Genomic DNA, 60,948 nt, shown 5'->3' on the forward strand with positions numbered 1-60,948 from the left:
GTATAAACAGCAGCAAAAACTTCAGCAAGCTAACACCAGAAATGTCTCTCCAAACGATAAAGCCAGTGATCACAGAAGTTTTTTCTTTTTTTTCAGAGAGCAAGTTGAAGACGAAGAACTTAGAAAGAATGTAAAAAGTCCCTCAATATTTGAAAAATTAAATTTATAACTGAAAAGAGAGGGAAATTGAAAGGACACGCCTTTAATTTTCTCTCTCTTCCCACTCAAAACGTCTCCTGGGAAAGCGCTCACACCTTAACTGCTAGACACGTGGACCCAGCGTAGACAACAAGCAACCGCCACATAGGACAACGGCTACAACAGCTGTCAGAAAAGACATCTCGACAGTCACGTCCTTTCACATAATCATATCAGCTCACCCATCTTCCTGACAAGGGGCTCGGTGTCAGAGATCACCCAAAAACAAAGCAAGTACGCCCAGAATCACGTGACCTGATAACTCGGATAACACTACCACCTCGGACATAAATATCCGACACACTGGGGGGGACTAGTGATAACGTAGCACATCTAGTAGGGGCGAAGCAACCTCGCCAGGAACGAACATCACTAAGTCAAGCATTTCACCGACCTGGTAACAATGTCCGACCTTCTTGAAATCATAGAACGCATGACTTGGGGGGTCACCGGATCGATGGGAATTCAAACATCATCCGAGACAATCATGCCTGATAAGGTCGGACCAAGAATCCTACCCGAGCTCTGAAGTATGTTCAACTCAGACCTAAGCCGAGCTCCGAGCTCCCGAGCCCGAAGGACGGGACCATCTGGTCCGAGCTCTGAGCTGCTCTCAGATACAGGAACCATGATAACTTGACTCCCAAGTTATCCGGGCTCCGAGGTCCTGCCCAAGAGCGCTCACTCGTGTACCAGATCCTGGGACCACAGAAGATCTTCTGACAGGTACGTGAGGAATGTTCCCTCTGACACACCTAACAACCCGTGCCTCCCGCAGGGATATTCTGCCACGTCAGCATAACTGATTTCTGGGACCACTGGGCTCACAGCCTGCCAGCAAGGCAGGTTTGTCCTTAAACCCTAACTATAAATAGAGGGTTTAAGGACAAACCCTAGGTAATTTTCTTTTTCTCCACTCTAAGCACTCTCTTTTCTCTTCTTCTTCTTCCTTTATCTCAAATCTTACTTGAGCGTCGGAGTGAACGTCCGGTGACCCCCACCGGAGTTCTTTCTGACCTCTGTCTGCTTGTGGTGTGCAGGTCGTTACAGTTCGGATTCAGTTTGGTGATTCATCATTAAGTAACATGTCAAACACGTTTAATGAATTAATATATATTTAAAAATAAATGTATTTGAGATGTTTCTGACATGTATCTGATATGTATAACATATGTATCTGATATGTATTAAAAATGTATCTCAAAGACAGTCACATACTATTAATAAAGCCTATTGAAAAAATATATCTCAGATACATCTATATAACACGTTTGATATATAATCTTATAATTATTTAAAGTAACAATATACAAAATGATATATTCACATAAAAATATATAACTGATACATTTTCAATATATAAACAATGTATATCAAATATAATTTTAATAATATATTTATTATGGCCAATTTAGACTAGAAATCTCCAAAATTATCCCCCTTTTGTTTGATTACAGCTCTTATAATTCTCAATTAACCTTTAATTTTCAACTAAATATTTACAAACATGTTTCTGTTATATATATGTGCAAATACATTAATAATACATAAATAATACATCTTTGAGACAATTTAGATACATTTTTAAAAATTTAATCTACCCAACTTTACATACAATACAATTCAAGTTCAAGAATTTCTACACAATGATCTCTTTTTTCATATTTTTTAAAATAAATAATCATTTGATATTTTATTATTATAATTTATTATTTATATTCAATTTAAATAATTAAAGTTTTATTTATAATTTTTTGAATTTAGTAAAATTCATACATTTGAATTTTTTCTTAATACAATTCATACATTTTAAAAACTCTTATTACATATGTTGATATTTTTTATTCTTTTCTTTTTCAACTAAAAGTGGTCATCTTTATTTTATAATACATTAGACATTATACCAAAAAAAAAGAACAGTCATAGTTAGATTATACATTAACTGTAGATCAAAAACATTTCAAAGAAACAATCACCACTATTATTAGTGTTACAAAAAAAAGATCCTAAATTGAGAAAATGACATGTTTCTTTTAAAAAAACAACGTAAACCCGCTCAAACCCGGCACGAATCCGTAAAATTAGTGCATTAGGACCGGATTTGGGTAGGATATTTAAAACCCAGACCGGGTTTGGACGGGCTTGGGCTTTTAAAAAGTCAAGTCAGCCTAAGCCCAGCCCGAGTCCGCCCAAGCCCGACTTATGAACAGCTCTAGCGACGGGTATGTTCCCTATGTAATCTGTTGATAACCTTGATTAGCGACGGAATACATGCGTTTAGCGACAGATAAATCCAACTAAACACCTGCTTTTTAGTAGTGGAGGATGGTGGTATTTCATGCGGATAAATAAGACAAAACAAATAATTCTAAAAACAAACAAAATTACTAACAATTTAATAACAATTATTACATTAAAATAATTCAGTTTGATAGATGAATTTTTTTATTTGTTGTATAATATTAATTTATTGATAATTATAATAAAAAATCTAATTATTTAAATATATTTATTTTTTATTTTTATCCAAGTTTTAATTATTTGTTAAAATATTTAAAATATACGAGATTTAATTTATCGAAAAAAACATATATATTATTATGAAAGAAATAAAATGATAAAAAACATAAGAGCAATATACATATTTATGAAAAAGATAATATAGCTCAGCTATAGACATAGTGGAGTGCATATACTAATGTTGGAGTGTGAAAATCCTTGTCCATGTGTTTCTTATTTCTCTTTTTGATCAATTCCACTCCCACGTGGTGGCTTAGGAAGAAATCATATGATATGTAATAAGTTAGTCAACTTAGCTGTTAGTTGTAATTGTAAAATTAGCATTGGTGTAAAAATTAGGTAAGGTTAGCATTATTGAAAAGATCACCCGTGTTTAGAATTGTTTTGTAATTTTCTCTTTAAAAAATGGTTAACAATAATAATCAAGTCCCGCTAACCCCGCTAACAATTGAGTAGGTCTATTTTTAATAAAAAAATTATTTTTATATTATTATTTTAGGTTATTGTACATTTCATTTTACCCCCTCAACTTGTAACGAAATATCAAAAAAGTTCAAATTAGCAAATTAATATCACTTTTATCCTGAACTTGTAAAAATCGGATCAAAAACACCACTTTCCACTCTCACCTTAAAAAGTGAGATACACTCTCCGGTTTTTTATGGTAGAAAAATTTAAAATGGTCCTATATATTTTTTTATTTTTCAAATTAACACAATAAACTAAAAAATCAATTTAATCCTTTTTATATTAATTTTTTTTATGTCAAATTAATGTTAGCTAAAAACATAGAGGATTTTTATAAACTCTCAGCCGTCCTTAGAGTGATCTGATCGCTCGGACCCTGGTAATTATCTTGTCCGGTACTTTTTAGTTTTGTAAAAGGTACATCATCCCCGTGGCCGTCCCAAGGGCCACCCTATTGAATTGATTTCATAATTATTTCACAATTAATGAATGTTGGTGTTTTTCTACCAGGTTTTGGCGTCTTCCCGCCATACTTTGGTGTCTTTTTATCAGTCTTCGGTATCTTTCTATTGTTCTTTAGTGTATTTATACTAGGCTTTGGAGTCTTTCTGTCATACTTCAGTGTCTTTCTCCCATTCTTTGGCGTCTTTATACTTTACTTCGCATGTAGAGTCTGGCTCTGTTATGTCCCGGATATTGTGATGCCTTTATACCATTGGTCGTTTCAATCCCGTCTTTTGGGCAACATTCAGACCTCTGGGCTTGTTGATGATCCTTTGGGGGTTATTATGATCCTCTGGGCTATTTTGATCATCTAGGGATGCTATTATCCTCTGGGGCCGTTCTGATCGTCTAGGGCTGTTTTGATCCCCTAGGGCTGTTCTGATCCCCTGGGATGTTTTGATCCCCTGGGGCTGTTCTGATCTTCTGAGGCTGTTTTGATCCCCCGGGGCTGTTTTGATCCTCTGGGCTATTTTGATCCCCTGGGGCTGTTATGATCCTTTGGGCTGTTATGATCCTCTGGGGCTGTTTAGATCATGTGGGACTGTTCTGATCCTCTAGGGTTGTGACTCCTGTCATGTATTCTAAGGTTATGGCTCTTATCATTGGATGGTTCGGTAATGACGACTCTTGTCTTTAACGAAGGTCCTTTGGGTATTTGTACTTTGTTTGGCCAGATCTAGCGGGGAGTTTTATGGTTCTGGATTTACTATGGAGCTTTTTGGTCCTGGGTTCAGTGGGGTTAAATGGCTCTAAGTAGCTTGCCCATGGAAGTCTTGCGCTTATAAATGTCTCGGGGAAAATGGATACATCCTTATCCGTATTTTCTCAAATTTGGGTGATTCAGTATGATATTCTTTCAAGATTTCGGCCTTCTATCAGAGATAGGTTTTCCATTGCTGAGGTTTTGGAATATATTTTGTATTCTGACTCGGAGTTTGGAAGTTTCTTGTAAAGAGCAGCTGAACGAGATGGCCTGGATTGGTGTACTCAACATATAATAAAATGGTTAGTGTTTAAACTGTATTTGACTTGTATACGTACTTGGATTATTTTGCGGATCCATTCGTCGTGGAACATCCCTCCAGGGGAGACTTGGCCTTGCTCGCTGCAGGGTGCTATTGAGAGATCGGGTATGCGTTATTTATCGGTCTTGGTTCTTAGGTAAGCGCATGCTCCATTAGTGGGTTGGACCCACTGTTCGTATGTTTCCCGATGAACAACCTTTATCTATGGTGTTGTAGGGATGTTGTGATGCCTAACCTCCATTTGGACCATAAAGGTTGTCCGGTGGTTGAGTTTGTATTTGCTCCCCGACGGAGCTACCTGGGCGATATGGTGTTGCACCGTCTTCTAAGTAGGTTGCCCCCAGTTGGTTTTTGAGTTTTCCGGATTTGGTATTCTTCTAATTTTTCTTTACTGGTGTCTTCTTAAGGAGGACCTAGCGTGGAGCCTGTGCTGTTCGTGCTTGTAGAGCAGCAGCTTGATCTTCTTGACGTGTTTTAGATGGTAGGCGGGAAGCCGCGGGTCCCTCTAGATTTGTATCTTTTTCTTTGCTCTAGATGTCAGAGCGGTTTACACGCTACTGTGGTGTCTATGGGTCTACACTTGATTTTGTTCTCGCTGTGTATTTCGCACATTCCTTTGTTCCTTTTGGATCTACTCACGTGAGAGTATCTTCTGTGCTTGTGTCTCTGCTTATATTGGGGATTTATTTTCCTCACTGATTGGGCATCTCTTTCTGGTTTTGGTACTGGTGTCATATGTTAATCAGCTGGCTGATGCAACTTGCTACTGGCGTGAACCGTTATGCGTTGTATCTACACAGATGGGGGTAAAAATGTAATATGCTTAAGATTTATTCTATCGCGTATGCATGTATGCAATTATAGCTCTAACTGCTCTCTGTTTTCTTTTGCAGTTTCTATCGATGATTTGAAGGACGAGTTCTGTCGGGTTGAGCTAGGTCCTACTGACAGTGGAGCTGATATTCCCCTTGGATTTCCTGGCGGTAGCTGATGTGACTTCCGTGTCGGCGTTCATGGACTTGGAGCCCGTGGTGGTCGTGGAGACCCTGCTTCTTCTTCTAACGGTGTGCAGGCTGGGCGCGATGATGACGCTGATGATGAGCTCTACATGAGTGATGTTGGAGATTCTTAGACCCTGGTGTCGGATTGGGATTCTGACGAGTAGGATTTTGTCTTTTCCAAAGACCTCTTGTATGTCAGTACATTGTTTCCTACGCGCGGATACTGTACTTGCTGAACTTCATTCGTTGCTTCGCGTATGGACGTCTTATTTAAGTTTCTAGTTTCCAAAAAGTGATCTGATTCTTTGTCTTCTGCTAGAATCAACTCGACATTTATTGTTGTGTTTAGGAGCATGTAGTCCTGTAAATGTTTGAATTGTGGGAAGCCTTAGTCCTGAGATGTTGCCATAATTGGGAACCCGTAGCCCCGTGACGATTGAATTGTTGGAAGCCTTAGTCCCGAGATGTTTCTATAATTGGGAGCCCATAGTCCTGTGACGATTGAATTATGGGAATCATTAGTCCTGAGATATTTCCATAATTGGGAGCCCGTAGTACTGTAAGTGTTTGAGTCGTCGGAGGCCTTAGTCCCATGATTGATGCCCCCTGCTGTCTAGTAGCAGAGGTTTGTTGACTTTTATAAGGAGAGTTCTGATGTCCTCCCATGCTATTTGGATTTCTGTCCCAAGATAGAAGAGGCATCGCGCCTATGTTTGGACATTTCTGGAGTAATAAAGTCAAAATCTCGTCTTGATTCTAGAGGAAGAGGCCCAACGCCTGTCTTGAATATTTCTGGAGGAAGACCCAATCCATGTCTTGAATACTTCTATAGGAGGCTCGACAACTATCTTGGATACTTTTAGAGTAGGAGACTTGACAAATGTCTTGAAGTATAGTGACTTGGAGCATATTCTGAGGTCTTTGATGCCCCTGCTATCCGGATGTTCTTCGTAGGACGGTAGAGGCATAGCGCCTTGAGCTGAGTAGGAGGCTCGAAATTTGTGATAAGGTTTTCTATGCCCTCTGCTATATGGGTTTCCGTCTCAGTATAGTAGTGGCGTGGTGCCAGGCTCTGCAAGAGGCCTATTAAGTGGACTCTAGCGTCCACTGTCATCCGGGTTTCCTTCTTCGGGTAGTAGAGACATGTTGCTTGTCTAGGCCTTGCTGATAGTATAGAGACTTTGGAGTCTGCTCTGAGGGCTTTGATGCTCTTTGCCAGCAAGATATTCCTCGTAAGATGGTAGAGACATAGCGCCTAAGCTGAGTAGATGGCCTAAAACCTGTGGCGAGGGTTTCGATGCCCCCTGCTATCCGGATTTCTATCTCAGGATAGTAGTGGCATAGTGCTTGTTCTATGTACTAATGGAGTGGTAGGGACCTTAAGTTCCCAATTTTTGGATGATGGGGATTTTCTGCCCCCTGCTGTTTGGCCGAGGAAGTTGTTTGCTCCCTTTGGTGTCTCCCTGCTATCTAGATTTTCGTCTCTGCATAATGAAGGCATGTTGCATGTTTTTTGTATTTCTGGAGGTAGAGAGACTTTGGAGTCTACGCTGAGGGTCTTGGTGCCTTTTGCTAACCGGATGTACTTCGTATGGCGGTAGAGGCACTGGGCCTAAGCTGTGTAGAAAGCCTGAAACCTGTGATGAGGGTTTCGATGTCCCTTGCTATCCGGATTTCTGTCTCAGAATAGTAGTGGCATAACGCATGTTCCCGGTTGTAGAAGCTTGTAGTCTGTGGTTTTTGAGATGTATCCTTCTTGTGGAGGCTTTTGGGCCTGCTTGGGACGTAAAAATAAATGAAAATTAGCACCATTTTTCATTTTCCTGAGCTTGTCTATTGTAGAATCGGTATTCTGGGCCTGCTCGGGGCATCCAAATTGCGAAAATTGGCCTCACTTTTCATTTTCTGTACTTGTTCCCATTATGGACTCTGTATTTCCCCCTCATTGAAGCATTTAGTTTTTTGGTAGGGAACTGGATGATTTAATGAAGAGTCTTGCTCTAGTTCTGCTATCTAGCCTTGGACGGACCAATATGTAGTTTCCATGATAGTTTATGCGCATTCGACTATTAACAACGCTTTTGAAAAATATTTTGGAAAACTGTATTGTTTGAATGGTTTACAATTTCTGATGTTCTATTTAGTTATTCTGGATAGTTGTAGTCCCTTTTTATTCTCGAAATCTTCGTTGTTCAATTTAATTGCTCTGGATGAGTGAAACCTATATTTTTTTGTTTTGATTGCTCTTGATGTCGGGAATTCCTTTTCTCGTGAAGTCACATGGTGGTCTTGATGCCCCCAGGTTTTGTGCTGTGGATTTCTAAACTTTGCATTTTGGAGAATTGGCTATACTTTCCATTAGCCTTCCATTCCAGACTCTGATTTGCTCCCTTATTAGAGCTTTTTGTTTTTCTGATTGGAAGATTGGATGTTCTAATAAAGAGTCCTGCCACTTTATTCAGTTGCTTTGATTATGTGGTTTAACCCTGCATGACCTGTTTGTTTTCCATTTTTGATAGTATATGCACATTTCAACAATTACACGACGCTACTGCGAAGTTTATAAGAAATATTTTTGAAGAATTTGATTATTATTATTATTATTATTATTATTATTATTATTATTATTATTATTATTATTATTATTATTATTATTATTATTATTATTATTATTCACTGTCTTAAAGATTGGGCTTTCAGAATTTATGGTCATTTTTCCTATCTTTCTAAGTACATGTGCTAGTTAATGATCAATGTGCATGCGTGATAGAATACTAGCTCATTGTATAGCCGGTATAATTTAAATACTTTATGTTTCAAGTTATCATACCCCTGTCGTCAATCAGTCCTTGTGAATTTTATAATTGACTATTTTTTATGTGAGTGTTCTACTCAATCGTAATTGATGATCCGGTGAGGACTTCGAGTGAATTGTTCCTCTCACTATTTAGGCCGTCCCGCTCCAAAATAGGCTGCTGCTGGGCGGTGGACTTCATTGTTGCTGTCCTATTCGGTCTGTTTTGACGTGTGCCACCCCTTCGTAAAACTTTTTATGGCCAAATATTTTTGGCTAATAGGCCAAAATCTACCAGTAGGACGCTGTCCTTTTTGAGACAGTTTTGACCAACTCACATTTTGTTAAGTATAGGGTTTGATATAGAATTATCTCTGGAAATTGGTTTTCACCATTTCCTTGTATCTGTTCAATGACCTGGTTATATACAGCTCGATTCTATCACTCATGCACGTATGGTGATTGAAAACAACATGTCCATTAGGCAAGACATGACATAAATGAGCAGAATAGTTTTCATCAATGACTCTGGATTTCTAATGAAAATTAAATAAATTAAATTGTTCATAATTGTTCAAATATTGGAAAACTAAAATAAGACTGAAAAACAGTAAAGATATTCAAGGATAACAGATCTCAAAAATGCTCAAAGCACGGGCGGTGCCATTGCTTCTTATCTCTTCAATGTTCCGAAATGACCCCATTATCGATCAAGTCTTGAATCTTATGCTGAAGTGTGATGCACTAATCTGTGTGATGTCCTCTAATTTGGTGTAGCTGGCAGTATGCATTGGCGATGAAGTTCGTGTTATTTGGGCCAAGGGCCCTTTTAACAGCCATTGGTCTTATAAAGTTCAAAGCTCTGAATTCTTCAAATATGATGGATAATGGTTCTTTAAATTTAGAGAACTTTCTGCTAGGAGCCCCTTGCATACCCAACTCTTTTTAGATCTTCTTTGGCCAGTGTACCAAGTTTCAATGGGCGACTTTGACACAACAAGTTCTTTGTTCATATTTCTGAACCTAGCTGCAACTCTTTTTTTTATCTCGCACTTGAAGATCTCCATCTCGGCCCTCAATTCAACAATCATATCGGTTTTGAAACTTGCCAACTCATCTCGTTTGACGACATCTCCTTCAGTGTCCTCTGTAGGGCCCTTCTCTATTAAATTGCGCATAACGTACTCCAAGCCCGTACACTGCTCTATGGAGTCTCCCACCTCGTTATGGTTCTTGCAAAACTATTCTAATGGTGGCGGTTCTGTTAGCCTTCTAAAAATATGGGGGGTTGGTTTTGCCAATTTAAAAAAAGGTATGTATTCCTCCTCTTAGGTTTCTTTTTTACAGGTCTTGAGGAATGTTCGGTGTTCATTATCTGCCCCTCTAGTTGATTATGCAGATCCTTCCTTGCACCTCTTCCTTTTGTCCTTCTTCTCGAGCAATTCTGAAATGCAGTTGATTCCTCGTCTCTTTCCCTATTCGGCGTGAAAATTCATGTTCCGGTTGCCTCCACGTCTTAGTTCTGGCTAGCAATTAGTTGATGGTTGGCATTCTAGATGTTGTCTGGGTATCCAATCGAGCACTCAAAGGGATGGCGTTCTGATATTTTTTCCTTCGTGATCAGCCTGATCTCTTGAGTAGATTGTCTTGCCTCGGCTTGAGCGACGACCTAGTTCTTGATATCGCAGTGCATCGTCTTGGTGATGACTGTGAGCAGTGGTCAGAGCTATATTTCCTATATGGTTGTATCCACAAGGGGTTAGTACATGATGTTCTGCATTCAGGATGCACGATATGTATGATATGCAAATGCATGATATTCAGGGATTATTTTTAACATTTAGCAATTAGCAAGTAGCAGTCTGGCACATAGAACAGTTGATATCACGGGGACAAATTGTTCCTTCCAACCATATTCCTCCCACACACGTGTTCCAGGCAAGGTTTGTTCCTAGGAATTTTGGTCTGGACCCTCGTATCACAATGTAAGATTACCGTGCATCGGACCAAAGACTAGGGTTCGTGGACCTCCCCAAGACTCTTATGCTTGCCTTATCTATTATCGGCTTCATTTACTGGACATATTCATTTTATATCTCATCTCAATAGTATATGCAGTTCACAGAATATGAAAGTTGTAAATAAACAAGTATGAAAGCAGTAAACACGTTTGACACGCATATGACTCGATCTGGACTGACATTTGAGGCAAGTAGATTGAATGTTTCGCAAACATTGTTATCAATCATGTCACTTTTAAGCAAGGTGCTCATGTCTAACTTACATAATTTGTTTGGACCCCGACGAATAAAATCATCATAGGCAAACCTGTTTTCATCCTTCTACACATCCAAATTTGCTTTCGCAGCTGCTTCATAAGTGCTCCTTGCTATCCTCCAAAGCATGTTCTTCAAGGTTTAATCCTTGAACTCCTTCTTCCAATTGCAATACACATGCCTAGCACAATTCCTATGCTCAACATGTGGAGTAAGATTTGCTATTGCGTTGATAAGCCCCTCCACCAAAACCCAAGAAATACTAACATCAATTTTCATTTAAAAACAGAAATGGTAAATAATGAACTCATTCCAACAACAAACAAAATTCAAACTAGTTCTAATTCAATATGAACAACAACTGATCAGAATCATAAGAACACATATTATCTTTTGTTGATCGCTCATGAAACTCCATCCAAAACCATCTACAATTCCTAATTCCTCAAACAAGATACTCAAAAACCATGTCCAGTAGTGCTCATTCTCACTTTCAACTACTCCCCAACAGATTGGAAACATTTAATTGTTTCCATCTTTCGCAACGGCACACAATAGAGCCCCACCAAAAAATGTGTGCATGAAGCATCCATCAAACTCGATCACCCGTCGGCATCCATTTCGAAACCCTTTAAGTAATCCACTAAACCCTATGAAACACCCTTTGAATGTGCTATGCTCGCCTATCAAAAAGTCAAATCTGCCTTCTCTATTGACCCTCATCAACTCTGCTTTGTAACTTCTTAAAAAAGAGTAATGTTTACAGACTGAACCTTTTAATATTTTTAAAGCAGTCCATTTAGCTTGATAACACTTCTACTTACTAACTTTGAGGCAGAATTTCTCAAGCAATTCTAACTCTAAGTGTTTTGGTGACAAGTTAGGATCTCTTCTGAATCTTCCTTTGTATTCACCATGCTTCGAGGGCACAAATGCTGGCCATTCAGTCTTTTGATACAAAAGTTATGCTCCTCTTTGATAATTCTCCTTGATCGGCCAATTCTACAAGTACACAGAATTAATTTACTCGGAGTATTTAGTGGTCGAATCCACAAGGGACGAACTCTTTAAAATGTTATTTAATTAAACTTTTGTAAAGTAACCGTTCTGGTAAATTGATTTGGTTTTGAAAACAAATAATTAAATAAACAAAAGTAAACAAATATTTTTGGTAAAATAACAAGATTTAAAGCAACTATAGGATTTTGAGGTTCACCATAGTTGAGGGAAAATTCTATCATAATTAATAATAGGCTTAATTGCACCAAAACTCACTAACTTTTGCGTGTTTTTGGTATTTAACATAATCTTTTTTTCTTGGCATATTTAACATTAGTTTTCATATTTTGGCATATTTTTCCACGGGACCGTTTTGGATGTAAAACGACGTCGTTTTGGATGTAAAACGACGTCGTTTTGCATCCAAATAAGCATAATTTCTTAAAGAAAATGCCATCGTGGACAAATATGCCAAAAACTGAAAGTTAATGTTAAATATGCCAAAAACAAAAGTTATGTTAAATACAAAAAACACGCAAAAGTTGTTGATTTTTGGTGCAATTAAGCCTTAATAATACATCTCAAAAACTTTTTCATGATAATTATTTTTAAAATATATATTTATTCTCTTCCAAGACACAAATGTGTGTTTAATTACTTCTAGATATTTTTCAGTAACCATGTTAATTAATTAAACCTATTAAGCAAAATAATTAACGACATCACAATTCGTTAGACATATTCCTATGCTAAATAAATTATGTTTAAAAACTAGATCCAAATTCATGTTTCACGGTCAAGTACTTTACATGAATTCTAGGATACAAACATTAAGGTGATCAATTTTAATATTCATGGTTATCTCAAGAAGATTAAACAAAAACTTTGTTTAAAACATTAATGAGATGTAATAAGAAATAATCAAGAATTACTCTCTAACTAGGTTACATCCCTAATCCTAGATTAGGAGTTTAGCAATCCATTGTTATATTGAAAATAATAATAGAATGGTTAGACCTCATAAACATGGAAGAATAAAAGATAAAAGCTGAAATGGTTGAGAGAATTTTGTATCAGAAAGTGAATACAAAATTGTATGTTTAAGGCAAAGCGTAAGCTAATGCCTATCTCTACACAAGAGTTCTCTATTAATAGACATAAAGTGAGTGATAGCCAGGTCAAGAATATCTTCCTTCCATGGTGAGCTTGAGTGATAATCAAGTTTGACATATCTTCTTGCCATAAGGAGTGGGAGTGGTGATCAAGTCTCTCTTTCCTTTTCATAGTGAGCTTGAGTGAACAAAGTTTGACATATCTCATCTCCATAAGGACTATGATTGAAGTCAATGTTGCATATTTCCTTTTCATAATGAGTTTGATTTAAGTCAAAGCTCATTTCTTTTAGTGCAAGCCAAGAAAGATCCTTTTTGAGTGTGAATCAAGGTTATATCGACATGAAATATCTATGAGTGCTCACCAAGGCCCCGCACTTCTCATAACTATCAAAAATGAAATTTCCGGGTCCTCAGCTAGCCTTTGGCCGGCTTGGGGGTTGTGGCTCGGCTCCGGGACGGCCGAAGAGTTGTTTCACCCAAAACAACTAAATTTCGATTCTTGGTTCGAATGTGTTCCGTCTTAAAGGCCGATTTCGAGCCAGTTAGAGTCGAATTTGGACTCGATTTCTTCATTATAGTTCTATATCTATCTCTTATCTTACCATTACATGTTTAATCACATGATCTAGATATTTCTAGCTCTAGATATGATCCGAATATGGAAATATGTCCGAATTTTCAAGGTTTCGATCTAAGCTTTCAGCGACTGATTTAGCGGCTATGTTGCTTCCATTTAGACCTGATTCTCAATTATTCTTCTTCTTGGACTTGATAGAATTAATTCGGCTTGAGTTTCACTTCATTTAAATTTTGTCTATTCAATTATACTCCAAAAATTCTAAGCATTCACAATTTATAATAAAAACTACAAAAGGGTAAAAATGATTGTAAAGCTCTCTATTTTACGCAATAAGACACTAAAATATTTTATACAAATGACATCAAAATTGACATAAAATAGAGACTTATCACTCCCATACATATTCCAAGGGCATTCAACTACACATTTCAATTCAAGTTGCCACTTAGAACTTCTCAGATTTTGGATATCATGGCCATTTAATGTAGCGCATCTCACTACTGCATCACGGCATTGGTGACCATTTTCAAATCACATACCCAATCGAAGCTTCAACTCTTTAGGATCACACTTAGGATCATAGAAACTCTTCTTCTTTTTCTTCCATGACTTTTTTCCCACCTCAAAATCATCTTGACTACTAGTGATAGAGTTCACATCACCCTCTGAATCATGATACTCAAGCGATAGAAAGGAGATAGAAGTATATTTTCAAAAACCGGCCTGAGTATTATTATTATAACTCGCTTTTTCGATGTTGGATTTAACTGGTTCAGACATCCATGTAAAGGTAACTCGCATACCTACAACTTTCATGAAGACGTCTTGTCCGGATTCAACCTAAAAAAAGGAACGAAAGTGCCCTTGAAGCTGCTGCATGTGTGCAGCTCTATGAAATTTGTATGTACCCAGTCCGAGTATTTAATTCATAAATCGTTTTTCCGACGTTGGATTTCATCGATTCAAATGTCCCTGGAAAGGTAACTCGAATACCTACGACTTGCATGAAGACATACAATCCGGATTCGACCCGGAACATGGATGAAAGGTGTCTTGAAGCTGCTGCATGTGTATATCATGGTGAAATCTATATATCTTCATATTGTATATTTATGTTATAACTCGTTCCCCCGATGTCGGATTTCATTGATTCAAATGTCCCTGTAAAGGTAACTCGAATACCTACAACTTTCAAGAAGACGTCCAGTCCGGATTCGTCCTCTAAAAGGAACGAAATCTCCCTCCAATTTGTTGTATGTGTGGAGATATGGTCAAATCTACGCACTATCTATAGGATTATCCCGTAGATTGAAATTTTACATATGCCTATATCCGTATATATTTATGTTTCTTTTTATAAAGGTAGAAGCATCTTCCAAAACCATTCCGGCTATTAATGCCTAACTCTTTGTCCCGACCTCCGATTTAACTGATTCGAACAGCCCTAAAAAGCTAAGTCAAATACCTATATTTTTTGTGAAGACATCAAATTCGGATTCATCCTCAAATTAGGATGAAATTTCCCTTGAAACTGCTGTATGTGTAGATGCATGGTGACTCCTCACCAAATAACATATTTTTGTGACGAAAATGTTTATAACTTCTCACCAATTGCATTCAAAACTCCATTGGGATGGGGATTTATATTCTTACTTTTGCTTCTTATTCCCATTGACTAAACATCATATACATGGTTTATTATTATTTAAGTAAAATATATATGCTTAATTGTTTTAGATTTAAATTTAAATATACATCCTTTTGATTTAGTTTATAATAATCTATTTCATCCGAATAATTCAACATGCGTCCGATTTCTTCAAGTTATTTTATTTAACTGAAATTTATTATTTTCAAGTTTACTTTTTTGTAATTGGTAGTTATTCAAGCGATAGAAAGGAGATAGAAGTATATTTTCAAAAACCTGCCTGGGTATTATCATTATAACTTGCTTTTCTGACGTCGGATTTAACTGGTTCAGACATCCATGTAAAGGTAACTCGAATACCTACAACTTTCATGAAGACGTCTGGTCCGGATTTAACTAAAAAAGGAACGAAAGTGCCCTTGAAGCTGCTGCATGTGTGCAGCTCTATGAAATCTGCATGTACCCAGTCCGAGAAATGTTAGAAGAATGACAACTTTTCTAGAGCATTTTTATCAACTTACTTTGAGAATTTCGGGGACTTTGTATGTTACCTCCAATTGTTTTTTTCATGAAATTTACATGGTTTATCGTCTTTTAAAAGAGTGGATCAAGAGTGGTGATTTTGAATTGAGCAATATGGCAATACAAATGAAGGTAAAATATGACAAGTATTGGGGGATCCAATGAAGATGAATCATTTAATTTATATTGCGGTTATTCTTGATCCTCGATAAAAGTTAGAGTGGATGCAATCATGGGTAGCTAATATGTATGATAGTGATGTGGGTGTACGGATGGGAAGGAAGTTGCATGATGTTTTACTTTCTTTATATAATGAGTATAAAAAAATCAATTCCCCTTCTCAATGTGATCAAATGGAGGTGTCCTTAACCAATCAAGTAAATGATGTGGATCCTAGTGATACTACTTCAATGGTGAAAGCAATGGTGGAATCGGAATATAAGAAATATAAGAATGAAAAAAAAGGTGGGCATAGTAGAACGGAGTTGGATAGGTATCTTAATGAGGAAACCGAAGACTAGGATCCCAAGTTTGATATATTAAAGTGGTGGAAATTGAACAATCTTAGATTTCCTATTCTCTCTCAAATGGCTCGTGATGTCTTAGCAATTCCGATATCTACTGTTGCTTCGGAATCCGCTTTTAGCACGGGAGGAAGAGTGCTTGATACTTTTAGGAGTTCTTTGACTCCTAAAATTGTCGAATGTCTAATATGTTGTCAAGATTGGCTTCGCAATTGTAAAACAATAGACATTGAAGAAGATTTGCAAGAACTCGAGATTCTTGAAGAAGGTATTTTTATTTTGTTCTATAAATATTTAGTTTTCATTTGATTGCCTAATTTATCATAAACTTTTAACTAGTTGTTTTTTATAGGATTGGAGAAAATGTCTTTGGAACTAAAACCATGAAGACTTTAAACAAGGTATACACAAGATTTAGCTACTGTTTTTGCATGATTTAGCTGCTGTTTTGCATGGTTTAGCTGCTGTTTTTGCATAATTCTGCTCCTGTTTTGCATAATCATGCTCCTGTTTTTTTTTTGAGAATATCATGCTCCTGTTTTTTGCAGGTTGTTGCTGCTACTTTTGTAGGCTGCTGCTGCTTCTTTTGTTGGAAGCTTATGCTGCTATTTTTGGAGGTCCTCGTTGCTGCTGCTTTTATTTTGGATTAATTGAGTGACATTTTGTTATGTATTTTGGTTGTTTTGGTTAAGTATTTTGAATCATTCTCTTGGATATAATTGGTGATATTAGGCTCGTTTTGGAGACTGCATTTCAGCTATTATTGGTGCTTTTGATGTATTACCATAATTATGAATGATTGTATGGACAATTGGAATTCAAAAATTAGAATGTTAATTTTTCTCTCTGGGTTGTATACTTATATCTTATTACTAATTTTATTTTTATACATTATGTTTTCATTATAATGCTTTATCATGATATATTGTCATTAGCGGTTGAGTATTTTTTTTTAAAACATAGCTGCTGAATTGTTCAGTTATGCATTTTTGTATGGAGTAATTGCTATTTATGTAGGCTTTAATTAAAAAGAGTCATAATAGTCCATAAAAAGCTCATTTAACCGAACCGACCAAACCGACCAAAAATATTTCGGTCGAAAATGAAGCGGTTAATGTTATATGTTTGGTCGGTTCGGTTATAAAATAAACAAGTGTCGGTTTGATCGGTTTGTCAATAATCGGTTCGGTTTTAACCGAACCGACCAAATGCTCACCCCTACCAATTGCATTCAAAACTCCATAGGGATGGGGATATATATGCTTACTTTTGCTTCTTATTCCCATTGACTAAACATCATATACATGGTTTATTATTATTTAAGTAAAATATATATGCTTAATTGTTTTAGATTTAAATTTAAATATACATCCTTTTGATTTAGTTTATAATAATCTATTTCATCCGAATAATTCAACATGCGTCCGATTTCTTCAAGTTATTTTATTTAACTGAAATTTATTATTTTCAAGTTTACTTTTTTGTAATTGGTAGTTATTCAAGCGATAGAAAGGAGATAGAAGTATATTTTCAAAAACCTGCCTGGGTATTATCATTATAACTTGCTATTCTGACGTCGGATTTAACTGGTTCAGACATCCATGTAAAGGTAACTCGAATACCTACAACTTTCATGAAGACGTCTGGTCCGGATTTAACTAAAAAAGGAACGAAAGTGCCCTTGAAGCTGCTGCATGTGTGCAGCTCTATGAAATCTGCATGTACCCAGTCCGAGAAATGTTAGAAGAATGACAACTTTTCTAGAGCATTTTTATCAACTTACTTTGAGAATTTCGGGGACTTTGTATGTTACCTCCAATTGTTTTTTTCATGAAATTTACATGGTTTATCGTCTTTTAAAAGAGTGGATCAAGAGTGGTGATTTTGAATTGAGCAATATGGCAATACAAATGAAGGTAAAATATGACAAGTATTGGGGGATCCAATGAAGATGAATCATTTAATTTATATTGCGGTTATTCTTGATCCTCGATAAAAGTTAGAGTGGATGCAATCATGGGTACCTAATATGTATGATAGTGATGTGGGTGTACGGATGGGAAGGAAGTTGCATGATGTTTTACTTTCTTTATATAATGAGTATAAAAAAATCAATTCCCCTTCTCAATGTGATCAAATGGAGGTGTCCTTAACCAATCAAGTAAATGATGTGGATCCTAGTGATACTACTTCAATGGTGAAAGCAATGGTGGAATCGGAATATAAGAAATATAAGAATGAAAAAAAAGGTGGGCATAGTAGAACGGAGTTGGATAGGTATCTTAATGAGGAAACCGAAGACTAGGATCCCAAGTTTGATATATTAAAGTGGTGGAAATTGAACAATCTTAGATTTCCTATTCTCTCTCAAATGGCTCGTGATGTCTTAGCAATTCCGATATCCACTGTTGCTTCGGAATCCGCTTTTAGCACGGGAGGAAGAGTGCTTGATACTTTTAGGAGTTCTTTGACTCCTAAAATTGTCGAATGTCTAATATGTTGTCAAGATTGGCTTCGCAATTGTAAAACAATAGACATTGAAGAAGATTTGCAAGAACTCGAGATTCTTGAAGAAGGTATTTTTATTTTGTTCTATAAATATTTAGTTTTCATTTGATTGCCTAATTTATCATAAACTTTTAACTAGTTGTTTTTTATAGGATTGGAGAAAATGTCTTTGGAACTAAAACCATGAAGACTTTGAACAAGGTATACACAAGATTTAGCTACTATTTTTGCATGATTTAGCTGCTGTTTTGCATGGTTTAGCTGCTGTTTTTGCATAATTCTGCTCCTGTTTTGCATAATCATGCTCCTGTTTTTTTTTTTGAGAATATCATGCTCCTGTTTTTTGCAGGTTGTTGCTGCTACTTTTGTAGGCTGCTGCTGCTTCTTTTGTTGGAAGCTTATGCTGCTATTTTTGGAGGTCCTCGTTGCTGCTGCTTTTATTTTGGATTAATTGAGTGACATTTTGTTATGTATTTTGGTTGTTTTGGTTAAGTATTTTGAATCATTCTCTTGGATATAATTGGTGATATTAGGCTCGTTTTGGAGACTGCATTTCAGCTATTATTGGTGCTTTTGATGTATTACCATAATTATGAATGATTGTATGGACAATTGGAATTCAAAAATTAGAATGTTAATTTTTCTCTCTGGGTTGTATACTTATATCTTATTACTAATTTTATTTTTACACATTATGTTTTCATTATAATGCTTTATCATGATATATTGTCATTAGCAGTTGAGTATTTTTTTTAAAACATAGCTGCTGAATTGTTCAGTTATGCATTTTTGTATGGAGTAATTGCTATTTATGTAGGCTTTAATTAAAAAGAGTCATAATAGTCCATAAAAAGCTCATTTAACCGAACCGACCAAACCGACCAAAAATATTTCGGTCGAAAATGAAGCGGTTAATGTTATATGTTTGGTCGGTTCGGTTATAAAATAAACAAGTGTCGGTTTGATCGGTTTGTCAATAATCGGTTCAGTTTTAACCGAACCGACCAAATGCTCACCCCTACCAATTGCATTCAAAACTCCATAGGGATGGGGATATATATGCTTACTTTTGCTTCTTATTCCCATTGACTAAACATCATATACATGGTTTATTATTATTTAATTTATTTAAGTAAAATATATATGCTTAATTATTTTAGATTTAAATTTAAATATACATCCTGTTGATTTAATTTATAATAATCTATTTCATCCGAATAATTCAACACGCGTCCGATTTCTTCAAGTTATTTTATTTAACTGAAATTTATTATTTTCAAGTTCACTTTTTTGTAATTGGTAGATATTCAAGCGATAGAAAGGAGATAGAAGTATATTTTCAAAAACCGGCCTGAGTATTATCATTATAACTCGCTTTTCTGATGTCAGATTTAACTGGTTCAGACATCCATATAAAGCTAACTCGAATACCTACAACTTTCATGAAGACGTCTGGTCCGGATTCAACTAAAAAAAGGAACGAAAGTGCCCTTGAAGCTGCTGCATGTGTGCAGCTCTATGAAATCTGCATGTACCCAGTCCGAGTATTTAATTTGTAAATCGTTTTTCCGACGTTGGATTTCATCGATTCAAATGTCCCTGAAAAGGTAACTCGAATACCTACGACTTGCATGAAGACATACAATCCGGATTCGACTCGGAACATGTATGAAAGGTGTCTTGAAGCTGCTGCATGTATATATCATGGTGAAATCTATATATCTTCATATTGTGTATATATGTCATAACTCGTTCCCCCGACGTCGGATTTCATTGATTCAAACGTCCCTATAAAGGTAACTCGAATACCTACAACTTTCAAGAAGACGAACTCAGGACTGTAAGGTGGTTGAGCAAGAGTTAGGGCAAGATCAATGATGGAGGGAGGGGTAGGCTGGGGATGGCCTTGACCCTCCCTAAATTTTCAAAAATACTTAAATTAGTATGTGAAACTTTTTTTTTTACAATTTGGTCCTTCTTAACTTTCAAAAATTATTTCCTATATATAATGTATATTGCAATTTGGCCCTCCCGATATAAATATTCTGGCTCCGTCACTGGGCAAGATAGTCAGTTGGTTGATGAAATTAAATTAGGACGAAGAAAAGTGAGCTAAAGTTTTGAAAAAAATTAATGTTATGCAAGGACAAGTTAAGAGATTGGTGAAACAGTTTGCTCGTAAACAAACAATGGATTCAGAAAAAAATGGTAGATCTTCAAGATTCTGTACTGGGAACCAAGGGGGCAGAAGTTTAAAGTAGAAAAAACGTGTTGAACATTTTGTGCAATTTTTTTTAGGAACATTTTGTGCAATTTGGGCAACCACGGAGCTTCACTTTTAAAAAATTTGTTACCACATATTTGATCCCCATTACACATATTTTGTCATTTTGTGATTGTGACTATAATACTGCAATTTGTTAAAATAAATTAAAACCTCGTTTCGAGATTAATATTTATTTTCAATTAAAAATAAATATTAAAATATAATTTATCTAAATAAATATGTTATTTTTAATTAGTTAAACATTTCTTTTTAAATTTGTAAATAATATTTGTGAATAAATATACTATAATTAATATAGATATAATCAATATTTAATTATTTAAATAATTGTTGAATAATTATGATAAAAGACTTTTATATATTATCTATCAAATTGCAACGAAAAGCTAGTGTTTTGTTTATTTATATAACATTTACTTATAAATACAGTCGACCCTCTAATAGTTAATATTTTATAAATTAATAATTTTAATAATTAATATAAAATTGAGAGAACCAACTTCGTTACACGTCGGATAATTAATAATTCTATTATTTAATAATTAATAAAATTTAAAATATATTCTACGTGAATATTAATTATTAGATAGATTTTTTTAAAAAAATATATAACAATTGATGATTTATTTGAGGCAATACTAACCTTAATTCATAAAGTGTAAGTTAAAATACCATCAAATTATGACTTTCTTATTCTTTTGAGAAATTTTAAAAGAAATCAATAGATAAACAAATTAAAGTAAATAAAGTATCTCTAGTATAAAAAATATTAAAAATTATTATACTTTATAAATATAACTTCTTAATAATTATTTTTTAATTTGATATCAACTGATATTTTTTAATTTGAATATAAAATTATTTCTTTTAAATTCAGTTAGTTTTTTTATAATATAATATTAATATTAGGTCTATTAATGTAGATGCTTTAAAATATCTTTTATAATTTTTTTTTATATAAATTCAATAAATTAATAATTCTAATAATTAATAAATTTTGATCCACTATATGTATTAATTATCAGAGGGTCGACCGTATAATGAAGTTTAATTACTTTACTTTGAATAGTTCAAAAACTTTATTTTATACAAATTTTAACGTCCAATGAAATTATATGAACCAAAGATAAATGCAGATCTTAAAATTGTATTTTAAAATTAAACAAATTAGTTTCAATTTTTTTGGATCAATTAAATATTCAAACTTTTTAGATTAATTTAGCTATCTTAATTTAAATCAAATACTTTTATAACTTGTCAAGTCTTCGTTCTTTTTTGTCAAAGTAGTCTCCACAATTTCGTCCCAACTTCGATTACATTCAGTGGAAGTGCATTGTGGTGCCCACGGCTGCATCTAATTATTATATATAGAAGTCATGAATGCCAACCATAATGCACACACACTCAATTCTCTCTACTAAAAATTTCAAATACCTAATAGCCATGGTGGGTGAAAGAAAGCTTGTGGATGAAGTTTCCGGCTGGCTAAGACTCTATAATGATGGTTCCGTCGACCGGACATGGACCGGACCGCCTGAAGCCAAGTTCATGGCCGAACCAGTCCCCGAGCATGACCAATTCATAGACGGAGTAGCGGTCAAAGACGTGACCATTGATTCAAAATCCGGCCTTGGAGTTAGAGTCTACCTTCCGGAGAAAGCAAAAGAAGATCGAGTTAAGCTACCGATAATTCTCCATTTTCATGGGGGCGGTTTTTGCATTAGCCGAGCGGATTGGTATATGTATTATCATATTTACACCACCCTTGCTCGCTCGGCTAATGCCATTTGTGTGTCCGTCTTTCTCCGGTTAGCCCCCGAGCACCGTCTTCCGGCTGCTGTTGATGATGGCTTTGCTTCTCTTATTTGGCTACGTTCATTAGCAAAAGGTGAATCATACGAGCCGTGGGTCAACGATCATGGTGATTTTACCCGTGTTTTTCTTATCGGTGATAGTTCAGGAGCCAACTTAGTGCATGAAGTTGCTTCACTTGCTGGTCAGGTGGACCTTACTCCTTTAAAACTTGCGGGAGGGATCCCGGTTCACCCGGGTTTTGTCCGATCGGAGAGGAGTAAATCCGAGTTGGAGAACCCGGAGTCGCCTTTTTTAACTCTAGACATGGTTGATAAGTTCTTGAGTTTGGCATTACCTGTAGGGTGTACAAAAGATGATCCAATAACATGTCCAATGGGGGCCGCAGCCCCGCCGTTGGAGGGGCTGAATCTACCGCCTTTTCTGCTGTGCGTGGCGGAGAAAGACCTGATAAGAGATACAGAAATGGAGTATTATGAGGCCATGAAAAAGGCTAATAAGGATGTGGAGCTGCTGATTAGTCCAGGAATGGGTCATAGTTTTTACTTGAATAAAATTGCATTGGACATGGATCCAATTACTGCTGCACAAACTGCTGCCCTGATTCAAGGAATTATAGAGTTCATCAAAAAGCACTGATTCAAATTATTTAATTACTCAATAATTTTCTACCATTACTATATCTATGTGATGTGTAATAAGATTGTAGACAGCATATCCAAAGAGATGTGTTTAATAAAGAGTTTTTGTTTTTGTTTTTGTCTATTGGACTGTATTAATGCTATTATAGTGATAATTTGATCTTTATAGCTGTTCAAAGAATATAAATTATTAAAATTTGGTAGAACTTCACATTATTTTTAAGCTTGTGTTGTTATTCAGTTTGGATATATCCGTTAGTATATTAAACTAGGTCGATACCCGCGCGTTGCACGGGTGAGATTAAATAAATTTCATGTGTTTTTTTTTAAAAAACATAATAATTTCATTAAGAACAATCAGAACATAATACATTCGAAATAAAATCTGGAGGTTGATTAACCCACAAATTTGGACCTGTCAAAGAAAAGCTTGCCCGAGCTAACAAATGGGCACAACTATTCGCAGATTGTCTAACGCATGAAAAATAAATCTCCAAAATATCATTACATAAAGACCTACAATCTTCAATAATAATACCAAAACTTGAATCATCTTTCACCTTGGATGTTAGAGCAGTAAAAACAATCTTGGAATCCATCTCAACACAAACATGCGACCAAGCTAATTTTTTAATCCAACTTAAAGCTTCTCTTACTCCCAAAGCTTCTGCAGTAGCAACATTAAAAACATCATTCACATATAATGCTTGACCCGCAATAAACCCACCATGCCAATCTCTTGCAACCATTCCAAAACCAGTTTTATAATCACCATTTGAAAGACCCGCACCTGAAATGAACTTGCCTTTCCATCCTTGAATTTTCTGCCAAACTCTATCTTTAATGAAAGAAAATATCTCTTTTTTATTTCTACCCACAAAAGCAGGCAGCCCCAAATATCTGTTGTGACCTCCATTAGTTCCAATTTGAAAAATTTGTTGGAGATAATGTTGAGCTTCAGTTTGGACATTTGGACTGAACTGAATAGAAGACTTGTCAAAATTGATTGCTTGCCCTGAAGCTTGTCGATAAATCTCAAGAATATGTAATATTTCACCACACTCCACCGCATTCGCCTTAAAGAACAAAAGACTATCATCTTGACGAAGACCACGATGAGGAATAATTGGGCCAATATCACCACCTTTAACTCTAATATCAAAAGAGACTGTATCATCTTTCAATTGTTGAATGTTGTTTTTCCGATGACGATTGGAAGCTGATTCATGAAAATATTTTGTATTTAAGTCCCCTTCTCGAAGCCAAAGATGTTTAGATCGTTGTCACCAATAAATCTCCTTTTGAGCTAAGACATCGTAATAGTCTTTTCTCGCTTTATTAAAAGCTGCTACTCCCCCTGCCCATCTCATCAAATCAGAACCACAAGAGGCAATGCGATCAAGCACTGGAGAGTTCGAAGTGTTCATCCAACTATGACGAATAATATTAAAACACTCTTTCTCTTTAAGCCAACAGTTCTCAAAACGAAATCGTCTCCTCCGAGAGTAATTATAATTTGGCTTATCCCCTTAAAAACCCCTCACCTTTTATCCCCAATTTGTTTGCACCCTCACGTTGCAAAACCACCAAATATACCCAAATTACGACCTTTCACTTTCAATTGCACCCTCAAGCATTAAATTGATCTCATTTCACTTGAAAAATAGGTTTATTTTTGTTTTAAATAAAATATTAAGTCCTATTTTAAAATATATGTTAAAATTTAAAGTATTGATTTGAACATTTTTCAAGTAAAAAGAGGTCAATTTAATGCTTGAGGGTACAATTGAAAGTGAAAGGTCGTAATTTGAGTATATTTGGTGGTTTTACAACGTGAGGGTGCAAACGAATTGGGGGTAAAAGGTGGGGGGATTTTAAGGGGATAAGCCTTATAATTTCGACTTAAAGAAAGAAAAAGAGGCATATGATCACTAGAAGTAACTCCCAAATTTTGAACAAAGGCGTTTGGGAAGAACAAAGGCGTTCGGGAAGAACAAACGCCAAGAAGGATTAACCATAACTCTATCAAGTTTTTCCTCAACCCAATTCGAAGATCCCCTACTTCTAAACTAAGTAAAACGATGACCAAACATTTTAAGATCAGAGAGGTTTGCATCAATCACTACTTTTCTAAATCTGTCAAAAAGCCAAGATGGATGAGGGACTGATCCAAATTTCTCAGATGAACTAAGCAAATCATTAAAATCTCTAAGACAACACCAAGGTAAATTATTAGACATTGAGAGGGATCGTAGAAGATTCCACGATTGACGCCGACGATGACGTTCTGGATAGCCATAAAACCCAGTTAACCTCCAAATTCCTACAGGAGACGAAATTCGAAGATCAATATGGTGATGAGAATGACCCAAAACAGAGACAGCATCCATATCCTTCCACATAAAGGCTAAACCCCCACTTCTACCAACACTCTCAACAACAAAGAATTCTGTAAAACCCATACTCCTCCCAATTCTTTCAATCGTCACTTTAGAAGAAATCGTTTCAATTAGGAAAACAATTACAGGTCTAACTTGCAAAATTAGATCCCGCAAAACTTGAACTGCACGTGGGTTATTGAGCCCACGGCAGTTCCAAACTAAGGAATTCATAATTCTCGGTGGGCCTGAAGACCAGGGACCACCGGTAAAACCAAAGAAGTATCCACCATAGCATCCTTAACTGGACTTAAATTAGGCCCAGACGGAAGACTTCCATCAATACTCTCTTCTGCTAATATTTTTCGTTTTGTATCTGTAACGACAATTCCATAATCCACATTCACTGTACCATCATTATCATTGCCAAATAAAACTTTTGTAACTGCTCCAGAATTAATCATTATACCATCATTATCATTATCAACGACCATGTCTCCTTGCATTCCTTCATCAGCTGTAGAATTTGAAAAGTCTTTTGAATTACGTAACCATTGAGAACCAACCAATGGTCTGCTCCGGCGAGCTACAACTGTAAGCAAGCTACAAGCTTTATCAACTTCACCACCTGTGGCATCATAAACTCTCGCACACCGGGAATCGACATGACCAATATAACCACAAATAAAACAATAAGCAGGTGGGTTTTCATATTTGAAACTTATATAAAACCAATCACCTCCAGGTTTTTTAAGCTTCATCCTCCGTTTAAGAGGACCTCTTACATCAAACAAAACTCTAATACGCAAATAAGTTTTACAACCACCAGTAAAATTATTAGGATCAAAACTGATAAATTTTTCAATAAAATTACCAATATGTTAAACAACTCTTTCAGACATGCATCCAACAGGAACATCAAAAACATGAACCCACATCATAGTAGAGAATAATTCAATAGTTAAAGGAATATCATTGTCCTCCAACCTTCTTAGAATAAGGAGTTGTTGATTAAAAGTCCAAGGACCTCCATCCAACACCCTTTGAAGATCCAACTCATGAAAAAATTGAAAAAGAAATCTACCTGAATGTAAATCTCTAACCTCCATACTCTTAGCAGGTCGTCATAAAGAAGCAAACAAATGACGCATGGGCAGTGACGGATCCATGAATTCATTTCAGCCCGGGCTAAATAAATTCATCTGTATAAAATTATGTAATAAAAAAACAATAAATATTATTTATATTAATTTCGATCAATACGAGACAATTTAATATGAATAAATCAAGTAAAAAATCTAAAAAAATAGAATTGAATAGAGTTATTTCACAATAAGACAAATAAATAAATTAAATTAAATTACATAAATAAAATTCAAAAAGAAAAAAATTTATCTAAAGTTAGAGGTTGATTGATTTTGGAGGAGAATTTGAAATTGAAAAATTAGATTATGATATTTAGGAATTAAGCTATAGATTTTGAAATTAGGTTAAAGAGTTTAGAAAATGATAATATTTACTTCAAATGCCATATAACAAGAAAAACTGCGGGATTGAATAGAAAGATTGTGATTTATAATGAGTAAAATGGTGTGGGGCTTTCTTTTTTAAATGGTGGAAGTTTGGGACTGATGCATTTATTAAGCATCAGTCCCGTTTCATGTGCTCTGTTTAACGACGTCGTTTTAGCCTCTTCAATTAAAAAAAATTGCAGAAGGCAAAACAGCCTTCTTCTTCATCCTTCAGCAGCAGCCTTCGTTTTTTCGTAAGGCAGCTATGGCTGGCTTTCAGAAGACCAGAGTCGGTCCTCCAAATTTCCGGCGGCAGCCCGTGCTCGAGCCTATCCGAGCCCAAGGCTAGATCCGCCCATGCGCATGGGATCAAACTTAATGGGTTTATCAGTAAGAAATCTCCTAACAAGGCAAAGCTTATAATTTTGAGAAGCTTCCTTAAGATCTTCTTCAAGAGCAAATCTTGGCTCGTCGTCTCCTTCCAAAGACAAATGGGCATAAACTTGTTCAAATTTTTGACTGCTAGAAGACGCCATAATTAAAAAATGAAAAACTTGTCAAAAGACAAGAGAGAGCAAAACAAGTCAAAAGACAAGACTTAGAACCTGCGGACTACTTTATAAATTTCATGTGTTTTAGTAATTTAAATTTTAAGTTAATTTTTTAAATGAAATTAAAATTAATGTTATTTTAAATTTTCTCTTGAAATCTTATTCAATATAATATTTATTTTACGGATATAGCATTATAAAAAGAATTCTAACTTCAAATATGATAATTTAACAAATATAGAAAAAATAAACATTTAAAATAATACAAATATAAGCAAAATAAAAATGTTTCATGCAATACAAATTAAATATTTTTAATTAATAAATGAAAGACATAATGTTTATAAAATTTAATGTTAACACACATTAACCATAGAACTTTTAAAAGCGTATAAATTCAAATTTAACTTTTTTAGTTTATTTTGTTACTCCCTCCGTCCCAAAACAATAGTTCACTTTCCTCTTCTTTTGTCCCAAATAGTTGTTCACATTCTTTGTAAATCACAATTTAAAGTATTGAGTTTTCCATTTTACCTTTATTTAATGTCTATCATTTATTGTCATTAGTCTAAAATATAAATTAGACATAACATTTAATAAGGTTATGATAGGAAAAATGAGGATAAAGTTGATAAAATTTAGAGCATTAATTGTATTTTTTAAACTGTGTGAAAAGCAGAAAATGGACTATTGTTTTGGGACAGAAGGAGTATAAAATTTATTATAACATGAATAATATATAATAAAACCCTTTTAAAATTCAGACCAAGCAACAAACATACAAATTAGCATGCAATTGCTTAGCTCTTGCTAAATTATTGGTTTTGAGAACATAAGTAATTGATAAGAACGTCCTATATCAAAGAATATCCAAATGAATTAATCGGGAAAAAGCAGTGAGGCCTAACCCAAGTAGTTAAGGCGCTCCAGTGCATTCCTGAGATCTCGGTTTCGAGTCTCAGTAGGGCCAGTGTTTGAGGCCGAATTAAAATGGAAGTTTAACTACTAACCACTAACTACTAACGTAACTAGATTCTACCACAGTCAAAAAAAAAAGTTAATCGGGAAAAAAAAATATAATGTCCTGGTAAAGAATTTTCTTGCGAAATTTAAAAGCTTTATTTATACAATCATTTATGCATAGATGCACTCCATGACAAAAGAATATGTGACTGAAGGAATTTCCTTCCATGGAAAGCCAATGGATGATTGAATTATATGTAAAAGTATTTGGTAGCACCATCTATACTACCAAAACAATTTCTGCATAGACACTCCAACATTTACTTGTCAGGCTGCCGAAACAATATTACCTAAGTTGTAAAATCTATTGAGAAAACAATCATAAGTTACAAAGTTAGGCTTCAGAAAACACCCAGTCAACGTTGCTTACAAGCTTCTGGGCAATATCCATGGCACCCATCTTGGAAGCGCCATATATACTCATGCTTGTTTAAAGAAACAACATTAGCCAAATACCTTGCTTTAACCTCATAAATGATCAAATTTTAAATATTAACATTTTAAACGTTGCCATAAAAAAACCATTTCCTTGTACACTATCTATAACAAATTAACATGATTCAACTTCAATAGATGATTCAAAAAGCTATTTCAATCATGAATTATGTCCCAAAAATTTTGTACTTACGACCACTTCACAACTCCATATGCACTCTCGACAGTCCAATGCAAAAGCAAGCTCAAACCAAACCGTGGATTCAATCACAGATTCCATAACTTTCAATAGATTCATCTAAACCCTCCTAAGGAGATCTACCATATTGCGGATATTAAACTCCCTGGGTCACTAGGGTTACCACGAATTACATAATGATCACTAAACTTCATTTTGTTACAAAATGGTCACTGAACTATACCTTTAGTTACAAAGGGATGCCACCCATATAAAACGCATCGTTTTTACGCTAAAGTTGTTACAAAAAGAACACTAAACTTTTTATGAATTACAAAAAAGTCACTGAGTTATATTTTTTATTATAAAAAGATCATTGAACTATGTCCCTTTTTGTAATTATAGCTTGCCACGTAAGCAAAAATGTTGTGTTTTATATGAGTGACATTCATTTGTAACAAAAGGTATACTTCAGTGACCATTTTATAGCAAAATGAAGTTTCGTGATCATTATGTAATTCGAGGTAACCTTAATGACCTAGAGAGTTTAATGTCCACCATATTGCAGTCATCAAAATTCTCGCAACAAACAGTGCATCATTGTAGTGTTTCAAATTGAATTACATATGATTTACAGTACAAGAAGACTCTATGGAATGCAAAACAATTTTTCTCTAAGACTCATTTGTGAAACTCTAAAGCTAATTGGGTTGAGTTTTAAGCTTGTATATTACAAGATTTGCACAAGGACATGTTATTTTCTCAATTTAAGATTAATACAAACTGAAGCATAATAACCATAATGTAGTGCTGTGAAATGAGCTTCCGCTGCAGATTGTGTGAAAATATACTCCTCTAAAGTTGGAAGGCTAAATCAGGTGTTTTTAGTTTCGTCAGTGAAAATATGTTACATGCTCCTGTAATTTATTATCTCAACATGAATACATCAAAAGATTATTATTATTATTATATATTAATATAATAATATAAAGAACATAAACTTTGCGCAGCTAGTCCATAAACTTAATTCCCTAAGAGCAGTCATGACTGCATTATGATATATTTCATTGCCATATCAAATTACAGTAACAAAACCAATCCATTAATCATGCAATCTAATAGGTAATATGTGATTGAAATTGAGTTAGAAATATACCTGTGGTTTAAGCCCGTAACGCGAATTGCATGTCGTGAATGTGAGGAAAAGACAAGTGAAAAATCCTTTAAAATTCCACATTGCTTATAGGCAGATTACAGAATCGAAGAAATATATTAATGTAAAATACAAAAGGAGAAACATAAATTTTAAAGAATGAAAATTAAGTCTGACCTGAGATTATAGTTTCTTGGAATTTGGTTGTTACAGCTGAGTTCTATGGAAGATTGTTCAATAACAAAATGCAAAATAACTTGATAAGTGGTTATTGTAAATGTACAAAAACTATAGTTCAAAATGTGTATGCAATTTGTTAGAAATTTCATACCATAGTAGCAAAAGTAGATACAATATCGTGTTGTCACAAGAAATGAAATTTCCACAAGAAAAGAAATTACTATAGTATTTATTTAGAGCATGAGATTCATTTCTCTGTCAACTCACTACTTACAATAGAAAATTTAATAGTACATAAACAGATGGACAATATTTTGCTCAACAGAGACAATGACTAAAATTTGCAGAAAGTGCCTAAATCCAACAGATGAACAATATTTTGTTCACAACACGGAAGCCTCTAATTTTCTAGAAAATTACTGCCTAATTGGTTAAAATTTAACGAATATCGGTACAGCAGGACAACATGAATTTTAAAGATTGAAAATTAAGTTTTACGTGAGGTGCGAGATTCTGCTCCCACGAAATTTTGATGGCACAGCTGACTTCTATGGAAGTATGAAGAGGAAGATGGGACTTTGGATGCTGAACTGACTTTTTTTGGTTTTTTTATTTTAAATACCGCTGGAGATTTAAGCATTGGTTTCATTAAAGTGGATTGAATGAGTTTAAGTAGATTGAATGTGTTGCCCTAAAACGGTTTGAAGACCAACAGAAGATCATTTTACTGGAGAAGTTTTAACGACACATAACGTCTATGTAATGGGTTATGTTGTGAGTTTGCTCAAGAGTTTTTTCTATTTAGAGTAAGGATGCCACTTGTCAGAATTGAGAAATGTCACTTGTCAGAATTATGTAGAAAGTTGATTGAAAGCTCAAAGGGTGAGAACGTTCTTATGGCTCTGTGCTAAAAACAAACTTCTGACTAACTATGAGCGCAATCGTCGCCATATGACCGATGATGCATCTTGTTCGATTTGCGGCAGCTGCATTGAAGACGGAGATCACGTCTTCCGTTCGTGTATTTTTGCGAGGGAAGTTTGGCGTAAAGTTTTGAATGATAATATAACTCCCTCTTTTTTTGATATGCCCTTCACTGATTAGTTTTTTCACAATTTGCAGGGAACAGCTAGGATTAATTCTGAAAGATGGGTAATGACTTTCGGTATCACTTGCTGGAGTTTGTGGTCTCATCGCAACAACTTTGTGTTCAGAAACGAAAGAAGAAGTTCAGAAGAGATAGTGCACTCCATTTATTCTTTGGTGCTTAACACTGAACAAGCGCAAAGGTTCCTGCAACTTTCACAACCTGGTGTTGTCCCGAAGAATGTTGTTCTCATTGGCTGGAATCCTCCTCCTCCCTCGTGGATTAAACTGAACACAGACGGAGCTGTCCATTCTCCGATGAATAACGCCGCTGCAGGAGGAATTGCCAGAGACAGTAATGGCAATTGGGTCTTCGGCTACAGCAGATTCATTGGTAGATGTAGTGTGCTACAAGCTGAACTTTGGGGTGCGGTTGATGGTCTCGAAATCTCCTGGAACAAAGGCTTCAGAAACGTGATATTGGAAATGGATAGCAAGATTGCGGTTGATTCTTTGTTAAGTAATGAAACAGGTGTTAATGGCAACTCCAGCCTTTACAATGCCATTCGAAACCTTTTGGCTAGAGACTGGATTGTTATTATCCGACATACGTATAGAGAAGGAAACCGTTGTGCGGATTGGATGGCTAACTTTGGATTTACCCATTCTCTTGGGTTGGTGGTTTATGCGGAAAATTTTACAGGCATCTCTCAGATTATCATTGAAGATATTATCGGAGTCTCCATTCCTAGAATGTGTAGGGTTTGATAGTTTTGGCCTTGGCCTTTCCCTTTGATAAAAAAAAAGAATAATTAAATGAGGAAAAACTTGTATATGTTCTTTTATCAGTCAGTTTTGATTGTGGAGGTAATTAGTTCTCCCGGTCATCAAAATAATGTTAGCAGCTATTGATATTGTTAATCTTTTAGACCAAATTCATACGGTTGTGCGCTTGAGAAGTTTTTTTATCTACAGTCTCTACAAAAAATATAGTTATTTAAGTTGACATTTTTTTTAGGTCAAATGTTGTAAAAGACCTAACCTTTCATAAAAGTTCCATAAAAGTTCTGGCCTTTTAATTTTGTCGATTTTGGCCGGAAACGGATTATTTTGTCTCAATTTTGTCCAACCCTCAATTGGCAATCAATTCTGCTAATGTGGCGCCTACGTAGCAATGCCACACAATGTGCCACCATGGCAATTATTAGGTTAAAGTGCAAATAAATTTTTAATGTTAAAAAAACTTAGTAATTTTATACTTATAATTTTTTAGCACATTTCATAAATCAAAACTCAATTAAACTAATTAAATACTTTGAATTCTAATTGATGGATACCAAATCCTATTTTAAGTACAATGGAGCCGAGTCGTAGGAGATCAATTTTCAGACGATACCGGACTCCCGACAGAAGGCCAAACCAGACGAAACAGGCGGCCGAATCCATAGGATCTGGCTCGACTAGAATATAATATAATCCGACAGGAAGAAGACCGAATCCCTAAAGACTCGGACAAACCGCGTCGACCCCAGGATTCAGACAGATTGCCAAAACCTGTTTTATTCTTGATGAATCACCAAACTAAATCCGAGCTTAGATGACCTGCACACCACAAGCAAACAGAGGTCAGAAGGAACTCCGGTGGGGGTCACCGGACGTTCACTCCGACGCTCAAGTAAGGTTTTGAAGTAGAGAAAGAAGAAGAAGAGAAAATGAGAGTGCTTAGAGTAGAAAAAAGAAATTACCTAGGGTTTATCCTTAAACCCTCTATTTATAGTTAGGGTTTAAGGACAAACCTGCCTCGCTGGCAGGCTGTGAGCCCAGTGGTCCCAGAAATCCGTTATGCTGACGTGGGAGAATATCCCTGCGGGAGGCACGGGTTGTTAGGTGTGCCAGAGGGAACATTCCTCACATACCTGTCAAAAGATCTTCTGTGGTCCCAGGATCTGGTACACGAGTGAGCGCTCCTGGGCGGGACCTCGGAGCCCGGTTAAGCCTTGAAGCCCGGATAGCTTGGGAGTCAAGTTATCATGGTTCTTGTATCTGAGAGTTGCTCAGAGCTCGGATCAGATGGTCCGGTCCTTCGGGCTTAGGGGCTCTGAGCTTGGCCTAGTTCTGAGTTGAATATAACTCAGAGCCTGGATAGAATTCTTGGTCCGACCTTACCAGGCATGATTGTCTCGGATGATGTTTGCATTCCCATCGATCCGGTGACCCCCCAAGTCATGTGCTCTATGATTTCAAGAAGGTCGGATATTGTTACCAGGTCGGTGAAATGCTTGACTTAGTGATGTTCGTTCCTGGCGAGGTTGCTTCGCCCCTACTAGATGTGCTACGTTATCACTAGTCCCCCCTCAGTATGTCGGATATTTATGTCCGAGCTGGTAGTGTGTACCGAGATCTCAGATCACGGGATCTTTGGCGTGCTTGTTCCGTTTATGGATGGTCTCTGACACCGAGCTGTTTGTCAGAGAGATAGGTGAGCTAATACGGCTGTGTGAAAGGACGTGACTGTCGAGATGTCCTGTCTGACAGCTGTTGTAGCCATTGTCCTATGTGGCGGTTGCTTGTTGTCTACGCTGGGTCCACGTGTCTAGCAGTTAAGGCGTGAGCGCTTTCCCAGGGGACGTTTTGAGTGGGATGAGAGAGAAAATTAAAAGCGTGGCTTTTCATTTTCCCTCTCTTTTCAGTTATAAGTTTCATTTTTCAAACCTTACAAAACTTTTTGCCTTCTCTCTCGTTTCTTATTCTTTGTTTTCTGCTGAATCATAGAGCAAGAAAACTCTCTGTTTCTTTGTCTTCTCTGAGTTTCCAGTTTTTTACTTCCTTCGACACAGGCGTTTGTTAGTTGCTGCTTGGAAGTGTGGTCTCGTGATTTTTGTTTCAAGGTTCATCCAAGTTTCTGAGATCATTTATTCTGTAACAAGTAAGTAATCTCGTCCTTTGATCCTTTGATGTTTTAGTTCCTCTGTTTTGTGCTGTTGCTATTGTTTGAATTTCTGTGTTCTTAGTGATATGCCTCTGGTTTTGATTTTTGATTTCTGAATCGTAGGGAGAAAAACTCCCATTGCGTTTTGTGGTATGTTGATTTTCCAGAAATGGGTGAAATTGGTTCGTGTTTGCCTTTGATTTCCTTTTTCCTTGTGGCTTTCCCTGAATTAGCGTGTCTGGTTTTTGTTTTTGCTGAATTTCATTTGCTGTTTGTCTTGTTTCATGTTTTCTGTGTTTTTATTTGGAGATATGGATTTCCAGAAATCTGGAAATTCATGTTCGTTGTCATCGTGTTTCTGATGGTGTCACCCTCTAAAAATTTCCTTTTGATTCGTACTTTCAAGTCTTAGCTAGTTTATTTTGTGTTAGTGAAGCTTGTCTCATCCGAGCTGGTTTCTGTGTCTCTAGGGATGTCGGGTGACCCATCAGATCGCGAGGAAGGGGTGGGTTATGATGATAACAATATGGATATAGACGAGCCATCTGCTGAGTTTTATGTGGTTCGCCCCCGACCTGATGAGACTGCCGAGGTGGAAGAGGTGGGGACCTCGGTACCTGCTGGCCCTTCCCAAAAAGGGAAAGAAAAGAGGAAAGCTGCCGGTGATAAGCCTGATGATCGGGATATCAAGGCGTCGTGGTGCACCCTGGGTTTTTTGAGGGCCGTGCGAAAAGCATTTGACATCCCAACGGAGTACGAGCTGTCTATGATTCCCGCGGGGAAGAGATTAAATGACGCTCCTCCCGAGAACACGATTATGCTCACCCAGGAGCATCTCCAATCCGGCATCCGGTTTCCCATATCCGAGCAGTTCAAGAGGTTGAGCAACTACTTCGAAGTGCCGTTATCCCAAATTCATCCTAATGGAGTTCGGCACTACTCTTGTTTCTTGGAGCTGTGTCGGCAGACTGGGGTGACCGATAGTATGCGACTCTTTTGTTGTATGTACCTGATGTCGCTGAAGGATCAGAGTCATTTCGCCTATCTACGATTCCGGGGTGAGAGGAAAGACTTGGCCGGGGGGCTGGTGTCGGGGATAACTGACTCCTTGAGGGATTTCAAGGAGGACTATTTTCAAGTATCTCACCTTACGGCCTTCCAGGGGATGGTGACCACCTGGGTCGCTAAGTGTTATAAGCCCGACAAGTGGTTTCACGTCCCCGGTCCTCTGGAGCTGGCCGACATGCTGAAGCTCCGAGACGCTGCTCCTGCTGGGGAGAAAGCACAGGCCGACGACCTGTGTCCTAAACTCTTGTTTGATTACTGGAAGGGCACGGCTTCAGCTAGCGCTGGTTTGTTTGTTGTTGTTTTTTTTTTTTGCTTGTTTCTAGTTGTTTCTTTGTCTATTATGTGAAGTTGTTGCTACTGTTTGTGTTATGTTTTAACTCTGTTATGCTTTGATGAGATTGCAGTGAACAGTCTGGACCCTGCCAAGCTGATTGGGAAGAAAAGAAAAAGGCCCGCCGTCCGAGCTGCGACACCTACAGTCCCGCGGCCTGCACCTGCTGCGGGTTCGGCTGTCCCCCGGCCTTCCCCTGCGGCTGAGGCTGCTGCTGCTCCCAAGTCTCCGGAGGTTCCGGAAGGCGTTCAGGTTACGGGGTTGGATGCCATTCCTCTCCGAGTTCAAAGGCCCGGCGAGGTGGAGTTTCCGCCTGCCGCCGAACCGAGGAGGGACATTCCCTTTGTGGATCTGGGCTCAACGGAGACCGTGATGGGACCTCGACAACCCGAAGAGGTTCCTCAACGGGCTGCTCCTGAAGTGGGGGGTCCTAGCGCCCGTGCTGTGGGATCTCGAATGCCGGATCTGCCGGACGTTTCCTCGGATTCCAGTACGACCGCCTCTGGCCATCAGGGCATAACTCGGGCAAGATTCGCCGAGTGGGTTGGGCAGCACAACCCGGGCATCCGGGTATCCATTCACGAGCTACCCAATGCTGGGGATATTGCTCGGGTTACCACGCTTCCTGAGGACGAGGCGTACTATAAGACCTATAAACCAGAGAACCTGCTGGCAACGGTTTCTGCCCTCTGCATCCAGGTAATCTCTTTGATTTTTCTCTTTTTACTTGATTTCTTTCTCTTGTTATTTCAAATAACTTTGCTGTTCGTTCTCAGGCGGCTCAAATGTCTTACCGGGCTGACCGGCGTGCTAATCAGAACGAGGACGACCTTCTCCTGGCCAAAAAACTTATGTTGTCTGAGGCGGCCAAGGCCCGTGATGCGGAGAGGAGGGCCAGCGAAGCCGAGAAAAGGGCCTCGGAGGCCGGACAAAGGGCTTCGGACGGGGCTTCGCTGGTGGCTCAGCTGGAGGACAAATTGAGGAACTCCGAGGATCGAAGGTCGGAAGACCTGGAGATGCTGGGAAAACTGAGGGGTGACGTCATTCGTCTAGAGACTGAGAAGGCTGCTGAGAAAGAAGATTTCTCCAAGCAGCTCGCTGACGTTACTCGCCGGAATGAGCTGGTCTCCAAGGGACTCCGGGATTCGGTGGAGGACGTGAAGAAAAAACTGGCTGAGGCCGTAGGTCGAGCCGAGAAAGCTGAGGCCCAAGCCGCGGAAGGCACGGTCCGAGAGGAGAACTTGTATGAGGACTTCCGGAGGATGTTGTACGTCGGCGAGGTCCAAGTTGGCGAGTTTTTGAGAGGCCGGTTTGGAGCTGATGTCGATGTCTCGGACTTCAAGCTGGATGTGCTTGATTTGCATCGCCGTGCCAAAGAGCTGCCTGAGGATTATGACATGCCGGCAGATATTGAAGACTATCTGGCTGATGACCAGGATCAAGGCCCGGTTTAGGATAACCATTTTTGTAATTTCTGAACAATTTTTACTTTGATTTTGTAATGCTGAGCTCTGAGCTCCTTTGTTATACTTTGAATATTTGTGCAAAGTTTGATCATTTTGGCCTTTGTATATACATCTTGTTTTTTTGCTTGTCGGTATGCCTATGTTTTCTTTTTATCTCAATGTTGTTTTCTTGAATGAATTTTCTGCCTTGTTTTGTTTTTTCAACGATTTTGACTAAGTATGTGGCAACATGTTTTCATGACTAACTTAGTTTAGCCTCCGAGCTAGTTTCAGTAATGTGAATTTTCTAGCTGCTTTGTTGTTTTTATATATATGGGTTCTTGACTTCAGACTTGGGATAAAAAATGCTAGGATAGGCTCGTGGTTATTCATAGATCAAGTTTGAGCAAGTTGCTCGGCGCGGACAACCGATCGATCCGGTGACCCGGGATTGTCATAGCTCATGGGTGGCACATAGCCCGCTGGTGGCACATAGCCCGCTGGTGGCACATAGCCCGTAGATGGCACATAGCCCGCTGGTGGCACATAGCCCGTAGATGGCACATAGCCCGCTGGTGGCACATAGCCCGTAGATGGCACAAAGCCCGTGGATGGCACATAGCCCGTGGATGGCACATAGCCCGCTGGTGGCACATAGCCCGTAGATGGCACATAGCCCGTGGATGGCACATAGCCCGTGGATGTTTTACCGAGTAGAGTGCTCGGGTTTTGGAAAAGACATGAATTCTTTTTAATCTTTTTTATTCATTGAGGGGAAAAACTTATGTTTGAGTTTTACAAAAGCCTAACTCAAACATAAGTGAAAAAACCCCTAGGTACCTCGAAAATGAAAACAAGTGACTACTGATAGTATTTCCGAAGAACCTGGGAGTTCCAAGTTCTCGGGAGCACTCTGCCCGACATGTGTGCTATTTTATAAGCTCCTGCTCGTCCGACCTCAGTGACTCGATAGGGGCCTTCCCAGTTGGGTTCGAGCTTTCCTACTCCAGCATTTCCCTTAGCAATGTCTGCCCGTCTCAGGACCAGATCGCCGACTTGGAAACTCAAGGGTTTAACTCTCTTGTTGTGATACTTAGCCATTCTTTGCTTGTATGCTTCGATTCTTAGCGCTTCCTGCTCTCTTCGCTCTTCCAACATGTCTAGGCATAGTTTCTGTTCTTCCTCGTTCTTAGCTTCATCGAAGAACTGGACCCTTAGAGTTGGCATCCCGATTTCCACATGTATCATTGCTTCACACCCATACGTCAAAGAAAACGGGGTGTCTCCTGTGCCTGCCCTTGGTGTGGTTCGGTAAGCCCATATGACCTTTGGTAGCTCTTCCAGCCACTGTCTGTCGAACTCCCCCAGCCTGGCCTTAAGCCCTTTCAGGATCGTTCGGTTGGTTACTTCGGTCATCCCATTGCTTTGCGGGTGAACTACCGAAGTGAAACGCAGGTCAATGTGCAAGTCGTTGCAAAATTCCTTGAAGGCTCGACAGTTGAACTGCTTCCCGTTGTCAGTTACCAATGCTCTGGGTATACCGAATCGACACACAATTTGCCTCCAGAAGAAATCCCTGATCCGAGCTTCTGTGATGGTACTCACTGCCTCTACCTCGATCCACTTTGTGAAGTGATCTACTGCCACTATCAAGAACTTTTTCTGCCCCGTGGTTGGTGTGAAAGGACCCAGGATGTCAATTCCCCAAGTTGCAAATGGCCAAGGACTGGTAATAGGACACTGCTCTATGGTGGGAGCATGTCGGATGTTCTGATGCCTCTGACAATTTTCACATTTCTTTACTATCTCCTCTGCTTGCCTGACCATTAGGGGCCAGTAGTAGCCCTGCAACACTGCTTTCTTTGCCAACATGCGAGGAGCTATGTGTGCCCCGCAAATACCTTCATGTATTTCTCTCAGCACATACTCCCCTTCCTCTGCTGTCAAGCATCTCGACCACGGATGGGTGAATGACTTCCTGTATAAGACTCCGTCGAGGAACGCGTAGTACGGAGCTTGTCGCAGGATTTTGTATGCTTTGTCTCTGTTTTCTGGCAAGGTTCCATCCATCAAGTAGTGGGCTATGCCTTGCATCCAATTTTCCAAAGGCTGAGTTAGAAAAATGGTTTCGTGGTTGTCGATGCTGGAATGCTTTTGAACAGAGAAATGGACCCCCGATATCTTTTCGTTTACTGTTGCTGCTTTGGCTAGTACATCGGCCTCTTGATTTTCCAAACGAGGAACTTGCTTTATCACCCATTTTCCTCCGAGCTCCTGAATCTTGTTCAAGAAGAACTTGACTCTGTCCACGTATCTTCTCATTTCTGAATCCCGAGCTTCAAAAGTACCCAGGATTTGACAAACGACTAATTGAGAGTCACTCCTTATTGTTACGTGCTCAGCTTTGACCACGTTTACCATTCTTAATCCGATCAACAGAGCCTCATACTCCGCGGCATTATTGGATGCCGAGAAATCGAATTTAACCGAGCTTCGGAGTGTAACTCCGTGAGGACCTTTCAAGACTACGCCTGTCCCAGATCCTTCCAGATTTGATGCCCCATCGACTTCTAAGACCCGCCGTAGAAGTTGTTCATCAGGTTCCTCAGGTTTGTCACTTGCTGTGGTCTCGGCTATGAAATCTGCCAACACTTGTGCTTTTAGGGCCGGTCTGGGTTCATACCGGATGTCATATCCTCCCAGCTGGACCGACCAGCTGACCAGCCGTCCCGACATCTCTGGCCTCTGCAGCGCCTTTCTCAGAGGTTGGTTCGTACGTACTACAATGATGTGAGCCTCGAAATATCTCCTTAGCTTTTCCGCCGCCACTTTCAATGCCAAAGCAAATTTCTCAATTTTTGGATATCTGACCTCCGGGCCTTTCAAGACCCTGCTGAGATAGTAAACTGGGGTTTGCAGACCCTTATCTTCCTTCACCAGGACTGCCGCTGCTGTCTCGTCATTCACCGAGAGATACAAATATAAGATTTCCCCAGGCTCAGGTCTACCTAGCACCGGGGGTGTGCTGAGGTAAACCTTCAGCTCTTCAAAAGCTGTATTACAATCCTCTGTCCACTTGAAATTCTTTGTATTCTTCAGAATTTTGAAAAATGGCAAACATCGTTTGGCTGAGCAACTCATGAATCTTCCCAACGCCGTGACTCTTCCGTTCAACTTTTGTACTTCTTTCACCGAGCTGGGTGCTTTCATGTTCATTACTGCCTCGATTTTCTCCGGGTTCGCCTCGATGCCTTTCTCCGAGATGAGGTGTCCTAGAAATTTCCCCGAGCGGACTGCGAAAACACACTTTTCCGGGTTCAGCTTGAGGTTAAAACCCTTCAGCTTTTCAAAAGTTTCTGCCAGATCCCCTGCGTGATCCTCGATCCCCTTGGATTTCACGACTATGTCATCTACATAAACCTCGACATTCTTGCCCAGTTGATCTTTAAAAACATGATTCATGAGTCTTTGATAGGTTGCCCCAGCATTTTTCAAACCAAAAGGCATCTTCTTGTAGCAATAGGTCCCCAGATTCGTTGTGAAAGCTGTCTTTTCTTCGTCATCTTTACTCATCGGGATCTGGTGATATCTCTGAGAAGCATCTAAGAATGCGTAGACCGCAAATCCGCACGTTGCATCTACCAGTTGGTCAATGTTCGGCAGAGGGAAACTGTCTTTTGGGCAGGCATTGTTTAGATCAGTAAAATCTATACAAAGCCTCCATCTACCGTTAGACTTCTTGATCAAAACCACATTAGCCAGCCACTCCGGATAATCTACCTTCCTGATGAATCCAGCTTTCAAAAGCTTCTCCACTTCGTCTCGGATAGCAATATGTTTCTCTAGAGAGAAAGTTCTTTTCTTTTGCTTGACAGGCTTGCATTTAGCATCCACGTTTAGCTTGTGCGAGATTATCTTAGGGTCTACCCCCCCAATATCCTCTGGCTTGTTGGTAAACTCCTCCACATACTGTTTTATCCGAGCTATGATAGCTTCCCGGTGCTCGTTTGGCCAATCTACCCCCAGCTTTACACACATCTCGGATCCCTCTGTAAGTTCAATCGTTTCTAAGTTTTCTCGGGGTTTCTGAGCTTTCTTCTCTCTGAGGAGCAGCTCCGGTGTATCGATGTTCATTGTTTCCACCGTGCTGCCCATAGTGGCCATGTAACATTGCCTAGATAGGGTTTGATTTCCCCTAATAGTTATAACCTCGTTTTCCACTGGGATTTTCATCATCAAGTAACGAATACTAGTCACTGCACCTGTGCTATACAACATAGGTCTACCAAGGATACCATTATATGCTAGAGGCATGTCAACTATCATGAACAGTGAACGTACCTTCCGTGTTGGTTCCGCCAGGATCCCCTCTGTTCCGTCCTCCTGAGGTATTTCGACACCGAGTTCCAAGTATAGCTCGACCATGCCTTCTGGGGTGACCGGAGATCCTCCCAGCCCCAGAAGGGGAATGTTCACAGGTTTAAGCTCAGTTTTGGATCCTCCCATCGACAAAAAGACTGACAGAGTCAACAAGTTAACCGAGCTACCATCGTCCACCAGCAATCGTTTAACCCATTTCGATCCAATGATGGCTGATACAATCAAAGCGTCTTCATGAGGAAAATCTACTCCTTTCGCATCCTCTGGCCCGAAAACAATGTTAGGTCATGGCGACCCCGTGGATACCGACATCACCATCTTTTGCTTTTTCTTTCTGCGTTTGCGACTATACTCGGATTCTAAAGTTCCTCCTGAGATAGTGTTGATTACTCCCGTGACTTGTGTCTTCTTTGATGGGGATTGGGCTTCCCTGCTCCCCCCTGGCTCCGACCTGACCGAGTTGACCCTTGTATTTCCTCGGTCTTGGCCCTCCTTGTCCATAACAAAATGTTGTAATCGCCCCTGGCAGACTAACTTGTCTATCTCACTTCGCAAACGTCCACATTCCTCTGTTTCGTGGCCATAACCATCATGAAAATCACAGAACTTGGATCGGTCTCCATCTTTCACTAGCCTCGGTGGATAACGAATCTCTTCATTGTTGTTCTTGATCCAGGATAGAATCTGCTCCCTCGGAGTATTGAGTGGTACATATTGTCTCGGCACTCCTGCTCGGTCCACGTATCCTTCAGTTCCTCCCCCAATACTGAAACTTGGCTTGGTACCGGGCCCCGCGCTTGGTGGACTGGTTTGAGCATTGAACGGCTTGTTACCCCTGTACCCCGAAGTCTCATTCAGAGGTCGGTACCGATCTTGGCTACGGTTGGATCCCTGAGTATTCTGCGTTTTACTGGGAACTGGGCTAGCCATCCCGTAAGACTTCCTCTGCCTTTCCTCGTCGAGATTGATATAATTCCAAGCCCTGTCCATCAACTCAGTGTAAGTGTCAACCGGGTTGGTGATCAGGCTGTCTCGGAAGACTTGCATGCTGGTGTTATCTTTCATAGCATCGATGGCGGTATCATCGTTCAAATCTTCTATCATGATCGCCTCAGCATTTAACCGAGCAATGTATGCTTTCAAACTTTCTCCCTGCTTTTGAAAGCATTTCTTCAAATCACTGGATCTTTTCTTTCGTTCGATGCTCGGGGCAAAGTGAGTTTTGAAAGCCATAGCGAGCTCCCTGAAACTAGTAATAGAGCCCTCCTTGAGGTTCTGGTACCACTTTTGCGCTGCATCGCTCAACGTTGAAGGGAACACTTTGCACACCGTGGCGTCCGAGACACTTTGGACTCCCATGGCAACCTGAAAGCAACTTAAATGAGTCATCGGGTCGGATTTACCGTTATATCTGTCAATGGGCGGATATTTAAACTTATCTGGAAATGGGTCATCCCATATAGCCTTTGACAAGGGGCTAGCAATGCCACAGGTAGTGAAAGGTCGAGACTCTGCCTTGTGCCCTTTATGCTTATCCAGCTCGGCCTGGACCAGACGAGTAACTTCGTCATGCAAAGTTTTCTGATGCTGTGACGCTGCCCCCGAGCTGTGAACACTTTCTGCCCCGTTTCTCCTGACCGGTGGAACTCCTGCTCTCGCGGTCCGCAGAGGATTTGCCTCCGGGTCTGGGTCTCCCCTCCCCAATCCAGCGTCACCGCGCTGTGTTCCCGGTGGTAGATTCTCGTCTTGCACCCCCTCCCTTCGAGGAGGAGGAGGATCATTCCGACCTTCGTCTCTCGGAAAAGGGCGATCATGCCGATCTTCGTCTCTCGGCAGATTAGTGTCACGATGATCTTCGCCTCTGGGTGCTTGATGCTCTGTGGGACCCCTAGGTCTGGGTCGTGGGTGATCGTTCCGACCTTCTTCTCTCGGAGGACGACCATCCTGAAACTCAGCAGCTTGGGGTGGAGGGGCCACGGGGGTGGCCGAGGGATTGTAACTTGGGTAATACTGGGACATGACTGCAAAATGCATCTGCTGGGCCTGGTGTAGTTGGCGAGCCATGTATTCTAAATATTCTTGAGCTTGTAAGACCGCCGGAGGTATATCCTGCCCAGAAGTTGTTCCTGTTCCTGTAGCCACCAGTGTAGCGTCTACCGGGAAGTTGAGTTGAGTGGGAGACAAGGTATTGTGGAGGAAACTCTGTGGCACGGTGGTTCCTGGGGTTGATAAGTGGGTGTGACTTGCATCTGAAGCAAAAGGGTTCGCCCTAGGATAGTTTTCCAATCCATATAAAGGCACAAATCCAGCTCCACTGCCGGAGGCCCTGGATCCTCCCACCTGAGCATTCGCTGGAGGAGTTAAGCCAGTGATCACAGAGGTCCGACCACTAGCAGAAACTCCACCAACCAAGTTAGTGTCGGTGACCGTAGTTCCCAGAGGGTCTACCCTGTCCAAAACAGGATCATCAGCCATTGTTTCTTGTCAAGATCTGATCAGCAACGTCAAAAGAACCAGAGTAGAACAGGGGAATACAAAACGATTTCCCACAGACGGCGCCAAGTGATGAATCACCAAACTAAATCCGAGCTTAGATGACCTGCACACCACAAGCAAACAGAGGTCAGAAGGAACTCCGGTGGGGGTCACCGGACGTTCACTCCGACGCTCAAGTAAGGTTTTGAAGTAGAGAAAGAAGAAGAAGAGAAAATGAGAGTGCTTAGAGTAGAAAAAAGAAATTACCTAGGGTTTATCCTTAAACCCTCTATTTATAGTTAGGGTTTAAGGACAAACCAGCCTCGCTGGCAGGCTGTGAGCCCAGTGGTCCCAGAAATCCGTTATGCTGACGTGGGAGAATATCCCTGTGGGAGGCACGGGTTGTTAGGTGTGTCAGAGGGAACATTCCTCACGTACCTGTCATAAGATCTTCTGTGGTCCCAGGATCTGGTACACGAGTGAGCGCTCCTGGGCGGGACCTCGGAGCCCGGTTAAGCCTTGAAGCCCGGATAGCTTGGGAGTCAAGTTATCATGGTTCTTGTATCTGAGAGTTGCTTAGAGCTCGAATCAGATGGTCCGGTCCTTCGGGCTTAGGGGCTCTGAGCTTGGCCTAGTTCTGAGTTGAATATAACTCAGAGCCCGGATATAATTCTTGGTCCGACCTTACCAGGCATGATTGTCTCGGATGATGTTTGCATTCCCATCGATCCGGTGACCCCCCAAGTCATGTGCTCTATGATTTCAAGAAGGTCGGATATTGTTACCAGGTCGGTGAAATGCTTGACTTAGTGATGTTCGTTCCTGGCGAGGTTGCTTCGCCCCTACTAGATGTGCTACGTTATCAATTCTCGAGTATCTTTCCTATGTAGATAACCTACAACTTAGGAAGACGAGACTATTTTCGAAGACCTTCCTAAATAGGACTCACGTTTGAATAAGGAATATCACTCCTAATCAGGGTTAAACCCTACAAAATATGATTCACCTTTCTATTACAACTCTACAAGGTATACTATCATCTACAATAAAAGGAGGTTGAGGTATGCCTAAACATACAACTACAATATACACAAAACTCTGCTCAAAGCTCAATACTGACTTTAGCATCTGAGAGTTAATCGGACAACCACTGTCTGGTTAGCTTCTACCCTGTTTTGAAGGTCACATAACCGGATCAGAAGGCAGACTCCATCAATTGGCACCATATGTAGGAAAAGCTTAACAAACTTCAATTCAAAGGACCTTTTCTGAATTCAAATAAATTCTATTGAAAAAGATGATTTCTGACGGAATAAACCTGAAAAAAATTAAGTAGCTAAAAGAAGCGGAAAATACAAGAATCCATAATTCCCCCTCCGGTGACTTTCGACAAGGAGGATTTCGGAAGAATCACGGAGACACATAATGAAGCCCTAGTTGTGGCCATGATTATCGAGCATTGGAACGTATAACGGATATTGGTTGATGAAGGAAGCACTATCAATCTGATGACAAGAAGAGCTTATAAAAGCCTTAGAAGGGTTCCCGCAGAACTAAAAAGGAATGCTATTCCGGTAAATGGATTTGGTGGGTCTCCCATCAAACCCATGGGAACAATTACGCTTGATGTTAAGCTAGGAAGAGCAAGAAGAAACGAAGAATTACCCACACGGTTTAGCGTTGTAGATATCGGCCTGCCATACAATGCAGTATTGGGGAGACCATTCCTCCACGATTCCGCATTCATAACAAGCGTGAAAGCACTCATAATGAAGATACCAACGATGAAGGGAATTGTTACAGTACAAGGAAACCGAACCACATCAAGAGAATGCTACAATGAGGCGCTAAAGGAATCCTTCGAAACTCTGCATAGACCGCAGGGCGAGACAAAGAAGCTGGAGCTTAATGAGGAGAAAGTGAATTTGGGAATAGGCATGGACCCCAATATTGAAGAAGAAATTACGGCGATACAAAGGAATATTGGAACATTCGCCGCCAAGGCTTCAGAAATCGTCGGAATAGACCTGCACGTCATAACCCACGAGCTGAATGTGGCAGAGACGGCGAATCCCGTTAGACAAAAGAAAAGGAAATTCTCTGAAGAGAAACAAAGAATAATAGCTGACGAAGTGGAGAAACTCAAAAAAGTAAGATATCATCAGGGAGGTACAATACCCAGAATGGGTAGCGAATGTGGTAATCGTAAAGAAAGCGAATGGAAAAAAACAAGATGTGTGTAGACTATACGGATTTAAACAAAGCATGCCCCAAGGACAGTTATCCACTGCCATACATCAACCAACTGGTTGACTCTACCGCAGGATATGCGAAGTATAGCCTGGCAAATGTCGCCCAAGGCTATCACCAGATTCAAATGGACGAGCAAGACCAGGAATAAACATCGTTCATAACGGAACGAGGAACCTATTGCTACACAACAATGCCCTTCGGACTAAAGAATGCAGGAGCGACATACCAAAGGCTTATGACTTCATGTTCAAGGACGAGATCGGAAAGCGAGTCCAAGTATACGTAGACGACCTGATAATAAAGAGCGAAAATGCAGAAAGCCATGCTAGAGACCTGGAAGAAACATTTAAAATCCTGAACAAAATTGGGATGAAGCTGAATCCGGACAAATGCATGTTTGGAGTACAGGGAGGAAAATTCCTAGGAATCATGATATCCTAGAGAGGTATAGAGGCCAATCCGGAAAAGATCAAAGCGATAATGGACATGAAGGCACCCAGAAATATAAATGAAGTTCAAAAACTCAATGGGCGAATCATCGCGCTCGGAAGATTCGTGTCCTGCTCGGCCAAAAGATATTTGCCATTCTTCAAGGCCCTAAAAGGGACACAAAAATTTGAATGGAATAAGGATTGCAAAGACTCGTTCGAAGAACTAATGAAATTCCTGGCCACATCACCGCTGCTGAGTCGACCACTGAAAGGAGAAACGCTCTACTTAAACATTTGCGCAAGAAAGGAAACCATAGGGACAGTTCTAGTAAGAGAGGAAGATGCCGAGCTAAAGCCGACTTATTATATCAGCCAAGTCCTGAAGGGAGCGGAAACTAGATACCCGGAGATAGAAAAAATGGCGCTCACCGCAGTAACTACAACAAAAAAGTTGAAATACTACTTTTTAAGCCACAATGTGGTAATAAGAACCAACGAGCCTCTGCGAGATGGCAATACAGAGAGCCGAAACATCTGGACGACTCGTCTACTGGTCCATCCAATTAAGTGAGCATGACATCCGATATGACCCCGCCCAACACTCAAAGCACAAGCTTTGGCGGATTTTGTAGCCGAGATCACTCCCTGCGAACAAGAAGAGTCTGTACCCGAACTACTATGAGAATTGCATGTAGATGGAGCTTCTAATGAAAAAGGATCATGAGCTGGAGCTATTCTCAAAGGCCCCGGAAAAGTGAAAATTGAATATGGTGTAAATATCGGATTCGCAGCCAGCAACAACGCTGCGGAATACGAAGCCCTGATCGCTGGACTCGGCTTAGCTTTGGAAATAAAAACGGAAATCCTAATGATCTATAGCGACTCTTAGCTAGTAGTAAATCAAGTCAAAGGCGAATACCAAGCTAAAGAAACAAGAATGGTAGAATACTTGGCAAAGGTCATTAAATTACTCCGACGATTGGTAGCGCAGGGAGGACAATGGGAAATTATACAGATCCCACGAGAACAAAATACCGACAATGACGCCATCTCCATGTCAGCATCCGAATTAGGAGATATATTCATGAAAATGCTACTAAAGGAAACTCTCGAGTCGCCAAGTATCAATGAAGAGGAAATAATGATTATAGATGAAGCCGACTCCAGGATGACCCCGTTAATCAAATATCTAGACCAAGGAGAGCTACCGACTAACAGCGTCGAAGCTATTAGAGTCATCCGCAAATCAGCCCACTACTCGTACCACAATGGAGTTCTCTATTGAACCTCCCTAACACACCCATGGGTGAGATGCGTCTCGCCCGATAGTGGAAGCCTAATCCTAAAGGAGATTCATGAAGGGATATGCGGAGCACATGAAGGAGCGGTCACCATCGCAAGAAAAACGATGCTTCAAGGGTACTACTGGCCGACCATTAAAGAGGATGCAAAAGCACGGGTGAAAAAGTGTGATAAATGCCAAAGACACGACAATGTTAGCCACAGGCCGGAGGTACCATAAAGGTCTCTCTAGAGAGTCTTTGGCCATTCGCCACGTGGGGAATCGACATAGTCGGACCATTTAAAACAGGAAAAAACTAGGTGAAGTTCCTAATTGTAGCAGTCGAACAATTTACAAAGTGGGTCGAGTTAGCACAAGTATCGACCATAATGGCAGCTAGAGTGGAAGAGTTCTTCAAGAATGAGGTAATATGTCAGTTCGGCATACCTCACACCCTAGTAGCAGATAACGGGAAACAGTTCGACTACAAATAATTTAAGAAGTTCTGCGAAGATCTGATGATAAACCTGAAGTTTACGTCAGTAGCGCACCCCAGACAAAAGGGATGACTAAAGTGACCAACCGAACCATAGCACAAGAGATAAAGAAAAGATTAGACCAATACAAAGACAATTGGGTGGATGATTGTAGTACCGTGTTTGTCATCGACTTGGCTCGGTTTCATTCAAAAACGCTCAAAAACTTTGTAGTTTCGTGTTTATTTTATTCGCTAACTGATTGTAGTACCGTGTTTGTCTTTTACAGTAACTTTTATGTAAACTTTTAACATTTTTATTATATTAGAGCGTTACTTTTCTTTTAATGGTGTTTTAATGTTTGTAAGTAGTTTGTAAATAGCGGAATTAGCAGGTTTCAATTGATAGAGAAAAACAGAAAAAACAGCAGAAAACATGTAAATTCTATTGGGATTGGAATTTACATGTTTAGCGACGGATAATTCGTCCCTAAACATAACAGTTAGACGCCTAATTGTTACACTTAGAAACTGATAATATGTCGCTAACTTAAATATATGTCGCTAATATATGTTATTTAGCGACAGATATCCGTCGCTAATTTAAAAAAAAAATCGCTATTAAGTTTCCAATTCTGTCGTTTGGGCAAATATTTTAGCGACGAATGAAATTAATTAGCGACCGAAAATCAGTTGCCAATTTTACGATTATAACAAAATTTGCGTCACTAAAAATTTTGTGACCATCCTTTTAGCGACGGGTGATGTCTGTCGCTAATGACGATTAGTGATAGGTTTTATGTGATTAGCAACTAAATATTTGTCGCTAATCAACTACTTTCTAATAGTGATCCTAAGGGATTATCTGAGTTACCTTGGTATAGTTTTTATCTCGGGTGAACTGGCAGGTGCCTATACTAACTACATACTTTATCTCGGTGAATCTATCAGAAGTATGTCGGTTGTTGTTTGACTTAGTGACATTACATGTTACTGAGATTGCTTCACCACTATGTTGTGTTTTCACTATGTTATCACTATTGAATTGAAAATGCAAAACAAAATATATGATATTTATGTGTTATAGAGACATATTTGAGGTCATCATAATACTTTTCTGGTACATGTTCGTGGGCCGGGCTTTTAAATTTTTTATGTAAGCCCAAGCCTGGTTCGGGATTTAAATTTTGTACCTATACGCGACTCTTACACTCTATATATGCGAATCTGACTGGGCCTTTACAGGCTTACGTGAGGAATTGTATAAAAATAAACGTCCCAACGTGCCAATTAAATTACGGGCTTTTTTCGGGGTTGGGGTCGGGGTCGGGCTCGGACCAGACTTTGGATAAAAAATTCTTACCCAAGCCCAATGATAAGACATTGTTTTAAGTAATTTTTATATTACTTTTTATTCGTATTTAATCCTTTTTACGAAAAATAGAGGAGTTTTTAGTTGCTTGTACTCTTTTTTAGTTTTTAATGTAAAATATAAATAATTAAAATATAAATAAAATAGAGCTTAATTGGAGAAATAATCAAGTCAGACTGATTTGGGTCAAAACCAAGACAATCAACCAAAGCCCGACTCAGACCGGTCAGAAAACAGTCAAATCGGAGCAAGGAAACCGAACCAGAGGCTCAACCGGTGCTTGACCGGCCCCCGATATCAAACCGGTTCAGGGCCGGTCAAGTTTCTGCCTACAAAAAAATTAGTCAACCGGCCCTCAACCGGTGCTAGACACCAAACCGGTTCAAGGCCGGTTGACACTCTAAATATCGTCAAATCATCTGTTTTGGGCACTTCCGGAAGCCTTGCTAGGTGCATATTGACACTCATATGAACATATCATGTGTTCACACTCAAGATGGAATTTGTCCTTGGCTTGCACATAAAGAAATGACCTTTGTCCATTGCTCCATCTCATTATGAAAATGAAACTTGCAAGCTTGACTCCAATCAAACCATACAAGGCAAGAAAAAGATCAAGCTTGGATCCCACTCAAGATGAGCTAAGAAAAGAAGATCTTGCAAGACTGGGCTACCACCCCTTTAATGCCTATAAATATGACACATTTGTGTAGAGAAAAACCATTCACTTACACTTGCAATTGTGTAAACATTTACTATAAGATAGTTCTTATCAATCATTATTTCTCTTTTCATTTCTCCTCTCATATGTTCTCAAGGTACAACAATTACATTGTTATTTTTAATATGACAATGGATTGCTAAACCTTTAAACTAGGATTAGGGATGTAGCCTAGTTGAAAGGGAAGTCTTGATTATGTATTAGTGCATCTCATTAATGTTGTTAAACAAGAGTTTTCTTTAAATCTCTTAGAATGATCATGAAAATTAAGATTAGCTACCTTAATGTTTTTATTCTATAATGCATGTGAAGGACCTATCGGTGAAGCATGAATTTGGACCTAGAGATTTAAACACAATTTACTTAAAAATAGAGATATGTCTAAAAAATTGTGATGACGCTAATTAATTTGCTTAATGGGTTTAATTAATTAACTTGGTAATTTAGAAATCTCCAGAATTAATTAAACACAAGTTTATGTCTCGAGAGAGAATAAATATATCTTAAAAACAAGGCCAAACCCATCCTCAGGTCCCTCTACTCTTCACTTTTTTTTCATCGGATCCCTATACTTTAATTTGACGTTTATAGATCCCTTGAACTTCAATTTCGTTGTTGTTATACCCTTAGACGGATGGAATGTGGAGAGTGTGCTACACTCTCCGTTAAATCACAAACTCCGTTAAATATGACGTGTCAAATCAAAATAAAATAAATATGACTAAAATTCAAGGACCAAATAACACTTTTTTCAAAAAAAAAAAATTAATAACGGAAAAAAAATATATGGTCGGCCACCACTTTCCTCCATTAATGGAGGAGAGGTCTGTCCTCCATTAATGGAGGAAACCTGTTCGTTTCCTCCATAATGGAGTTTATGGAGGAAACGAACAGATCCCTTTCCTCCAAATGGAGGAAACAAACAGATCCCTTTCCTCCAAATGGAGGAAACTAGATCTGGGTTTCCTCAATGGAGGAGACGAGCTCGTCTCCTCCATTGAGGAAACGAGGAGGTTTCCTCCATTAATGGAGGAAACCTCCATTTCCTCCATTAATGGAGGAGAGACCTGCTGGTCTCTCCTCCATTAATGGAGAAGAGAAAGGCCACCACTTTTCAGTGGTGGCTGAGAAATTTTTTTCAATTTTTTTTATATTAAAAATATTAATATTTTAATAAATTAAAATTAAATTTCAAAATAAATTGGATTTTAGTTTAATTAAATAAATTTTATATAGGTGCCGGTCGGAGTCGGAGAGGGAGAAAACAATAGCGGGACTAAATTACGGATTAAATTTTATTTTAAAATTAAAATTAAATTTTTAAATAAGTTAAAATTGATAAATTAATTTTAATTAGTTAATTCTACACTATTAATTATTGGTAAATATATGAATTTATAGTCATATAATTAATTAATTTTAAAAAAATGGTCTAATTTTGGTTGTAGACTAAGTACAAGAATGCTAAAGTATTATAGACCAAATATAAGAATTTTAAGGTATTTTTTACTTTATTTAAAAGTTAAAATGTCATTTTTTTTCCACACTCTCAATAACGGAGAGTGTGGCACACTCTCCAAATTCCATCCATAAAAGGGTATAATAACAACAAAATTGAAGTTCAAAGGACCTCTAAACATTAAATTGAAATAGAGGGACTTATTGAAAAAAAAGTGAAGAGTAGAGGGACCTGAGGATGGGTTTGGCCTAAAAACAATTGTCATGGAAAAGATTTTGAGATGTATTATTGCATATGATAGAACTTCCCCTCGACTAAGGTGAAACCCGAAATCTTAGTTGTTTTAAATCTTGATATTTTATCCAAAATATTCTTTCATTTTATATTACTTAATTAATTGTTTTCAACATCAAATCAAATTAACAGAACAATTACTTTGCAAAAGTTAAATTAAATAACATTTTAAAGAGTTCATCCTTTGTGGATTCGACCTCGGAATACTCCGAGTATTGCTTGCTACAATTGATTGTGTACACTTGCAGAATTAGCCGATCAAATTTTTGGCGCCGTTGCCGGGGACGACAGTTTTAAATTGTTTATTCTTTAATTTTTGTCTTGTTATTTCTAAAACTCTTCCAAGTGTGAATTTCAGGTAGTATATGCAACGAAGGCATTTTAAGAACACTAACAGCGCAGAAATAGTACCCTTGAACCCAGAGATCGAACGCACTTGTAGAAGGAATCGAAAGGAAAAGAGACAAACAATGGCGAATCAAGTCAATCCTATAGTTATTGCGCTCGTTGCGCATCGACTAAGAGATATTCAAAGGCCAGTAGTGGTAAATAATCATTCATGCATCCGAATCACGGATGAAGCTTAGAACTATGAGCTTAAAACAATTCATCTTAATATGTTGCCTTAATTCAATGGAACAGCGGTTGATGACCCTTTGGCGTTCATCAAAGAATTCTACAGTGTGGTTGAAACTTTCCATTGAAGAGATTGACAGAGGAGGAAGTAAAGAAAATATGTTTTCCTTATTGCATGAAGTTGAGTGCGAGAACTTGGCTTTTGAACTTGCCTGAAGGATCATTCAGTACGTGGTAAGAAGTGTATAATGCTTTCATTACAAAATATTATTCCCCGCAAAAGACTCTTGATCTTCGCGGCAAGATCTATAATTTCACTCAATTGGATGGCAAACCATTCCATGAGGCGTGGGAACGCTTCAAGATGCTTCTTACTCAATGCCCACATCATTTCTTTGATGAGTTATTATTAACTCAAATGTTCTTTGAGGCATTGATTATGAGTGGGCAAACTTTAGTCGAAATGGCATCCGGTGGAAGTTATGGAGAAAAGACGGCAGCTGAAATAAATCAAATCTATGAGAATGTTGCTTTAAATTCTCAACAAAGAGCTATTAGAGGACGAAGGGCAGCCATACATGAGGTATCTTCACAACATGACATTGTATTAGAAGTTGTTGAGCTAACTAAGCAAGTGAAGATGCTGTTTAGCCAAAATCAGCAATCAACAGAGACTTGTGCTGTCTGTGGCATCCATGGGCATATTGCAACTTCTTGAAATTATGCCAACGAGGTTCAATCAGAGGAAGCCAGTTTTGTTAGCTACAATCAAAACAGACAACCAATGAATGATCCTTACTCAAATACATATAATCCAGGGTGGCACAATCATCCAAGTTTTTCATGGAGAGATGGAAACAACGCTAAACCGCAAGGACCACCTGGATATCAACAAAATAGACCTGCACCTCCACCCCCACAACAAGAAAAGAAACCATCTCTCAAAGATATGATGGCACAATTTATGGCAAATCAAGATGGCCATAATAAGAAGATGGTACAGCGAATAAGCCAAATCGAGAATGCGCATCAATCTTCGATCCATAATGTGGAACGTCAACTTAGGCAATTAGCAAGAAAGATAGCTGAAAGAGAGCAAGGAAAATTTCCAAGCAACACCGAGACCAATCTTAAGGAAGGAGCTATGGCTATCTCTTTAAGGAGTGGTAAAGAAGTTGACAACTCACCAAAAGAGAAAAATAAGGATAACCACATTGTGATTGAGGAGGAGGAGGCCGATAAAAATATGGAGGAGGAAATTACTGTGGAAAAATATCCACCAACAGTCAAGGCATACGTTCCTCCGATACCATACTCTCAGCGACAAAGGAAGAGGATAAACGAGCTACATTTTCAGAAGTTTCTTGATATTTTCAAGAAAATTCAAATCAATATTCCATTCGCCGAGGCATTGGCACAAATGCCCTCGTACGCAAAGTTCTTGAAGGAGATTGTCTCTAACAAGAACAAATTGGAGGAATATTCAATGGTGGCTCTGACTGAGGAGTACAGTGCAATACTGCAAAAGAAACTACCACCAAAGATAATGGATCCAGGGAGTTTTTCTATTCCCTGTACTATTGGAAATGTTAAGTTGCTAGTTGTTTATGTGATTTAGGCGCTAGCATCAATCTGATGCCACTATCTTTGGTACGGAAGTTGGGGATTACTAAAATGAAACCTATTACGGTTTCATTACAGTTGGCAGACAGATCAGTAAAGAGACCACTTGGCATAATGGAGGATTTAGTGGTAAAAGTTGGTAAAATCTATTTACCTGCTGATTTTTTGGTCCTTGATATGAATGGTGGTGTGGATTTATCCATTATTCTAGACAGGCCATTTTTGGCTACAGGACGAGTGTTGATAGATATGCAAAGCGGAAAATTGACATTTAGGGTGGGTGAGGACATAGAAGAATTCAACATCATTAAATCCCTAAAGAATTATGAATTTGTTGACTCATGTAACAGTGTTGATATAATCGATAAGATTGTGTAAGAAACATTTGTGAAAGAGTCATATAATGAACCGCTAAAAGCATGTTTAGCTATGAGCCTAGATGAAACAAATGATGATGTAAAGATCGTTGAATATGCACTTAGCTTGGAGGGTAACGGTTTTAAGAAATTCAAACATTTTGTTAAGTTTGAAGAACTTGGAGAAGGTAAAAAAACCAGAACCTTCTGAAAAGGTGCCACCCAAGGTAGAATTAAAAACTCGACCTGCGCATTTGAAATATGCATTTTTAGGAGTTAATGACACTTATCCAGTGATTGTTTCTGCTAAACTGAGTTCCATAGAAGAAGAAAAGTTGCTGAGAATTTTTAGAAATCGCATGAGTACGATAGCTTGGACTATAGCCGACATCAAAGGCATTAGTCCATCTATTTGCATGCATAAGATCCTGATGGAGGACGAATTTAAACCAAGCGTTCAAGGTCAGAGGCGATTAAATCCCAACATGAAGGAAGTTGTGCGAGCTGAAGTAATCAAATTACTTGATGCAGGTATCATTTATCCAATTTCTGACAGTTCTTGGGTGAGTCCTATAGAGGTAGTTCCAAAAAAAAGGAGGCACAACTGTGGTGAAAAATGAAAATAACGAGCTAATCCCAACCAGGGTGGTTATTGGTTGGAGCGTGTGCATAGACTATCGAAAATTGGGTTTTTGACATTTTTGTGTCTCCCTACAACAAAAATTCCGGATTTGTGCCTCTTTTCAACATATTTCTAATTTTGTGCCTAGGCCCACGCAACCCGCTATATGAAATAGCGGGCTGGTAGCTAATCTGGGTGATTAGCTTAGTCACCCAAATTAGTACCAGCCCGCTATCTCATATAGCGGGCTGGTCCCTAATTTCCTGCAACAGCAGCGAATCATTTGACCGACCAGCTGGTCAGGTCAACTAACCAACTGGTTAGTCAAATGATTTCCTGCTGTTGCAGGGAATCATGTGACAAAAAGCAGCCCGCTATCTCATATAGCGGGCTGCTTTATTATAAATAGGTGAGTGCTGAAGCTCATCACTCACACTTCAGCACTCACCTATTTAGAAAGAAAAAAAAAATTATATACATTGTTAGAGAAGAGTAGAAAAAAAAGAAAAAAAAAGTAGATATAAAGAAATATAAAATAGTTAGTGGGCTATCTCGTAAAACAAATTAGTGGATTTTAGTGGAGTTTGACGGATTTATTTTTTCGGACTTGGTTGAAGTTTGACGGAGTTTATTTTGTGGAGCTAGTCGGATATTTTTCTAGAACTAAACGTTATTTTTCGGACTGCTATTTTACGAGGTCTACAGGCTCCTGATGACGAGAATGACGATGTGGACAGCCCAAGTAGTAACGACCCCAGCACCAGCCCAGATCTCAAACCTGACCGGCCATTGACTCATAGCCAGATGAGTCGGCGTCAGAACTGGGGTCACGACCTGAGGACACACTTACGGACCCCATATAGAACAAACATTTAGTTGTATTTTATACCTTTTTTTATTGGTGTACACATATTTTTAATTAGTTGATTTACTGGTTAATTTTAATTGCTGTGTATGGTTTTTTTATAATTATGTATGAAACCCTAGTGATTTATTATTATCTGATTTTTAAAAATTTCATAACGGCAAAAACGTTTACAAAAGCTTTTAAACGCTTAAAAACGGTAAAAACACTTGATAACAATCAAAATTATAAACTCTAATTTTTTTTATTCTATTTTTTAGAAGTATAGCATAGGAATGCTGTGTTTTTCTTACTAAAACCGTGAATTAGTAAAATTTTAGCTATAATCAATTAATCCAAAACTACATTTTTAGGCAACTTTAGCCATTAAAATCACTTAATTAAAATAGATCTAACTCAAAATAAATTGGACATTTATATAGTCCACAACATCGTCTACGAATTTCATTTTCACTCAAACTTTATTCGACATCTCTAAGATCTTCAAAATTAACGTTAAACTTAACTTCTTAAACTTTCATATTTAAATCAGGTTTTTTTCTACCATCTTTGAGAAATTAAAACTCTTACTTAGATTTGTCCAAACACTAATTACAAATGATATTTATAAAGTTTGAAACGTCACCTACAATATTACTTTATTTTTTCTTAAAATAACGCTCTAAAGTGTCCGAAACTAACCCAAAAATAGTTAACTTAAATTACAATTTATTTTTTAAATAGGGATTTTTGAAAAAAAAAACTGATTGGGCAATTATTGCCCAATCATAGTCTGCCCCAAATGGTTGGGGAGAGAGAGAATTACTCTCTCCCCAATCATTGGGGCAGATTCCCAATCATTGGGGATTAGGGATCAGCCCACTATATGAGATAGCGGGCTGGGGCTAATCTGGGTGATTAAGCTAATCACCCAGATTAGCTAACAGCCTGCTACCTCATATAGCGGGCTGGTATGCAGCCCGCTATCTCATATAGCGAGTTGGTATACAGCCCGCCATCTCATATAGCGGGCTGCGTAGGCCCAGGCAAAAAATCGGAAATAAATTCAAAAGAGGCACAAATCCGTAAATATTTTTGTATAGGGACACAAAAATGTAAAAAAACCCATCGAAAATCAAACACAGCTACCCGCAAGGACCATTTTTCCTTACCTTTCATCGATCAATTGCTTGAGCGATTAGCTAGCTATGCATACTATTGCTTTTTGGATGGCTATTCGGGGTATAACCAAATTGCAACTGAACCAGAGGATCAAGAGAAAACAACGTTCACATGCCCCTACGGTACATTTTCATATTGTCGTATGCCATTCGGTCTGTGTAATGCCCCCGCTACCTTTTAACGTTGCATGATGTCTATCTTTTCTGACATGGTAGAAGACATCATTGAAATCTTTATGGATGATTTCTGTGTTTGAATCATCTTTTGAAAATTGTCTCGCAAATTTAGACAAAGTTTTGCATCGCTGTAAGGAAACTAATCTTGTTTTGAATTATGAAAAATGTCATTTCATGGTACAAGAGGGCATAGTTCTTGGTCATAAAATTTCTGAAAAAGGAATGTAGGTAGATAGAGCAAAGATTGAGGTAATTGAAAAATTACCATCTCCAACTGATGTTAAAGCAATCCGAAGTTTTCTTGGACATGCTGGTTTTTATAGACGATTGATAAAAGATTTCTCAAAAATTGCAAAACCTCTATGTTCACTACTTGTTAAAGATGTTTCTTTCGTGTTTGATGATGCTTGTATGACAGTATTCCAAAAGTTAAAAGAGGCTTTAATCTCCGCACCAATTATAGCATCACCTGACTGGAGTTTACCATTTGAAATAATGTGTGATGCTAGTGATTATGCGTTAGGGTCATTGTTGGGTCAACGGAAAGACAAAAAACTGCATGTCGTTTATTATGCAAGCAAAGTGCTTAATGATGCTCAAATAAACTACACAACAAATGAAAAAGAATTGTTAGCAGTTGTGTACTCATTTGACAAATTTAGATCTTATCTTGTTGGTTCGAAAGCTATTGTGTATACAGATCATGCGGCGATCAAATACCTTTTGGCAAAAAAGGATGCAAAACCAAGATTAATTTGTTGGGTGATTCTTTTACAAGAATTTAACTTCGAAATTAGAGACAAGAAGGGAGTAGAGAATGTAGTAGCCGATCATGTTTCTCGAATGGAACAAGGAGTAGAAGATAATGGAGATGAAATCGACGATTCATTTCCGGACGAGAAACTTTGAGCAATTAAGGAACTACCATGGTTTGCGGACAAAGTGAACTTTTTAACATCAAAAGTGTTACCCGAGAATTTAAACTTCCACCAAAAGATAAAAAATTTATCTGAGATAAAATTTTACATGTGGGATGACCCTTTATTGTTCAGAACTTGTGCAGATGGCATAATAAGAAGATGCATGCCTAACGAAGAGATGCATTTGATCCTATATGAATGTCATTCTTCACCATACGGAGGACATCATGGTCCTGACAAAACAGCCGCAAAAGTGTTACAATGTGGTTTTTTCTGGTCCACATTGTTCAAAGACGCTAGGAGTTTTATCATGGCTTGTGATCGGTGTCAAAGAACAGGCAACATTGGGAAGGGAAATGAAATGCCGCAACAAGGAATTTTGGAGGTAGAATTGTTTGATGTGTGGGGAATCGACTTCATGGGTCCATTCCCACCCTCGTACGGTAACGCTTACATATTAGTTGTTGTTGATTACGTGTCCAAGTGGGTAGAAGCCGTAGCATTACCTAATAACACTGCGAATAGCGTTGTCAAGTTTGTGAAGAAACAAATTTTCAATGTTTTCGGTGTTCCTCGGGCCATCATTAGTGATAATGGAGTGCATTTCCAAAATTATAAGTTCAAAAATCTCTTGAGTAAAAATGGTTGCCAGTCAAGTTGAACTTTCTAATAGAGAACTTAAACAAATTTTGGAAAAAACAGTTGGTGCGTCTAGAAAAGATTGGGATATTAAATTAGACGATGCTTTGTGGGCATATAGAACGGCCTATAAAACTCCTTTAGGGATATCGCCTTATAGGTTAGTTTTTGGCAAACCGCGTCATTACCCGTCGAGTTGGAACATAGAGCTTATTGCACAATAAAACAACTGAACTATAATTTCAAATCCGCGTGTGAAAAATGACTTTTGCAGCTCAATGAGTTAGATGAAATACGGCGTGTTTCATTCGAAAATGCGCGGATATATAAAGAACGCACCAAAGTTTGGCACGACAAGCGAATCAAACGGAGATAGTTCAAGGAAGGACAAAAAGTGTTATTGTTCAAATCCCGTCTTAAACTCTTTCCGGGAAAACTCAAGTCGAGATGGTCCGGACCATTTCGTATCTCGAAAGTCCATCCTCATGGAGCCCTTGAGATTGACAATCACTTTAATGGGAGTAAGTTTCTTATCAATGGTCAAAGAGCAAAACACTACTATGAAGGTGAGCAATTATGAAGTGTCTGCACTTTCAAATTTGACGATTGAATCGGATAACACGTCGAGCCACGACGCTAAATAAAGCGCTTGTTAGGAGGCACTCTAACATTAGTTAGGTACGTTTTCTTTTAAGTTTTCAAAAAAAAAAAAACTTTTCCGTGTCTTTAAAAAAATGTTTGGAAATTTTTTCAAAGTCTTAGGCAGTGGCTGAACCGGCCCTAAACCGGTCCTCGTATTTGGGCCGGTTGAACACCGGTTCAGCACACTGATTGGGTTCATAGCCTTAACCGGCTCTGAACCGGTCCTCATAACTGGGCGGTCATACATCTGATTAGCGAAATTTTTCAAGAAAAAATTATTTCGTCCGCACGTGAAAAGTTTCCTTTTTTTGCAATAATTTCTGTCTGATTTTCTTTCATTGCTAGGTCCAATGTGAACAAATCATTAGGAATCACTCCATATCAATTTCTTATTTTGTTTTGACATTCCTTGTGAAAAGTTTCCTTACCCTTCACCTTCCTCTTTTAAATTCCTTCCTTTGTCAAATTCTTTCCTTTATACTTGCTAAAACTTTCCCGATAAATTGATGGTTTTTTCTGAGCCAATTCATCACCAT

The 60,948-nt window shown here is 38.6% G+C and overlaps 4 protein-coding genes across 7 annotated transcripts; 2 read left to right on the forward strand and 2 right to left on the reverse strand.

Moving 5' to 3' along the window:
- Positions 1-22,353: 22,353 nt before the first annotated feature.
- Positions 22,354-23,540, forward strand: LOC126680910 (probable carboxylesterase 15). Its single transcript, XM_050376201.1, has one exon. It carries the CDS (start codon positions 22,362-22,364, stop codon positions 23,418-23,420), a length of 1,059 nt encoding a protein of 352 aa, XP_050232158.1. The 5' UTR covers positions 22,354-22,361; the 3' UTR covers positions 23,421-23,540.
- A 1,153-nt stretch (positions 23,541-24,693) lies between these two features.
- On the reverse strand, positions 24,694-31,691 carry LOC126680912 (uncharacterized). 4 transcript variants are annotated; one of them, XM_056106084.1, is made up of 3 exons: positions 31,330-31,691; positions 30,655-30,871; positions 24,694-27,002 (listed from the first exon to the last, which is right to left on the reverse strand). In XM_056106084.1, exon 3 carries the CDS (start codon positions 26,559-26,561, stop codon positions 26,031-26,033), a length of 531 nt encoding a protein of 176 aa, XP_055962059.1. In that variant the 5' UTR covers positions 26,562-27,002; positions 30,655-30,871; positions 31,330-31,691; the 3' UTR covers positions 24,694-26,030. The 4 variants fall into 4 exon arrangements, 2 of the variants coding, with proteins under 2 accessions (XP_055962059.1, XP_050232160.1); XM_050376203.2 differs by having other exon boundaries at positions 31,330-31,688; XR_007641298.2 differs by lacking the exon at positions 24,694-27,002 and adding an exon at positions 29,032-30,415 and having other exon boundaries at positions 31,330-31,687.
- Positions 31,692-38,691: 7,000 nt separating this feature from the next.
- Positions 38,692-41,923, reverse strand: LOC126681900 (uncharacterized). The gene is made up of 7 exons (XM_050377456.1): positions 41,419-41,923; positions 41,260-41,364; positions 40,828-41,133; positions 40,612-40,758; positions 40,109-40,518; positions 38,807-39,964; positions 38,692-38,718 (listed from the first exon to the last, which is right to left on the reverse strand). Exons 1-7 carry the CDS (start codon positions 41,921-41,923, stop codon positions 38,692-38,694), a joined length of 2,658 nt encoding a protein of 885 aa, XP_050233413.1.
- Positions 41,924-54,192: 12,269 nt separating this feature from the next.
- On the forward strand, positions 54,193-55,409 carry LOC126681901 (uncharacterized). The gene is made up of 2 exons (XM_050377457.1): positions 54,193-54,982; positions 55,027-55,409. The coding sequence occupies exons 1-2, from the start codon at positions 54,193-54,195 to the stop codon at positions 55,407-55,409; spliced, it is 1,173 nt and encodes a 390-aa protein (XP_050233414.1).
- Positions 55,410-60,948: the final 5,539 nt, after the last annotated feature.

The sequence above is a fragment of the Mercurialis annua genome, linkage group LG5, assembly GCF_937616625.2.
Source record: "Mercurialis annua linkage group LG5, ddMerAnnu1.2, whole genome shotgun sequence".
NCBI classification, from domain to species: Eukaryota; Viridiplantae; Streptophyta; class Magnoliopsida; order Malpighiales; family Euphorbiaceae; genus Mercurialis; species Mercurialis annua.

Bases quoted from the DNA above. Each gene is read 5' to 3' on its own strand.
- LOC126680910 (XM_050376201.1), top strand. From the start codon at position 22,362: ATGCACACACACTCAATTCTCTCTACTAAAAATTTCAAATACCTAATA.
- LOC126680912 (XM_050376203.2), bottom strand. From the start codon at position 26,034: ATGAATTCCTTAGTTTGGAACTGCCGTGGGCTCAATAACCCACGTGCA.
- LOC126681900 (XM_050377456.1), bottom strand. From the start codon at position 41,923: ATGAAAATCCCAGTGGAAAACGAGGTTATAACTATTAGGGGAAATCAA. The intron at 41,134-41,259 runs GTAAAGATGACG...ATGTTTTTAAAG, and splicing joins ATATCACCAGATCCCGATGA to ATCAACTGGGCAAGAATGTC. The intron at 39,965-40,108 runs GTAAACGTGGTC...AACAAGATTCAG, and splicing joins TGTTGATCGGATTAAGAATG to GAGCTCGGAGGAAAATGGGT.
- LOC126681901 (XM_050377457.1), top strand. From the start codon at position 54,193: ATGAATGATCCTTACTCAAATACATATAATCCAGGGTGGCACAATCAT. The intron at 54,983-55,026 runs GTACTATTGGAA...TATGTGATTTAG, and splicing joins AGGGAGTTTTTCTATTCCCT to GCGCTAGCATCAATCTGATG.